This window comes from Emys orbicularis, chromosome 3, assembly GCF_028017835.1.
Source record: "Emys orbicularis isolate rEmyOrb1 chromosome 3, rEmyOrb1.hap1, whole genome shotgun sequence".
Lineage (NCBI taxonomy): Eukaryota > Metazoa > Chordata > Testudines > Emydidae > Emys > Emys orbicularis.
The window spans coordinates 104,023,243-104,095,331 of NC_088685.1; the positions used below are offsets into that span (position 1 = coordinate 104,023,243).

The 72,089-nt window shown below is 44.1% G+C and overlaps 2 protein-coding genes across 3 annotated transcripts; both read right to left on the reverse strand.

Moving 5' to 3' along the window:
• Positions 1-554: 554 nt before the first annotated feature.
• LOC135875784 (pantetheinase-like) lies at positions 555-12,924 on the reverse strand. Its single transcript, XM_065400795.1, has 8 exons — positions 12,850-12,924; positions 11,918-12,073; positions 11,711-11,841; positions 6,675-6,867; positions 4,092-4,386; positions 2,053-2,426; positions 945-1,115; positions 555-674 (listed from the first exon to the last, which is right to left on the reverse strand). The coding sequence occupies exons 1-8, from the start codon at positions 12,922-12,924 to the stop codon at positions 555-557; spliced, it is 1,515 nt and encodes a 504-aa protein (XP_065256867.1).
• A 9,003-nt stretch (positions 12,925-21,927) lies between these two features.
• LOC135876602 (MFS-type transporter SLC18B1-like) lies at positions 21,928-59,052 on the reverse strand. 2 transcript variants are annotated; one of them, XM_065401873.1, is made up of 14 exons: positions 59,007-59,052; positions 57,262-57,407; positions 55,865-55,960; positions 53,097-53,170; positions 34,098-34,245; positions 31,685-31,841; positions 29,871-30,007; positions 28,220-28,321; positions 26,694-26,785; positions 25,054-25,149; positions 23,982-24,056; positions 22,445-22,538; positions 22,287-22,339; positions 21,928-21,994 (listed from the first exon to the last, which is right to left on the reverse strand). In XM_065401873.1, the coding sequence occupies exons 1-14, from the start codon at positions 59,050-59,052 to the stop codon at positions 21,928-21,930; spliced, it is 1,383 nt and encodes a 460-aa protein (XP_065257945.1). The 2 variants fall into 2 exon arrangements, with proteins under 2 accessions (XP_065257945.1, XP_065257944.1); XM_065401872.1 differs by having other exon boundaries at positions 59,001-59,052.
• Positions 59,053-72,089: the final 13,037 nt, after the last annotated feature.

Genomic DNA, 72,089 nt, shown 5'->3' on the forward strand with positions numbered 1-72,089 from the left:
CATTATCTAATTGAAGGATTTCAATTTTTTCTCTTTTTCAAAATAATTACAGTACTCATGGAAGGTATTGGATTGACAACTCAGAAGAATGGATCTAATTAATAGTTTACATGAATCTCTGATTTATCAACAGTTTTGTTTAGATGTGGGCCTGAACAAAATCCCAGAGGTGACCTCTACCCCAACTCCTAAAGTAAAAGTTTTAAGGGGATAAAAATCCAGGTTCTAAAGTGAGTTTTGTTGCTCAGGCCAATATCTGCTGATAAAGAGCTGGATCCTGCCATATTAAAGTTAGTGGAAGTTTTTCTATGAGTTTGAATGGCAGCAAAATCAAGCCGATAGCAAGTAGAGGCTAACAGTTAATAAAGATGCAGAGCTGCTGTCCAATTAATTGGTTTTGTAATGGAATCATGTCAATAATGTAACGTGCACTAACTAGATAGAATATATTTAGATTGCAGAATATGAAAAATAAGATACTAGATAATGACTGTAGTTAACACAGATTAACATTACAGGATGTTCCTATTCTGAGAAAAGCATCAATAGCCACATCATGGGAAAGCCTGTTGTGGGTGTGGGGGGTCCTTTTCATACCACCTTCCAAAGAGTGTCACTGACAGGACTGGTTTAGAAGTGCCATTCTGGTTTATCAGACGTCCATCACTTAATACCTAGTTTGAGAGAAGAAAGATAAATAGTACTATTAACAGAGCAGTGTGTGGGCAACATTAATATGTTCAAGTATTTCAGTTTAGCTTGGAAAAAGGCATGCAATGTACAACCCAATCTCTGACTCAAGCCAATTACCAAGAGCAGAAGGCCTCTGAGCATACCCAAGTTGTCACAGTTGGACAATTTTTATGTTTAGCACTGGCCTTTGTCATCTTAGAATAGGATCCTTTGAAATGCAAGTCTGAAACAGCTCAAGGGCATCCTCTTACCTGAAATTCACCAGGCGCCAGTTGAACCCCAGTGAGCAAGACTTCTGGAAAGATGTAGCTAGTGCCAAATGTGCCACTGAGAGAGAATGTGTCAAAGCTGGTGTGAGCAGTGGCCACTGGCTGCCCACAAGTTTTCAAGTCTGTGCTTTTACACTTCAGTAGTGTGCATATCTATGGGGAAGAAACAGAGGGGATATATTTGGAGAGCTTACAGTAAACAAGAGCCAGGCTTAGACAGCAGGAAAAACCTCTCATTGGCAAGGTATTATAAAAGTATTTACTCATATAATTAAATCAGACCCATGGATGCTCTGATGCCTTGTAATTCAACAGAATGCTTCACCTGTGCCACTGGTGTGTGTGTGTGTGTGTGTGTGTGCCCACTCAATTATAGCTCTGCAATTGACACAATTTGTGGCCTGAACAAATCACTTCAGCTCTCTCTCAGTTTCGCAGTCAGTGAAATGGGGATGTTTGCCTGTCCTACACAGAAGGATCCGTTTAGGCTTACACAATGTTGTAGAAATGGTACTACACTGGAAATAAGAACAAACTCAAAAGCTGTGTGTAAAGAGTGGATTATATCCCTGTTTCTTAGATACATTAGCTTGCAATCCCAGTAATACATTAAAGAGTCCTATCAGCATGAGCATCGCTTCAACCTGATGCTAAATGTTCAAAGCTGAAACAAGCTGTCCCACAGGATAGAGCATCTCTGCTGAGTCAGCAAGTGCTGCAACAGGCTGTCCTCCTAAAGTTAGTATGTGTTCTAGGGAGGGCTGTGTGCCTTCCCTTCCAGGTACAGACACCAACTTCTCTGAACCTTTGATTATAAAGATAAACCCAGGCCTTTGGCTGGGAAAAGACATCACAGACCTCTGATCACTTACATCACAGACAGAACAGGAAGCATCAAGATCCTAAACTGGGTAAAGAAGACCTGTGGGGTTAATAGCATCCTATTTCTCAAACATTTGTTTTAAGAAAGCACTTTGTGATGAAGTATCTAACTATCCCTTGGGGCAGATGTGAAGAGCTCCAAATGGAAAAGGGATGTTCCAGCCCTCCGCCACTCTACCCCATCAGAAATAAAGAGAAAAAGCTTTACCTGCAAATAGTATTCTCCTTCAACAACATGAAGGCCATCAAAAGCACCTAGCACATATACTTCATCTTCTTGCTTCTCCACCATCCTGTAGCTCAAATGACAGCAAAGGTCTTTCTGGCAAACTGTATGATTTCCTTCAGGCTTAGTGAGTTCAGTGAAGGTGAACTTATCACAGTAAATGACTCCGCTAAAATTACGGTCATCTGGTGAGAATCGTTTGATGCTTGTGGCATACGAGCTCCAGTTGACAGCAATAGGGTAAGTGGGAGAAAGACGAGGGTGTGAACTCAGCTCTGCAACCAGGAGGTGACCGTTCTCTGTTTCTGTATTGTAATGAAATGCCCTGGGTCCATTTGGTGCATAGATGCCACTCCCTGTGTGTGACAGACAAGAGGGAGCTTTTAATCAGAAAGGAATTACCCATTTCATATTATGCACTTTATCATCACACGTTAAACATGTGCAGAGTTTTATTCCGTTATTGTCAGAACTATTTTAAAATCAAAATTAAAGCTTTTACACACTATAAGCCTGGTCTAATGCTCATTGACGTCAATGGGAACTAGGCCAAACTCAAAGATTTCTCAGCATGTAAGTGACATGTAATGGGAGATAAATCACATGCTAGTAAGTGTGACTAAATTGGTGTAAATTACAGTGATTGGGAAGGAAGGCAGAAATTACACTCTTTTATATTCCTTGTTGGATTTGGTCTTGTCTCTCTTATGCAGTTTTTATTTGGCAGAGTGGCTGGTAACACTGTAAAGCAAATAAAACATTTTAGGGAAAACATGTGCCAAGAAATCCCTTACCTTTGCACCTCCATGTAGGTCTTAAATGTGTGGCTATCGTTTTTATTTTACAATACCAAAAAACAACCCACCTCCCACAAAAAACAATCTCTGAGGAAAGAATAGGGCCATCTAACTTTAGCATAGCAATGACTCAAAATCAGTGGAGATGGCTGTGAAGATGCCTAAATAAAGGGGCCCAAGAAGCAAAAGGTTTAGTGCTAGCTATCAACTGGAATTGCTCCCCCACAGTAATACTAAGCTATAAATTTGACAAGTCTGTTCATTTGAAATTAATAGTTATGCAAGTGTTAGGCCCATCCTTAACAGATATATCAGATTGTATACTATGCTATTGCTCTGTGACAATGAACACATACACAACTATAATGTATGAATCCTAGCAACAGTCTGAAAAAAAAATTCAAGGAACACAAGTCTATAACGAAAGTTTGATACTAGTTTATAAAGCAAACAGATATTGCATGAAAATCAGCCATCACAACTCAATTAAGAGTATTCATCAGTACTAAGTCTCTACCTAGTGGAGATACACGTTTGTTGCATCAGATTAACAAACGATAGTTACATGGGGTACGTCTTCACTTACATCCGGGTCCGGATGTAAGCAATCGGTTTTCTGAGTTCGATTTATCGCGTCTGGTTAAGACGCGATAAATCGATCCCGGATCGATCCCGGAAGTGCCCCGGATCGATCCTGGAAGTGCTCGCCTTCGACGCTGGTACTCCAGCTCGGCGAGCGGAGTATGCAGCATCGACGGGGGAGCCTTCCTGCCGCGTCTGGACCGCGGTAACTTCGGACTAAGGTACTTCGAATTCAGCTACGTTATTAACGTAGCTGAATTTGCGTACCTTAGTCCGAAGTGGGGGGGTTAGTGTGGACCAGGCCATGGCATTGCTGAAAACCAAGGTCTGTGGTGAGACTACATTGAACCATAAAATCAAACTTCAGCAATTATTACTTAACAAGGAATTTAAGTTCTACAAGTTAACCTAAAAAAATAACTTGGTTCTGAATTTAACATTTTATTTCTGCTCTATCTGTAAACATTCATTACTAAGACCCTGATCCTGCAAATACTTACACACATACATAAATTTAGGTATATGAGTAGCTCTACTGAAGTCAGCTGGACTATTCACATGCTGAACTTGAAGCATGTGCATAAGAGTTTGCAGGATCAGGGCCTAAGATACCAAATCAGTTAACCCAAGATTGTAAATTACCTGTCATATCTAAACTGGAGTTGCGTGTATTCGCTGAAAGAAAATTGACGCCCATTCCCATAGCCCATGCAGAGTGGAACTGACTAGCAGACAAAAGTGGTAGAGTATTCATCCAAGCTGTTGGGAACAGCACAGTATCCACTTGTAACTTGCTCACCAGGACCACAGCAGGATCATGGAAAAGTATGTCCGCACAAGTGAAAATGCCAAACTTTCCAAAGGATGTATTGAAAGTGACAAACTCTGGCTCCTTAGGGTAATCAAACTGATGAGTTTCTGTCACAAAGAGGTTGTACTGTTTATGGGAAAGAGAGAAAGGAAATATATTAGGCCATATAAATCGGAACTCAGTGCAGTTAAATTGTTTACATAAATACAGGGAATACAGAGTCTATGTTTCTATTAAATTCTATTTTTTTCCACATTGAAAGAGGCTGGATTACAAGACAAAAGAGAAGTCAGACAAAGTATACAGGCTTCCCTTTTCTCTTCCATGAATGGTATTTGAATTTATTCATTGGTAGGAAGTTTATGAAACATTGGCTTTTTCATACCCCCAGAGAATGTCCCTTCATATTTATAAATGGTACCAAATGGCCTTTTTGGGAGCTTAAATTAAATTTCAGCAATAGCAGAAAAAGTGATACCACAAGTTAGTGCCTAGCATTTCTAGTGTCCTTGCTTTTAAACCATGATTTCAGTTACATATAAATTTAAGATTGTGGAACTTACTGTAGTTTCACAGTTTGTTCTCATAATTCCTTACTAGAGGGTGACATAATTTGTTGCATCTGTAGGCTGAGCATTGCACACTGAGCCAAGAGGCTCTTTGCACTCCTCCTTGCACTCCTCCCCACCCAGCTCCTTCAGTACCATCTCCCTCCATTTCAGGGACACCCTAATGTCAGGGTTCTTTGTGTCCCCCATTCCCTCCTTTCCCCCCATACCAGGGGCTTTTGTGCACCCTCATGGCTCCTTATTTCCTCCTACCACCCTTCTTATTTTCATATTTTTCTTTCTTTTTCAGGGTATTAACACTATAAACAACTGGGAGAATGGAGAGAGCTGAGATGGGGAAGCTGTTATGCTGGAAGGTGTTAATGGCTGCCATCAATTGGTTCTTTGTTCTACAGACAATTACAAAAGTGGTTGCAGCTGCTGGCTCTGCCAATCAGATGCCCGGGGCTGCATGTGTCCCTCTTTATACCCTTCAGGTTTTCCCAGTTTTCACCAAAATCCATAGGGTTCCGTCCACTAGGGTTACCATATTTCAACACTGAAAAAAGAGGACACTCCACGGGGGCCCTGCCCCCCCCCAACTCTGCCCCTTCCCTGCCCCCGGCCCTGGCCCAACTCCGCCCCTTCCCTGCCCCAACTCCGCCCCTTCCCAACCCCTTCCCCAAAGTCCCCGCCCCAACTCCGCCCCCTCCCCTGACCACTCCACATTCCCCCTCCTACCTCCCGCCCCCGGGCTCCGGCTGCTGCTGCGCTGGGGAAGTTGCTTCGCCCCCGCCACGGTGGAGAGCAGTGGGAGGTGGGAAAGTTGGAGCCCGGGGAGGAGGTGGCTGCGTGCTCGGATGCTGCCTGCCGCCTCTGTACCCCAGCAGATCGCGGGAGCTGTAAGTTTTGCTGCAGCCACTCGCACTTGGGGTCCCCTTACCAGGCCTCCCTATTTTCCCGGACATGTTTGGCTTTTTGGAAATTCCTCCCGGACGGGGATTTGAGGACCAAAAAGCCGGACATGTCCGGGAAAATCCGGACGTACGGTAACCTTATGTCCACTGATGCCTAGAACATTCCCTGTAACTTTGAAATTGATTGGATGTGGCGTTCAGAAGCTATCGCATTACACCCAAACAAAGAAATGCCATCAAATTGAATGTAAGGCCTCACAAGCTCAGCTGACTACTTAAGTCACTAGCTACCTAAGTGCTAGTCTACACTGGCAACACTAAAGTGCTGCCGCGGCAGAGCTTTAACGTGACTTGTGTAGTCACGGCAGAGCGCTCTCTCCCAGCGCTGTAAAAAAGCAAACAAAAAAACTCCACAAGGGGCGTGGCTCCCAGTGCTGGTGCACTGTCTACACTGGCGCTTTACAGCGCTGAAACTTGCTGCGCTCAAGGGGATGTTTTTTCACACCCCTAAGCGAGAAAGTTGCAGCGCTGTACAGTGCCAGTGTAGACAAGCCCTAAGAGAGACCAAGTAGGTATTGCCTGGGGTTCACCAGTGGCATTAATTTTCTGCCCTTCATGAGGTTTGTGAAAGAGCAGTCAATTGTGGCTGCCTATTGAAGCAAGAACTAGATTGGACTGGAACATTTAAGGTTAATGTTTTGACAAATTGGGGCTAAAGCTTCCTCAGCTAGGATTCTGCAGCTGTGGCTGGGAAAGCAAATTCCTCTAACTACAGACACTGAAAAATGTGACCTCTCCTGCTTTAACATGGCATCACACTCCGATCCTCTGCATGGCACTAAACATATTCCACAATAGTTTTAGTTATAGAATTTTAGGAAAAAATGATAGATATGATTAAAATGAGTGAATTACTGCACTGAACTGTGCAAAGTTGTTTATTTCTTACCTTATGGTAGCGTGCCACCAATTTCCCTTCTGAATCAAAGACAACGTCAGTATTATACTGATAGTGACCATCGCTGGGGCACTTGGGATCACTGGAATTACATGGCTTCTTGTCCCCAATATTGGCAACCACATAGATCGCATTGCTCCTTGCCATGCAGCTGAGTCTTTCCTGCACTGGTGCAGGAGCAAATCTAATTGTCAGTGAGAAATTTAAAAAAAAATTAAAAATTCTAAGCTTAAGGCTTTGGAGCAGAAGAATGATGGATTTAAGTTAGAAGACTGCTGTTGTAGGGTAACCAAATGAAAGAACAGAATAGACCATTGGTGAGTCTATAAAAGTGTTCAGAATAAAATCCAAAAAAGTCTCCCTTTGTGCCAGTTTGGGTTATCCGAACTGGACAGAACAGTGTTCCAGTCTCTCCCCACCCACTACACCTCATTTTCCTCCTAGACTAGATTCCTCTCACCTACCCAAACCCAATTCCTTGTTCCACTGAAAAAAAAACCCCACACTTGTGTGTGTGTATTTATGTATATTCACACAAGACACACACACACACACACACACACACACACACACACACACACACACAAAACAATAAAGGAACATTATTATGGTTGCAAAGTCAAGCCCTCAAAAATTAGGAAATGCCAGAACTAAGTGCCAGAAATGAGATTTGGGAAAGAGGAAAAGTGAAACAACAACATTACAACAAACCCACAAATATCGGAGGTTTGGATGTATGGGTTTTGTTTGTTTGTTTGTTTATGCTTGAAATCCAAATGTTTAACTAGTTACTAAAACATAATATAAGGACAATGTCACAACTCACTCTTCAATTTGAGTTCAGGAACCATTGCACACATTGTGTGCTGTCTTATCTTTGAGCAGGTACTGCCTATCTTAATGCTGAACATTTCTTAGGCTCTGATTCTACAATAAGCTCCACACAAGCAGACCCTGGAACCTGCTTGGAGCTCATTGCAGAATCAAGTTCTTATTCTGTACATGCACATCCCTTCATTCCTTTGCCCTGCCTCTATACCATGAGTGGGGGAAATGGGGTAAAACAACAAAACAACAACAACGTGTCTTTAAAAATCAATTTAATTTAATCTATGACCACAAACACTACAATGCCTTAGTCATAACTTTATGGTTATTGAATGGCACCATTACAGGTCAGGAATTAATATTGTTTGAGTGCTTAAATTGTACATTTTCACACCTTAACAGGTTTGAATTGCTTTGAAACTCTTGAGTTTCCCTGAGTTTATAATTAGACATGGGCAAAATCAGCAGACTATAGGAGTTGTCCTCTGGCCCAATGAGTATTCTAGTATTTTATACAAAGTTGAACATCTTCAACAGGAAAGGCTGATAGAGACCCACCTTAAGTAACCAATACCATATCTGGTGAATAACCTAACCCTTGAACTACAGGTTATTGGGGGGAGGAATGTGTACCAACATCACCAGCTTTCCTTCTCTCAAGCCCCAATTTTGTGAATCTAGCCCTTAAAATGCCCAGAAAAAAACCCTTCACGTCATGAAACGTTTTGGTGAACTCGAAACAGACATTTTTCAGTAGTCAAAATTCCAAAAAAATTTGGAGTTTTACCTGAACTGAAGGGTTGGAGCTTTTTTGTTTTTGTTTTTTTAATTATTGCAAACTGCCAGCAAACCAACCAAACAAACAAAAAATCAGTTATTCTCCCAGCTCTATTTATAATGATAGGTTTTGGGATAATTGAAACACCCCTGTAATGTTTTTTACACTTAAGTTTTCACGTGGTTTCTATCTTAACTGAGTTTTTTGTCTAGGCACTGCACACGCACACACACATGCACGCACCCTGCTACCTCAACACGGGGTAAGTGAGTTTTTAACTTATTTTAAAATTTGGGGCTGTTCCATAATAGTTTGAAGAGATTAGTGTACATGCAGCTTTTTTTAAATTTAAATTATTGAAAGATGCTCCAAGATGTATTAAACATGTTCTCTAGGAACCCATAGCTGTGTTTAAGCCTTTAAACAAGGCCCACTTCAGCCTAAATCTCCAGCTCGAAAATATCTGAGGGATTTTTTTGTTTGTTTGTTTGTTTCTGCTCTGGATAGCAAATTCTTTGATGCAGGGAACTATGGGTGCAGGGGATGCTGCAGCACCCCCTGACTTGAAGTGGTTTCCATTATATACAGGATTTACAGTTTGGTTTAATGGCTCCCAGCACCCCCACTATATAAAATCATGGCCCTCAGTGGAAATTTTTGCCATTGACTTCAATTGAGCCAGGACTGACTCCAAATCTCTACTTTTGTACAATATTGATTACCATGTCATTGCTCAAACAAGCACAACAATATTTTAAAGGTAAACACGGCGGAAACACAAAGCCAGTATTTGCAGCATTTATAAATATTAGAATGGCTAAACTCTGGCTTAGCTTAGCATCAAGTGATGGTGGAACATTTGCATTCCAACAAGCTGGGGAAAAATCACCCTTGCATAGATGAAAAAACAAACTGACTCATTCTTCTAGAGCCACCTAGTGGCAAAACATTAACAAATATTTCTATGACTATATATTATTAATCATTAATTGTAGCCGAGCACAACTGCTTATCATGTATTGACATTACTGTGACAGAATGTACTCATGTCCATACTCTACGCGCTACTGTAACAGTCTTTGCACAAAGTATGCCTTGGGAGATATCATTTATAAATTCATTTGCTGATCAATAATACCATGGCAAAATTCACATAGCAGTGTTATGTGTGAAGTTATAAACATAAGCTGAGATCATAATTAAAAGTATGTTTTCCAGAAAAGTCTTGGGAGTGGCCAAACCAGTTCCTCAGAGTGCCTCAGCTAGGTGTAAACAAGGTCAATAGGTCATTACCCGCTAAGTGGCCATTCTTTGGCAGGAAAGGGGGAAGGGAAATCTACATCTTAGCAAAGAAACCGTATGGAGTTCCCTTCCACACAGACTGCCTGTCGCCATGCTCCCAGCTGGGACTGCTCCTCGAAGAGGGGACAGGATTATAAAAAGAAGGGGCAGACACCCCATGGCACCCCACCTCCTTCCTCTCATTGTGTCCATTGATTCACTACATGAGAAGGGAAAAGGAAGCACCAATAACACAGAAGAAGGGGTCCTGGCCTAAGAAGTTTGGCCAGTAAGACTGCTGAGAACATGTGGTGAGAACAACTTTGCTTTGAATTTAACAAGCACCAGTTGTATTTTATGTTTATTTTTCTTGTAACCATGTCTGATTTTTATGCCTCAATACTTGTGTTCACTTAAAATCTCTAATTTTTTAGTTTATAAACTTGTTTTATTGTTTTAATCTAATCCAGTGTGTTTAAATTGAAGAATCTGGGAAACTCCATTTGGGGTAACAAAGTGTGTGCATATTATTTCTATTAAAGAAATAGACTTTTTATGACTTTGTTTTGTCTAGGAGAGGGCTGGGCAGCACAGGACATACATTTCTGGGTGGAAATATAGGAGAGGGTGTGTGTTCCAGGAGTCACCCTGGAATACAAATCAAGGTGTAGTTGGCAGGCTGCAGCATACACCCAGACATTGCTGGGAGTGACTTGATGTTGCTGTTTGTGAGCAGTCCAGATTATCTGGAGGCTACATCAACAAAGCAGTGTAAAGGGCACCCCAAGTTAGAGGGCGGGGGTGACACAGGTACTCATCAGTCTGGATTGTACCCTGATATGTCACAATTACATCACTGCCTTTTATTAGACAAACACCTCTCAGGAGTGGTCTAGATAATACTTAGTCCTGCCATGAGTGCAGGGGACTGGACTAGCAGATCTCTAGAGGTCCTTCCCATCCTATGATTAGCTATTGATTGAGGAGATTCCTGTAATCCTGCCATATTAAAATACTAAAGACAATGTGATGTGTCTTAAGCACATTGAAAAATAAATAATTTTAAAAACTGCAATATTATGACCTCAACTAATGTTACCGTTTACAAAGGGGAAAAAAAAGGTTGACAGCTTCCATTATTTTATAGTATCAGAGGGGTAGCCGTGTTAGTCTGAATCTGTAAAAAGCAACAGAGGGTCCTGTGGCACCTTTAAGACTAACAGAAGTATTGGGAACGCTTATGCTCCCAATACTTCTGTTAGTCTTAAAGGTGCCACAGGACCCTCTGTTGCTTTTTACATTATTTTATAATCATTTCCCAATTCTGCTTAACTGGGTACTCAGATACAGAGATAGCAATTGCTTAAAAACAAAGATTTTAAATTATTAGGGTCTGAAAGTCCTTCTTTGAAGTAATTCAAGTTGAATTTTGATTTTTGTTTGTTCAGTAGTGTTTTTCTTTACACTATTAACATGTTAGTACTAAAATGCATAAAGTTATTGGGATTATTTTCCTTTAAATGCACCCTAAAACCTACTAAAATAATGTTATTCCTTCATCTTAGAAATATTTCTATTTCATATTTGCTCTTCATAAATTATTGCACGGTGACATCATGGAATAGCTCTTAGGACCTGATAACAAGGGTTGCCAGTTAACATTGACTGGATTTTGACTTTTACTTAATCACCAAAAATATGTTCAAGCACTAAAGAAAGATCACTATGTCATGTCTCATTGCTCAATTGGGGTTCAGATAAAAACACAGGATTATAGGATTTATTTTTTAAACCTTGGAGCAGGCTTCCCCCATTTCAGTAGTGAACATTACTTAGGTCCTGATCATGTCCCAGCACCCACATAGAGCTCATTGAAAAAGCAGAGCCCTTATAAATTGCATTTCGTGTTTTTCTTTCAAAGAAGCATTGAACCCAACAAGTACATTAAATGAAACTGAGAAACTGTAATTAGATTATACTTTATGGGGAAAAAACAATCAATCATGAAAAACTTGTCAGATAGTACGTTCTTGTGATTAGGCTACACAAGCCCTTATGAAGTCATTCATCACCACCTCTGAATGGAGATTTTTGCCTCTCCCCTACCACCCACTGCCCCTTTTAGTAGCAAAGACAATACCTGTCAGGGTCAGTACATGGAATCCAGTTCACCTGTGGATCTGGGATGTCCTCAAGGTAGGGGTAAATGGTTTCTCTTGTGAAAACCCAGCCATAAATACCATCTTCAGGAGTCACAATAATACGTGCACCCTGGCAAAACAGACTAAATTAAATAAGTCTCCACCTAAATAAATACATCTCAGTACAGAATAGCCAATGACAGTACCTGCAGGGCTGCTGCTTTGATGGCCCCTTCCAAAACATCCATATTTTTGTTCATCAGCATCAAAGCATCTTCAGGAGAAACAGGTATTTTGGTGTCCTCTGACAATATAACTGAGTGCTCATACACTGCTGCAATGTAGCTGTCCAAAGCACAGGCCTTAAGGACAGACAAAGCAAAAATTGTAGCGTAAACATGAGGCTGGGAATAGACCATGTTTGAAGCTTGTTAGTTGCTCAAATGACTGCAAGTACAGGCAAGTCTAGAGGATTAAATCAGAAAACTGATTGCCTCACTTTGGAAACCTCCATTACCTATTTAATCAAGAGATTCTGTTACAGGAAGTCCACATTGTGCAACACAGTTACCACATCTAGAAAGTCTTATACCATAAAGGACATCTGAAGAAGTGCGTTTTTTTACCCACGAAAGCTTATGCCCAAATAAATCTGTTAGTCTTTAAGGTGCCACCGGACTCCTTGTTGTTTTTGCCATAAAGGACAAAAGACCTGCAAAAGTAATGCCGTGCCATTTTAATTACCGTTTAGTTGCCATAGAAGTCACTGTGAAAAAGCTGCAGAAAGAAAGCACTGCTGATTTAGAAACACGGCATGTCTATGGCAGAGACGATGGTGTGAATTCAAGGCTAGCCAGCTCAGTAGAAAAACCAAGTAGGGTGAAATCACAGCAGGATCCAGTTACTTACACATGCTGGGCTAAACCCTTCTGCCTTAAATCACACAAATAGTTTATTTAACTGCAGTAGAACTGTTTGCACGAGTAAACCAAACAGGATTTCATGGGAGGGGTAAAAGCTGAACAGCCCATTATGGCATTTTAATAAATAAAACGGATTTTAAAATTAACAGATCCAGTCAGACAACCTGGAGAATATTTTAGTAATGAGAACCAGTTAATAACACACAGTCATTAACCTGTTCTGGTCCAGAGTCATTTTTAAAATGCCCAAGAACAGTCAGTTCCAAAGTTGGACAGCCAGCCAGAATCATACAAATAAGTGAGAATAACGTAGTACGAATGAACAACCCAGCAAAACTGAGCTTTAACTGGCCACTACAGGCAATAAATAGCTTTATTACTAAAACTGCCCAGATGCTCTGTTCTAAAGTGGCACAAAGGATGATACATGTAATATAACAGAGAGCAACATACTAGTTATGAAAAAACAGTCCAAACTGACCTTTAGCTGCCTGTTCCAGGCAATAAAAGAGTTAATTATTAATATAACAGAATATTCAGTTCCAAAGTAGCACAGAGAACAAAAATATTGCATATAATACAACTAAGAGAGAATAACATAATACTGCTGGAAAAAACCCAACCAAACCAGCCTTTAACTACTCATTCTGGTCAATACATTGGTTCATTATGGATTAAAAATATCCAGAACTGCATATTCCTGAAGTGAAGGGACAATAAAAATAATGCTTAGGCCTATGTAATGGTCATAACCAACTTTTAATACTATACCAACTTCTGTGCAATAAAACATTATGTTATTACTATTAGCCTAGTTGTCTTGTTATTCTTGTTGTCGGTAGCAGATAGAGAGGAGTAGTGGTAGCCTCTTTCACTGCTGGAACCATTTTTGTAGGGAACAGGTTATGTGCTACAATCTAAATTGTTTTGTGGGTTTTTTGTTTTTAATCAAAATAAATTTTCTAACAGGATAGAGAATTGAACCTGGATCTCCAGAGTGCCAGCCTAGCACCTTCACACCTTAACCATTGGACCACCCTTCCTCTTTAATACAGCTATGTAGTCTAGATGAAATTAGTGGGACTACCTGGGTGCACAAAATTAACATGATTAAGCTTCTGTTCTGAAGATTTTACAAGGTAAGGCCCTCATCCTGCAGAATGCTTGGATAGTGTATAACACCGCTCTAAGTCTGACTAGTAGATGTGCCTATAAACATGAACTCCTGCTCCACACAAAATTCTGAAGTTTCAGAAAAATTTTCTTTCTAAAATGGAACAAGTAAAATTCCAGTTTCCTGTTCTAAAAGAAACCTCAAGATGACATTTGTGGGAGAGAGACCTCAATATTGATACAAAATATGATATTGATAAAATTACTATAACTGTGATAGGGTGTCCATCCCACACAGGACTGGAAGGGGTTAAGGTTGACAGGTAGGCCTATTAACTCCATAGGCTGCATCTAGAAGAAGAGCCAGGGAGCAGGGAATTGATTGCAAGCAGGTTCCGCTGTGCAGGAACAGTGGGCCTCTAAAGCTAGGAAGCTGATAACAGATGAGCTGCTGCTGGAAAAGGGCAGTCACTCCCTGGGAAGAGGGTTTGGAACTGGTACATTCAGGGCAAGGAGAAAAACCAGGAGGTGTAGGAAGCAGTCTAGGAAAGAAGCAGTAAGAGCTGTGAGAAGAAAGCCCAGAAATGCTTGGGTTGAGGGTCCCTGGATGGGAACTCAGGGTATGTCTACACTACGAGGGTATTTCGATTTCACTTAAATCGAATATGTGGAATCGATATTGCTAAGTCGAACTTGTGTGTCCACACTAAGGACAGTAATTCGACTTTGTGAGTCCACACTAACGGGGAAAGCGTCGACATTGGAAGCGGTGCACTGTGGGCAGCTATCCCACAGTTCCCACAGTTCCCGCAGTCCCCGCAGCCCATTGGAATTCTGGGTCGAGCCGCCAATGCCTTCTGGGTAAAAAAAAAAGGGTCGAGGGTGCTTTTGGGTAATTGTCGTCATCCGTCTGTCAATACCGCCCTCCCTTCCTCCCTGAAAGCGCCGGCGGGAAATCAGTTCGCGCGCTTTTCGGGTCAGTGACAGCGCGGACGCCACAGCACTGCGAGCATGGATCCCGCTGCGACCATCGCTGCAGTTGTGGCACTTGTGAACGCCTCGCAGGTTATCATCCACCTTTCCCAGAGGCAGACGCAGATGAACCAGGCGAGGAGGCTACGGCACCGCGGTGAGGGCCTGAACTCTGAGAGGGGCACAGACCTCTCACAAAGCATGGGACCCAGCTCCGAGGACATCACGGTGACAATGGGTCATCTGGATGTTGTGGAACGGCGATTCTGGGCACGGGAAACAAGCACTGACTGGTGGGACCGCATAGTGCTGCAGGTCTGGGACGAATCCCAGTGGCTGCGAAACTTTCGCATGCGGAAGGGGACTTTCCTGGAACTTTGCGAGTTGCTGTCACCTGCCCTGAAGCGCAATGACACCCGGATGCAAGCAGCCCTGACTGTCCAGAAGCGAGTGGCCATAGCCCTCTGGAAGCTTGCAACGCCGGACAGCTACCGGTCTGTCGCGAACCAGTTTGGAGTGGGCAAATCTACCGTGGGGGTTGTTGTGATGCAAGTAGCCAAGGCAATCGTCAAGGTACTGCTCTCAAAGGTAGTGACCCTGGGAAACGTGGAGGTCATCATAGATGGCTTCGCCGCGATGGGATTCCCAAACTGCGGTGGGGCTATAGATGGAACTCACATCCCTATCCTGGGACCGGACCACCAGGCCAGCCAGTACATCAACCGAAAGGGCTACTTTTCAATGGTGCTACAAGCACTGGTGGACCACAGGGGACGTTTTACCAACATCAACGTCGGATGGCCGGGCAAGGTTCATGACGCTCGCGTCTTCAGGAACTCTGGTCTGTTTAGACGGCTGCAGGAAGATATTTACTTCCCGGACCACAAAATAACTCTTGGGGATGTGGAGATGCCTACAGTCATCCTTGGGGACCCAGCCTACCCGCTAATGCCCTGGCTCATGAAGCCCTACACTGGCGCACTGGACTCTGAAAAAGAACTCTTCAACTACCGGCTGAGCAAGTGCAGAATGGTGGTGGAGTGTGCTTTTGGACGTCTCAAGGGGAGATGGAGAAGCTTACTCACTCGCTGTGATCTCAGCGAAACCAATATCCCCATTGTGATAGCTGCTTGCTGTGTGCTCCACAATCTGTGTGAGAGCAAGGGGGAGACCTTTATGGCGGGGTGGGAGGTTGAGGCAAATAGCCTGGCATCTGATTACGCCCAGCCAGACAGCCGGGCGATTAGAAGAGCACAGCGGTACGCGCTGTGCATCCGGGAGGCTTTGAAAGCCTGGTTCCACACTGAGCAGGGTGACCAGTGACTTTACAGTTTGTGTACAGAGAAGCTTAACCGGCCCCCGTTTCTTTACCCAGTTAAGGATGACTATCCTCTCCAGTTACAGACCCCCTCCACCCCCTTCCAAAAAAATAAATTTACTTTTATTTTGTTAATGAACACCGTTGTCTTTATTACTGTTTTCGCGGGAATGTTTTAAACCTGGGACGCAGACTGTGGTGGGGAGCGGGTGTAGTGTACTGATGCAAATGATCCTTCTAAACTCCAGGAATGACAGGAATCGCAGTGGCGGATTGGTTGTTTCCACGGAGCCTGCCAGCCCTCCTGAGCGGGACTGCGTGTATGTGGGGGCTATGTGACTTTATGGCAGGGGGAGGAGGGTTACAGATCCCCTGCTGCGTGGCTCTGTGATCCAGGACAAGGACCGCTGCATAACATCTGTAACTGCCCTCCCCCGCCACAAAGTCACAGAGCAACACCCCCCCCCACCCCACGCACAGAACATGAAAACCACCTCCCAGACTGACCAGGGTAACTAGTCAGTGCACTGTGTATGTGCCCTGCTGCTGGACCTGCCCCCGCCTCTGTAGCCTGCTAAAGGTGAATGTCCTGTCCAATTACCAAGCCCCTCCCCCCCCGCAGACAGACTCTCCCTCAAAACAGCATGACTGAAACAGTACTGAACAAAAACGTATTTTTTATTAACAACCACACATGAAACTGGGGGGTGAAACTTGGATGGGGGCTTGCTTGAGGCGGCCAGGAAAGGACTTTTCAAATCTTGGGGAATGACAGCCTTCTGGTGCTTGAGCAGTCTGCAGGGGTGGAGTGAGAGTTTTCACGGACTCTCCCGCCCCTCCTTCTTTGGACTTTGGGCGAGGGGGGTATGGGACTTGGTGGCGGGGGAGTGCGGTTCCTGATAGACTGCAGCGGGGCTCTGTCCTCCTGCCTCCGTTCCTGCAGAACATCAACAAGGCGCCGGAGCGTGTCTGTTTGCTCCCTCAGAAGTCCAAGCAGCGTTTGAGTCGCCTGCTGGTCTTCCTGCCGCCACCTCTCCTCACGGTCCATGTGTATCCGGTGCATTTGGGACAAATTCTCCCTCCACTGGTTATGCTGTGCTGCCTGGGCTCGGGAACAGCCCATAAGTTCAGAGAACATGTCCTCTCGCGTCTTCTTCTTCCTCCGCCTAATGTGCGCTAGCCTCTGGGAGTGTGATTCCAGGCTGGGTTGGGAGACAGTTGCAGATGTGGCTGTGGGAATGAGGAAAAGGCAGTGAATTCCTCCGAAAGATAAATGTAGTTGTGAATCAAGAACCTTGATTCACAAGAACATAGTCTTTCTCCGTGAACAAGACCATGAACCACACCTATCACATGCGCACTGAGGACAAGGTCGAATTTTCGAACCTCGCCTTCAGTGCCTGGGCTTTTGCACTGCCAATCTGGGAACCAGGGCAGGACACGGTACTCTCTCTAGCAGGCAAAGATGGTAAACCGTAGACTTGTTGCAGATTAAAACTTTAGGAGTACCACTGGCCACCTTTCACATTGAAAGCAATGCCAATCTGTGCTGCCATCAGTCGGCCAAGCAAGAACTGTGGCCCTGTCCCACCCCCTCGCGGATGTGCCAGGGAAAGATCCCTGGATGCTGACCCTCTCCTGCCCCCACCGCGTGGCTGTAAACCAGCGGTCACAGTTCTGTAAAGGAACTTGTTGCAAGCAGTCCCAATACTACCAGTCCCCTACCTAATTCCAAGCAGGTTGTCATGACCGACATCACCCTCATGAGGATCCCGGACAACGAGATCCGGAGGATGCTTCGAGAAAGCATGCAGAGACCGGGGCCCTATGCCGCCATGATCTGCAAGGCGCTGATTCCCGAGTACCTGCTTGTCTCCTGGCGCGGGAACGTCTCTTACTTTGGAGGACCAAGTAAAGCCGCTCTCCCAAGGAACCTGATGAACAGGCTATCCCTTTACCTCCAGGAGAGCTTTGTTGAGATGTCTGTGGAAGACTACTGCTCTATCCCCGGACATATAGACCGGCTTTTCATCTAGCTGCAGTAGCAGCGACAAAAGAGTGGAGCAGCTTGGGCAGCACAATCATGCAGAACCGGACACTGTTTGATTTTTTTACAAATACTTGTTACTGATTATTTAAGCACCCAAGGGGAAGAAATCATGATTCAAAGATTGTTGTTAGTATTAATATTCTAGTTTTGTACAAAATAAAGGTTTATATGTTTAAAGCACTTACCGCTTGATCCTTCCCCTGAATCTGTGTCCAGGTTACATGCTGGGGAGGGTTGGTAGGGGATCTCTGTAAGGGTAATGAAGAGCTCCTGGCTGTCGGGGAAATCAGCTTGGTAAGCGCTGCCGACTGCCTCGTCCTCCTCATCTCCTTCCCCATCTTCCCCGTCCGCTAACATGTCCGAGGAACCGGCCGTGGACAATATCCCATCCTCAGAGTCCACGGTCAGTGGTGGGGTAGTGGTGGCGGCCGCACCTAGGATGGAATGCAGTGCCTCGTAGAAACGGGATGTGTGGGGCTGGGATCCGGAGCGTCCGTTTGCCTGTTTGGTCTTCTGGTAGCCTTGTCTCAGCTCCTTGATTTTCACGCGGCACTGCGTTGCATCCCGGCTGTATCCTCTCTCTGCCATGGCTTTCGAGATCTTCTCATAGATCTTTGCGTTCCGTCTTTTGGAGCGCAGCTCGGAAAGCACGGACTCATCGCCCCACACAGCGATGAGATCCAAGACTTCCCGATCAGTCCATGCTGGGGCCCTCTTTCTATTCTGGGATTGCACGGCCATCTCTGCTGGAGAGCTCTGCATCGTTGCCAGTGCTGCTGAGCTCGCCACGCTGTCCAAACAGGAAATGAGATTCAAACTGCCCAGACAGGAAAAGGAATTCAAATTTTCCCGGGGCTTTTCCTGTGTGGCTGGTCAGAGCATCCGAGCTCGGACTGCTGTCCAGAGCGTCAACAGAGTGGTGCACTGTGGGATAGCTCCCGGAGCTATTACCGTCGATTTCCATCCACACCAAGCCTAATTCGATATGGCCATGTCGAATTTAGCGCTACTCCCCTCGTTGGGGAGGAGTACAGAAGTCGAATTTAAGAGCCCTCTATGTCGAACTAAATAGCCTCGTGGTGTGGATGGGTGCAGGGTTAATTCGATTTAACGGTGCTAAATTCGACATAAACGCCTAGTGTAGACCAGGCCTCAGAGAAGAGGGTGGCCCCAGGTTCCTGTACCCACCACTGGGGAAGTTGCACCATCAGGGCAGTGCTGGAGAAGACTGCCTGGGCCTTTTTGTGCAGAAGGACTTTGGGTAAAACCCTGGATGGCAGGGGGAACACTGAGTGATTTGGCTGGAGAGCTGAGTCATGAAGAGGCTGCAGCATCTCCTGGGGCAAGAGAGGGGCTGCAGACAAAGAGAGAGGTGGAGGGACAGCGAGCAACCGCAGGAAGGGGTGTTGAGCCAGTGAGGTATTCCCCAGAACCTCCAGGAGGAGTAGCCCTATCTGCAGTGAGTAGAGCAAAGCCATCACAGTAACTTATTTTTAAAGTTATTTCAAACCTATTTGCACCTTTACTGAGTATTAAGATATAGCTACAAAAGTGTTATAGGCAGGATGCTCAGAAATATAATATACATATTTAGCTAATTATATTAAACAATGTTTAAAGCTAATCAAAGAAATTCCAGGTTTCTGCAGCTATCAAGGAGATAAACCATGTTAAAGCTTGTAGGAATAAACCTAACTGTGAAAGGAATGCAGGGTTGTGTTAGCAGAGTAATAAATCTAAAGGTAAAATGGGCCTATACATAGCACCCTGCAAATCTGTGGATATCCGCTTTATAGCCGTGGACAATGTTTGCGGATCAGACATGGATATAAATTTTATAGGTAGAGCCCTGCACGGATACACCAACCTCCTTCCCTCCCCCACCACCCAACCCCTTTTTTTTTTTCTTCTTCTTCTTCTTTTCAAAGAAATGACCACAGTTGTGGTCAGCTGGTGCTTGAAATCCTCTTGATATATGGCAAAAATGCTGTTGGCAGGTCGAGCTCGAGTTTGGCACTGACTCCCCTCACTCCTACTTGCCTTTCAAGCCCCTCTGTTCCTCCAGGATTTAGGGAAGGCTACAGTATGGGTGGGATTTATCATTAGAATGCTGCTGGCTGCTCTCGAGGGGTGAGGCTGAATGGATGTTCCGGATTATAAACTCAGAGCTTTTTGAGATGGGAATCTTGTATGTACTTTTATATACTGAAGAAATAAACTCTGCTATAGTTGCAGAGGTAAGTGGCTCAACTTGCACCTGTAGCCTGATCTATGAATTGTATATTAATTATATGGATTACTTAAGAATTCCCAGTTCACACACTGAGGTTGAACCACTCTGAGGTTTGACAGGTTCTTGTCCCAAGATCAGGTCCAGTATTATTAAGATTACTGTTTAGTTGGGAACCCCGATGTGCAGAGTTGCAACACTCACACTTTAGGAACCCTTCTGTATTTACAATAGTTGAATACATTTAGCAAAGTCACCAATACTCTAACCCAGCAAGGTAGACAGAGATAATACAGAATGTACATCTGAACAGATCTCTCTCCGCCTGCCCACCGACTGGGATACTTTTATGTTAGCTGACACCACTATGTCTCATGCATATTCAGCAGAAGTTTCTCCCCTCTTCCTTATTTGTATCTCCTCACGCTACTAATGTTGGGCTGTCCTTCTCCTATAGGTTAGTATATTAATGATCTCAACCTATCATATACATCAATTCATTGCCATGGCACTCTTGTATTCAGACATCTGCAGATGTTCCCATCCTAAGATATCCACAAGCTGATGTTAGCTCATGTTCCTGTGGTTGGCTGGTATCGTTGTGGACAAACTTCCCCCTTCTACACTATTCTCAGTTCCCCAAAACTTAGGGGTGACCATTTGGCACAGATAAATGGCTTAAGTTCATAGACCTCAAGCCTTAAGTTAACTGCTGAAGCCAATGTCTTATAGGATACAGGCCTGTAGGTTCCTTGCATTACTGCTGAATAAAATAAATACTAAAGCTAGTCCTATGGGCTACACATCCAGTAGAAATGCAGACTTTAATTCTACCCAATTCCCTTTCCATCATGGGTCAAATTCAGTCCTGGTCTAAACAGGTGCAATGCTGTACTTACTGAATATGATTCAGCATATAAATTCAGTTCTCCCATTCCCCAATATTTGCCTTTTCTTCCCACTCCTATGTTTAATAGGAGGACGTGGGAGACGGCTGACTTCCTTTCCACCCTCACTTGTAATCTCATTTGGCTAAAGAAATTCACAGAATTTAGAAATAAGAAGTTACCTGGTTTTATTTAACAGAGTATTACGCTCACTGTTTCACTATTTCAAATTCCCTTTGAACATCTAATGTTATCAGATATGATATTTTAACTATTCTTTTCCTTTTTTAAAAAGGAAAATGCACATTACAATAAAACATGGTAGTGACAGACGGTCTGGGATAGTCCCCAGCAGATTCAAGTACAAGAACAGAACATTCTGAAACAATTCTTTCACATTGTGCAAAATCTCTCTTCAGTGCACTGTACCGTGAACACAGATAAGCAGGCTGACATCTGATTTACCAGTTCAACCAATCCACAGTAGGAACATCCAAAAGAAAGGCATGCAGTATTTAAATAGGGCATCAGAACAGCAATGTGGCAATATGTTGCCATTACAAATAATCCACAATGTGTTATGCATTACGGGAAGTGGCTCCCCCAGCTCTAGAATTATGCAACACTGTTTGGATGTTAAGTCCACTCTTCTCATCACTAAGTTAACTTAAAAAAAAAAAAAAAAAAAGAAGAAGAAGAAGGTTGATCCAGAAGTATTCCTGGCTATGTCTCACTAGCCAATAGGTGAGCTCTTTCTTCATTTGTGCCCAGAGGGATCTGCAAATTGGATCTGTTCGAGAAGGCAAGGAAGGAAAAAGGAAACAGTTTGATAGAGCTTCTGGATACTTTTGCATACATAATGCTAGCATTATTTAACAAAAACAAAAACCAACAACAACAACAAAACACCCCAAAACAAAAGCAAGTGCAGTCTGTGCCCCCAGAAATGTTTCAAGTCTCTTTAATTACAAGGCTGATAGTGTGAAAAAACAGAAGTATGGTTGAAAAAAAATCTGTATTTTTCTTAATGAAAACCTTTAAAATCTGGTTTGAAATGGATGTAAATAAAAGTCCTACAGTACCTCCTTCTTCTTCGTGAGGCCTCTATGATATAGAATATTCCAATAGCTAGTCCCTTTAAAGAAACGGCCATCAATTATTACAGTTGTAATATTTGTGTAATATTTTACAGTTGCAGTCTGTAATAAAAGCAACAAGCAAGAATACTAGCTTTACTTACACTTAATAACGCCCATCCTCCTTGTATGGCGGCAGCCCATTCAAACCCCAGCCTCTCATTTAGGTATCCACCTAATGTTGGTCCTACAAAAGCTCTAAATATATCAAAGAGAAGAAGTATGGGTACCTCAAAGAAGAGATTACAAAGGTCACAGATAAGAGAGATTCTTTATTACAATACGTTGAGACAAGAGGTTTCAGATCTATAGCTAACGTACAGATGGCACAGGTTGCTCCAGTACAGGAGGTGACTGACACAGGGACTCTGTCACTGTAGTCCATGCACCAAACTCAGATTTAGTGGAGGGGGAAAAAAGCCTCAAAATAAAAACAAGTCTGTTTTCAAACTTGGGGCCCATTGACTCCTGAGCTCATGCAGAGTCCCACCGATTTCAATGGGACCATGCACAGGCCTGTGCTAGAACTCAATGCAGGAGTGGGGCCTTGTGTTTAAAATTAGCCTACTTATACAGGTGCCTAGTTTTCTGGGGTGCTGAGCATCTTACAAGGGTCATTGACTTCAATGTGAATAGAACAATACTGAAAGTACGGTGCAGTGTCGTTCTCATGCAGTAGCACACATTCCTGTCTGTTTACACTTGACTTCACTTCTTGTGAAGTTAATGGAAAACAGAGAGGAAGGTAACTCCGTGTAGTTTCACTGTCCAAGATTGAGTCGATACATGAATATTTTTTATTATTTGTATTGATGCAGTGCCTAGAGGTCCAGGCCCACTGTGTTAGGCCCCCTTCACAGATGGTCTCTGCACCAAAGACCCAGGGGTGCTGGAACTAGGGGTGCTGGCAGTGCGGCTGCACCCCTGGGCTTGAAATGGTTTCCATTATATACCGGGTTTAGAGTTTTGTTCAATGGCTCTCAACACCCCCACTGTACAAAGTGTTCCAGTGCCACTGCCAACAGCTTAAAATGTAGGCGTAAGCTGAGAGAACAGATAGATACAAACAGATGGGGGAAGTACACTGTAGCACTGAAACAGTTATCATTTGTGTAGCCAACACTAGTCACAAAACACCAGCAGCCTAGTTCTTGTCAGTGGTTTGTAACCCACCCATGCTGTGAGGCCCATAATAGAACTGTGAAGCAGAGACCATTTTAAAAAGCTGCTTCAATTTACACAACTTAAAGATGCATTTAGTAACAGGAGAGGACTGGTGTGAGTGACCTTGAACTGCACGTATCTGTACTATGTCCACCAGGCTGTTGATGAACTCCCAGCATTGTTCTCAACTGTCCAGCACTAAGCAAGATAGCCAGCATTTCAGTCACTCAGAAGAGAGAATCCCATCAGCTGCCAATACTGATGATAAAGTGGGGCCGACTCAAATCCTCGTAAATGCCCAAATGTGGCATTCTGAAGGGGTCCTGAGAGCTGAGGAAACTGAGGCAGGACATTGGAGAGCCATATTTAGCCAGTAGGGGGCACTACAGGGCAAGCAGGTCCTTTTACACACTTAAGCAGCCCAGCAACTTTATGACCAAAATACAAGAAGTTTATAGACAGTCACTGTGTACCTACCCAAGTGACCACATTGCACTGAAGAGCCCAGACACCAGTCCCAACACACTTAACCCCTCCTCGAATCCATTCTCACTGGAGAAAGACAGACAGGTTATTTTCACTAGGTACACGGCTTGCCTTTTAAAGTGCTCCCTGACTGGGAAATACATTAACGTGCACACAAGTGCATCCAGCACAGAGAAGCCTCTCTGCAAAGAGGATCCACAGCATTCTGCCCCATGTCTTGCCTATTAAGCCATCTGGCACCACCTCCCTGGGAGAAGAAAGATAAGGACAATGCTAAGTGGAATTCCCAGCACTACAGTGTCATCACCATTGGCAGTGTGATAACTGGATTTCTGTGTCATACACAGTCAGTCTTGTGGGGCATAGGAGAAGGAAAGCTGACAGATGGGTCTGAAAAAGGGGAAAGCCCTTGATTCCAAGGAGAAATGCACTTTGGCTAAACATGGAACCAAGAGGATGTCAGCCCACTATGGCCAAGCAGCACGAGTGATGGGAAACTGTATTTAAAGTAATCCTGAATCCTGCTGATAGAACTGTTGCTGTAGGGTCCCGGAAAGCTAATTATATTTGCTGGATATTAACCTTTCCAGTGAGCTGAAATAAAAGTCCCTTTAATAAATATATACACATCAGTCTTGTGGCTTGCTATGCAAACCACCAAAACCAGCTGGACCCCATGACTCTAATGAGGTCATCATACCCCCTTACCAATAAGTAAAATTCAAAAGTGCTTAGGTGATGTAGAAGCCCAGATCTCTCTTGAAAGAAAGAAAGAAAGAAAGAAAGAAAGAAAGAAAGAAAGAAAGAAAGAAAGAAAGAAAGAAAGAAAGAAAGAAAGAAAGAAAGAAAGAAAGAAAGAAAGAAAGAAAGAAAGAAAGAAAGAAAGAAAGAAACACTTGAAAAAGTGACTTTGGCTCTTTTGAAAGTTTTACCCAACATCTCAGACTCAGATCAACAATTAATTACTTTCCCCCCCTCAAAGAATGAAATGGTGGTTGAAAATTGTTTGAACAGCTTCTAAGTAGTAGTAGTAATTAAAGTTGTGATAGACAGGATTACTTACTAAGCACAATGCAGCATCTCAGGGAACAGTGGGATACCAGACATCCCAAGGGAAAAGCCAGTCAAAACCAGCATTAGGACAAACATCCAGAGTGTGCTGCAAAATAAGCATTTAAAGAAGTTTTACACCATTCCTTTCAAATAAAGCTTTATTTAGGACTGTTATACCAGCTCTCCATGATTCAGAGACTAGTTTTCCCTTCAAAGCATCATTAGCTGTAATATTCATTTTAAAATTACCTAGTAAATCGTTCTACGTTTCGACAGAAGAGATTTTTTAATAGTGCAGCTCCAGTCTGAAAAATGGACTTTGTGAAAAAATAAAGAATTCTGTGATTTCCTTATGCAAGGAGCTCAGTTTATAAACAGAGAATGGTTTTACCAACTGCTGACCCTGCAAATTCATTCTGGGATTGTTAAGTTCAAGTTACACCAGTGTAGATATAGAAAAGGGAAAACACCCTACACGTGCAGGTCTACAGTACGGGGCTAAGTCAACCTAAGTTACGCAACTCCAGCTACATGAATAACGTAGTTGGAACTGACGTACCTTAAGTCGACTTATTACGGTGTCTACACCACACTGGGTCGACAGGAGAAACTCTTCCATTGACTTACCTTATGCTTCTCGTTCCGGTGGAGTACCGGAGTCGACGGGAGAGCAATCGGTTGTCGATTTAACCGGTCTTCACTAGACCCTCTAGATCAACAACCCGGTGGATCAATCGCCACACGTCAATCCCCCAGTAAATGGCGACAAGCCCCAAGTTAGTTTCCTGAAGTTTTTCCTCCACTCACCCCTCCTCCCACAAATGTTTGAAAATGGTTATGATGATCTTCAAAAGTTAGAAAAGAAGGTTCTATACCTTAGCAACCCTTGCCATCAGTGTCATTTCACAAATGTAACAGAGTATATCATTTGAAGAAAATAGGGGTAGGACAGGTGGCTTTACAAAAAGAATGCAGACTGTCTTCACATTTTTTTGGCAATTATTTTCTATTGAGAGGCATTTCAATGTCATAAATATCCACGGAGAGACAGGCACTGTAGTTTTTTACCTCAGTGTAGCTAGTTGAGGTAAACAGCAAACACAGGCTATAGCATTTACCTCACATAGCTACATCGAGATCAAAAAATACATTACCTGTCTCCCCTTGGATATTACATCAAGATGGCTCTCTCAATGGGATTCCCTCCCCCCACCCTCCCCCACCCCGTGAAGACATAGCCGTAGTTAGTTCTTGGGATGCATAAGCCACAAAATAATTCACTTTGCTCTCCCACAGCTATGTTGGTCCTGGAGGACTTACCAGTAATAAGAAAACTAACCTTTATTATTCTCCACCCCACACACAGACTAAAGTGAGTAGATACAACAAGAGGGGAGGGATAGCTCAGTGGTTTAAGCATTGGCCTGCTAAACCCAGGGTTGTGAGTTCAGTCCTTGAGGGGGCCACTTAGGGATCTGGGGCAAAATCAGTACTTGGTCCTGCTAGTGAAAGCAGGGGGCTGGACTCGATGACCTTTCAAGGTCCCTTCTAGTTCTAGGAGATGGGATATCTCCATTTAAAAAAAACAACAAACTCTGAAGAGGCTCAGTTGACAAGTATTAGATAGAGATAAAAGGTGGTAAACTGTACCTTTCAATGTGCAAGATGGGAGCAGGTCCTAACAGGAAAAAGGACAGTGCGGTCAGTAAGCCCCCAAAGACTAACAACCATTTCCTTAGGTGCTGTGAAAGAGAAATCAATGGTCTGAAGAAATCCAAACTCTTATCTGCCAAACTAGCACAAACGCAAAAATAATGTGGTTAAGGTATTTCTGGACACCTCAAACCTACCAGGGAAAGGAAGATACTTGAGACTCATTCAGATGCATTTCCCTTCCTTCAGAAGCATCTCACACCTCACATGGTGAAGTGGAGAGAGGGATTTAGAATAACTGTCTGGAGAAAGTTAATATTCTCTCCCCATCATATCACAGTACAGGTCATTAAACTCAACCTTAGTTATGGTGTCACAGTATTGCCTATTCCAAGTGTAAAAAGATGCTGTAGTTATGACAAGTACCAGAGGTGAATTTAGAGTTTAGCTTGACTGCCTCAGATCCCCTAAAATCAGCTGTTAGAAGTGGCCCCTGGGGAAAGCTGTTTTACATTATAACTGGGGCTCCACAGGACCTCTGCCAGAAGGAGATTCATGGGAGAAACAGTGATCAGTACACTTCCTAGGTCATGCCCACTCCATGGCAACTGCTCCATACTATGCAGATAGTATCAGGAGGCTTTCAGGAGGTGAGGGCATCTCAAGCCACTGTGCCCCCATTCCAAGCAGATTCTGCTACCAGGTGCCCAAAGCTTGGGTTCCACTAGCAGAATGATCCAAGTCCTACTTTTCTGCAGCATAAACAAAACAAAACAAAACAAGTAAGAGTGTACATATGATTCTGATGTGAGATTAATGGCTCTCACTACTGTCAAGGAAAGTTGACAATGCACCCTCATTTTGGACATACAATGCCTCTGCTTTTCCAATTTTCCTCAGTCAATTAGTGACAGCCAAAAGTAGTAGAAAAATGATATGCACTACATCAAAAAACAGTGGACACATTTTCACTTGTGATCACATAAGGCTTGGATAAGGATCTCCAAAGATAAAAAGCTGTGTCACCAAAATCTCCTACACCATCCACATATCCTGAGCTCATTTGAAATATATTCATACAGTTAGACTGTTACTAAGAATGTGAAGATACAGTGGGCCAAAACATTTTTCTGATAGGAAAAAGACAACTTCATGATAGTTTGTTCACTGCCCCATAATCTCCTGCCACCAGCTCTACTTGAAGTAGTGAGTCAGAGGTATTCGCCCACCTAAAATCCTGCTCTATACCAGCTACAACATACATACACTTGTCCATTATGTTTACTGTATCTATTTATGGACTTATTGTAGCACCCAATCCTGCAAAGGGATACATGCAGGTGGGCCCTTTTAGAGTTCCATTGACTTGAAGAAAATGGGACTTAGTGCAGGTGTAAGGGCCTGTGAAGAATGGGGGTCTGGGTCTATGACTTCAGAACAGAGACTTCTGTTTTTTTTACTTTGCATATTTAAATTAGCCATGAACATAGGACATTATACAAGCAATTAGAGATTGTACTTACTGGCATTTTATCACTTAGAAACCCAAGCAATGGTGAAGACAGGGAGTAGGAGAGTGCCAAACCTAGGAATACTAACCCCACATAACCAGCTGGTAATTTGAACTGTAAAATAAAATTTCACAAAAGCATGGAATTAGCAAAGTATTCCATTATCATTACATTTTAAGTTAAGTGGCTGAAGTCAATATTTTTTTTTCTTATTTTTGTGTGAAGTGTATTTTTCAATACTTGGGATATCAGCTGTAGATTTTCAGTTCCCTCCCCTATCCCACATATCTTCAGTTCATCAAGTTCCATCACTCCACTGATATACACAGTTCAAGTCTAAACTCAAAAGGAAACAGATTTGCCCCCCCATCCAGAATGCTGAAACTTAATCTGGGGTGTTTGAAATCTAAATCTCAGAGATTGGTATTAAGTAACTCTTGTATTTACATCTCCGATTTTTAGTTTTGTTAACAGTGAGTAGAATTCTATAGTATTTATAGCTTCCTATTTGGTGCATTTAGTTTACAGCATAACTTGCCTTGAAAATACTTCCCCCCCCCCCCCAGCAATTTAAAAGCCAAAGATTTGATTTTTCTAAACAGTCAGATGAAAAGATATTCAGCACAGTGAATGGAAAGAAGAGAGGAAACCTCACTGCAGTTGAAACAACAGAATGAGAAGCATTCTGAGGGCAACAAAAATGATTAGGGGTATGGAACAGCTTCCATGTAAGGAGTGATTAATAAGACGAGGACTTTTCAGCTTGGAAAAGAGACGACTGGGGGGGCGGGGAGATATGATAGAGGTCTATAAAATCATGATTGGTATGGAGAAAGTAAATAAGGAAGTGTTATGAGAAGGAGTAAACAACACAAGAACTAGAGGTCACCAAATGAAATTAATAGGCAGCAGGTTTAAAACAAACAAAAGGAAGTATTTCTTCACACAATGCACTGTCAACCTGTGGAACTCTTTGCCAGAGGATGTTGTGAAGGCCAAGACTACGACAGGGTTCAAAAAAAGAACTGGATAAACTCATGAAGGATAGGTCCATCAATATCTATTAGCCAGGATGGGCAGGGATGGTGTCCCTAGCCTCTGTTTGCCAGAAGCTGGGAATGGGCGACAGGGCATGGGTCACTTGATGATTATCTGTTCTGTTCATTCCCTCTGGGGTAGCTGGCATTGACCACTGTCAGAAGACAGGATAGTGGACTAGATGGACCTTTGGTCTGACCCAGTATGGCCATTCTTATGTAAGTTAGAATGTTGTAGCGTAAGCTTTGTTCACTTGCTATTTGACTTTCCCTAGTTTTATAGGCCAATGCTACAATGCCATCAACAATTCACAAATTTAGATTTAAAGAGCTCAGTTAGTCCAAATATTCCAGAATGGCAGCTACTGCAAAGTCTGAAAATACTCTTCTTACCCAATGACATGCAAGTGAACCCCCTGACATTCACATGCATTATCTGTACATACCTAGCCAGAGACAGGAAATGGGTAAGAAATAGCAATACAATATCAGGCTCATATAACACGGACAATAAGCACATTTGATAGAATAAGATTTATTAGAACATTGATTTTAAAATATTTGGATTAAAGTACTCCATATTGCTGAAGTCATTAACCCATCTCTTGCACATTAAGATGACTCACCTTCTCTGAAACGAACAGTGACATAGTGGGATCCAGAAAGCCTAAACATGCACTTAGTGAAAATATAGTAAAACAGAGAAATACAACTTTTGGCAGAGTAATGAGCATCCAGAATGATTCCTTGCTAGCGACTGCATCTGTTTTAAAAAAAGAAAAGAAACTGTGTTCTTTGGTACATGGGTTGTGTTTAATCCAATATGCTTATAACCCACTTTCTTGCTTCCAAGATTCAGTGTTCTCTCTCTCCCACTGCTATGAAGGTAGTCACCTCATACACAAATTGAAGCAAAATTTAGAATGTTACAGGTCATCCTTGGACATTGTTACAAGATCAGATTTATTTACTTTTAAGCCTCCAGCTTGGAAACTAGACAAATAAAGAAAGCAATCGGAACTTAAATTTTCCTACTTAATACCTTCAGTTTAGAACAAAGTAATTGGGCAAATGCTTATTGAGTGACTAAGATGATAGAATAGACAAATATAAGAAATACAACCACTTTTCAGGTGCCATTGTGATGTTTTACATTTCTAAATTATGCTCCATGGGCCTGATCCTGCACACACTTCAATATGTGTATGGTCTCATTGTGTGTACAATGAGACTGCTACTTGCATGCATTATCATCTACAAGATCAGAGCCTACAGCTCTTTGTACAATGGACTTCCACATTGCAGAATTCCAAAGCTGCATAATTCAGAGTATTTTTATCCAAGCTATAAATATCTTCCGAAGACAGACAAATGGTTAACCAGCATATCTCATCTAACAGTAGTAAGCAGGATACAGACTCATATATATAGGTGGTACTTCCTCTCCAATGATTTGTTATAATTGCCATCCTCTCCCTTTTGGGCTTCCTAAAAAGATTAGAGTCTTTAGCCATGCAGTTCCTCTGATCCTCCAATGTTAAATCACACCTGTACTCTTCTATTAGTTTCACCCTATCTTTTAACAGAGGCTGTTTATGCTAGATCAACAGATACCTTTTTCTCCTCAAAACTGGGCCATCCAAACTTGATCTAATGAAATGCAATCACAACATGAGACTTCAAAGAACTGCATGCAGATGGATTCTCTTCCACGTGTGAAATATATCTTGCATCGTGGAATGCAATACATAGGAATCCCTTTGTCCTCGGTACTGTAAGCCTCCAACTTGCTCAATAGCATGGTGAGACAAAAGGTACATCTACGCTGCAAAAAGACCCACAACGGCGAGTCTCAGAGACTGGGTCAACTACTTGGACTCGTGCTACTTGGCTAAAAATAGCAGTGTAGACATTCCTGCTCAGGCAGGAGTGGGGGCTCTGAGACCCTTCAGAGCCAGTCTCCAGGCTAAGCAGGAACATCTACACTGCTATTTTTAGCCCAGTAGCGCAAGCCCAAGTCAGTTGATCCAGGCTCTGAGACTCGCTGCTGTGGGGTTTGTTTGTTTTTCTGTGTAGACGTACCCTAAGACAACTTATTGTTTAAAAGTCCCAAAGAGACACATCATGTAGAAAAATCTCACTTCATTTCAATGCAACAGAGAAAGCTAGTGTTTACAGGGATGGACACAAGAGATGAGATTCATTCCAAGCCACGTGCATGCATGATTTTTAGTTATGTTCAACAAGGACCTGATCCTGCACAATTAAAATCAGTTGCAGTTTTGCCACAGACTTCTTGTGCTTGATCCAGCTCCAGGGATCTCATAAGGATAGCTACATACATGAGGAATTAAAGGGTTTTACTAGAGTGAGTATGTATCTATCCATCCATCTCAAATTTGAAATATTGAACAAAGGAAGTGGAAGGAAAGGAGCCTACCGTATTTTGGTAAGAGGTACATGTTCAGAGGCACCAGGATCAGCACTAAGCATCCTAGCACTATGAAAGGGACTTCATAGCCAAAGGACTGATACAAAAAGCCACCTATAGGTGGGCCCAGCACTAGTCCAAGCCCTGTAAAAATTTCAAGAGTGCCCTAAAGGGGGGAGGGAGCAAAGGGGGAGGAGGAGAAAAAGAGAACAAAGGTTAGTAGATCATTAGTAGGTCATTGATCAAGAGCTAGAACAAATCATAACCATAAACCATCATCTTTACATGCAAGGACAGCAAAGGGAGACTGAAAAGTTGTCTGGTTAAAAGCTAAGTGAGCTTTTAAGAGGAAGACCAAATGTACTGTTTACTTTTTCAGTCTTAGCCACTCACATGATGCCTAATGTACTCAGTTCCTGGGGCAAAACATCTCCAATGCTGTTCCATATACCCAATACATCTGCAAAGAGGCCAGCAATGAAGTGACTACATTTCCCAAATACAAAATTACATTAGAACCTGAAGGGGAGAACTTAGTAAGCATATTGCAATGAATCATCATTAAGTCACCTCTTTGGGGCTTGGGTGAAAGATGCCTTAAATTAAATAACTTTTCTACCTACATACAATTGGTCAAGTTTAGCCCCTTCAACTATCTAATGAAGTCTATCAAGCTACAACAGAGATACGTTTGCCCCATTAAGTTTGGTTTCTTTTATCCAATACAACCTCAAAGAACAGGATGAAGGGGACCTACATGGACTTCATCTCCTCCTGTTATAGTACCATTAGTCCCCATTGCCAACATATGTTACATCATTTGATCAGCTTATATTTAGAGCATGGATTTTTCCTGAAAAAAAGAGTATTTAGCCATAATATCCACTGGGAAGTGATAGAACAGTGACAAGAAAGCTCACATAAGGGTATGTCTACACTAGAAAGATGTACTGCTTGCACTATACGGGCAGTGCTTTCACCAGTATAGTTATTCCTATGCAGGAAAGAGAATAACTACACTGGTAGAAATCACCTTTATACTAGTATACCTGTGTCCACATGAGGGCTTTTACTAGTATAACTATTTTTGATGTAAAAAAGCTACCCATAATTAAAATACTGGTAAAACTTAAATGCATACCAGACTTAAGTCCCTCCCCCCTTGATCTCTTTTGAGTTAATTTGTTTAATGGGGGGGGGCTTCTTTTGTTTTGTTTTTTGTCACAATGCTATAATGTCTGTGTGGCAGTCTACTTCTGTGATTCTAGCTGCTAGCACAGGAAACAATGATTCTAGCTATTTTTCCACAGACATCACATATGCCATTCTATGTTATCTCTCATGGAGGAACAAGATTGACAGGTGCCAGAGACCCAAGTTCAACAAGTCCATCTTTAAGTACCTTCATGACCTGGGGCCTTGCATAGGGAAATGGAGGATTTGATCTTGTCAAAATGTTTTTTCCCCCAATTAAACTTTTATTTAGCCCTCCATCCTCCCCTGCACTTCAGCTCTCCCCCACTTCCCCAAACAAAACAAAAAATATTACTTCTATCTAATTAAACAGCAGCACCAGTTCCTACTCCAAGTCTCCAGCCATACCCACTTCTTAGATCCCTCCTCCCACTGCTACTGGCTTGCTGTTTTTAAAGCTAGGGCACAGCATTAGTATCATGCAGGGTTTGGTCAGCACTCCCTCCCTTCTGTCTATTCCTAGTGAAGCCATCACCAATGCAGCTGGACACAACAGCATAGGGCACTTTGTAACAGTCCCACTAGAATTGATGAACCTTAGAAGAAAAAAGCCCAGCTGTGATGGTTTAACTCTTCACTGAAGTCTCTGGTTAAACAGATTGATTCTTAAGCAGAAAGCTGTATGACAAGCCAGGCCATTTCCCTTTGTCATGTTATGTCATATGGCATACGCCATGTCATAATGGAATTCAATTTTCATGAAGACTAGATTAAGTGATTGCATTTTTAAAAAGCTTTCAAGTTGTTCATTGTCTGTCAGTATCCCACCCATGTTTCAAACAACACTGGCAAATGGATCACAACAAGAATATATTAAAAATCCCTCCTCAACTAATCCTCAGAAAGTCATAAAGACTTGTTATTGTCTTACACTCCTGCATAAGTTACTGACTGAGCTCAGTTTTACATCCTCATTCCTTCCATTGTTCCAGGACCTGCATAACTTTTGTTGCACCTGAATCATGTTTATTCCTTTAGGCATTTAGCATTTTAATTTAAATTAGAGATTTATTTATTTTTTTAAGCTGGAGGAGCATATGGTAGACACTTGATGCCAGCTGTAGGGTTACAGTGCCTCTTTGGTACACAAAATGCATAAAGATGTATGAGAGTCATTAAAACACTTTTATTCTGGACATTTGGCTATAATGTGTAGTTCTGTACATACCATTACTGTAGCTATATTATTGGGAAAAGCCTTTGCAAGAATAGAAAATGAAGCTGTCACTGCTGCAGCAAAGCCTATGGCATCCATCGCTCTAACCAGAAAACACAAACCAATGAATACTGGTCCATCAGGTGCTTTGTCCAACAAACTGAAAGAACAAGGAAATAAATGAAATTTAGCAAAATAAAAACCAAAATCCTTAAAATACAACTGTAAGGTAAACTCCTGACGTCTTCTAGAGACAGCATGGTCCAGTGGTCAAAGCACAGGGCAAGTCTCTTGCCTTCTGTGAAATGGGAATCTCTCTTACCTACCTATCACATATGTATAACATCATATAAAGAAAGAGTTTGACAAGTTTAGACACCTAGCAGCCAATGGTAAGAAGCTCACCTCCACTTTTATTCCCAGTTGCTGTGAAAGGTGCTGTCTCTGGACCTTGCTTAGGGACTCCAGCTTTTTTGTATGTGCTTATGACTAGTATATATTTGATATATTAGAAGCTCCAATGTCTCTGGGTATGTCTAACTGCATTATAAACCCAGCCTCAGACCCAGGCTTGAGTCCTTACTCCATTCTTCTGTACCATCCACACAAAAATATTCTGACTTGAGTCAGTAAGCTCTCAGGACCTGGGTTTTAGGACCCACCAAGGGGGGTTGTGTGTGATGGGGTATACGAGTGAGCCCAAGCCCTGCTGTGACTCAGGTCCAAGCCCTATCTTTTGGCAGCATGGATACAGCTCAATCCTGGTCCCCTAACTTGTGGCCAAAGTCTGTCACCACTATACCATCATCCTCTGGACCTGTTTCTCTCAGACCTTCACGTCCAAAACTACCCACTCAGTTCCCAGGCATTGGAAGCAATCCTTCCTTTCCATGCTGACCGTTGAACTGGGTTCAACTATCTCCTGTGTTCACTATGCCCAGCAACAAGAAGCAGCCGGTTGTATTAATATACATGGAATAAATGGGTCAAAGGTGTTTGTTAAACAATGACTGTGTTATGCTATTAAATAGCATAAAACAAGGTTCGGGACTTGGGATACAAAGACTTTAGCCTCCTTAGAACCATAGCAAACACATCATTAAATATCCTTTTAACCTTTTGTTAAAGATACAGAAAAGGAAAAACAGTTAAAGCATTTGAAATGTAAAGTATTAAATACGGCTTTCATTTTAACAACATCCCTTGTCCCCTTTCCCGGTAGAGAGTTTTCAGAAGAAAAAACAAAAACAAAAAAACTACATGTTTGACAGTCTCTGATGGTATTAAAGACAGCAATAACTGTCCTTTTGGGGGAAAAGAGAAGAAGTTAGGAAATCTCCAGCCCTTCTTACCTAACTTCTTCTCTTTTCCCCCCAAAAGGACAGTTATTGCTGTCTTTGATACCATTGACGAGACTGTCAAACAAGGGGTCTTTTTCTTCTAAAATTGGACTTCAACAGCAGCAATGAGCTGAGATGGGCTGGAGATTTCCTCATTGCTGCTGCTGAAGTCCAATTTTAGAAGAAAAAGACCCCTTGTTTGACAGTCTCATCAATGGTATCAAAGATGCTATAACGGTCATCCCAGGTGGCGTTTGGAATTCAGCTAGAGCCGGCAGGGATAGCGATGTCACCTGGATCCCCCCTCTCAGGCCCATTCTAGTCAGGACACCTCTCAGGATCAGGAAGGCCAAGGGCTCCAGGAAATTATGGGGGTCAGCTACGATGGTGAAGCTCACTGCAATAGTGTCTGTCTTTTCTTTGTCTGTATTTTTGTTGTTTCAGACTTTCCCCACAGAAAAAAAAAAAAAAAAATTAAGGACCCCAAAGAGAGAGTGATGGGTGGACTAGCCTCTACCCTTATTATTTTGTTCACCAATTAGTCCTAATATCTGAAATACCAATTTTGTTATATTAACTTCACATCTCCTGTTCATAAGCCAAGAATAATTTCAGCAGTCTTTGAATTATATCAACGTGGCCTTTCTGGTTTAGGCTAATTGAGCTTGTCTGTCTGGTTCTCTTGCACTCGTTACAACATTTGTTAGAACAGGTTACCGTGACATCATATGAATTTACGCTCACTTTTTACAGTTAAAACTCACAATTAGGGTAAATTTGTGGGCCCATTTATCACAAGAAGCCCCACACTACGTGCACTGCTAGGTGGCCATGGGAACACAGCCAGATTCTGGTTAATCTCTGGTGTGAGGCGAACAAGATGTCTGACTTCAGCAAGAGTACCAGAAATGATCACGTGTCCCAGGAAATGTTGCAGAAGTGTGCGGCGTTGGGGATCCACCAGACGTCTGGTCAATGCAGAGAGAGACTCAATCAGCTCAAGACCAGCCACTGCAAAGTCAGAGATGACAGCCCACCTCTGGGAACTCCCTGCCTCTTCTACGAGGCCTTTGGCAGGGTAAAGGGTGCTGAGCTGACCACTGAGCCCATGGTGGTGCATGACAATCTGCTTAACAGGGATGGCATCCTTATAACCACCACCTCTCAGGCAGCATCAAAGGAGAGCCAGCATCCACTGGATCAAGCTCAGGAAGTGACTCTCTGGTACTTACAATGGGTCCCTGAAGAGGCTTTGCTACCAGAGCAGACACGGCACATTCAGAGATGCCGTTTGAGGATAGCCCAGAGGAACACCCCGCAGCAGCAAAAGCAGAGAAGGTAGTAGTAGTGCCAGAGCCTGGTAAGTTTCTGACCCCATGTTTGTTATTAATATACGGATGGGATGGATTTTCAGCTTATGCCCCAATGAAAATTATTACAACAAGCCAGGGGTAGCAGCATATATCAACTAATGGTGGAAGGCCTGCCAGAACCATTGTGTCACCCCACCACCTGGAATTCAAAATGAATACTGGGAAGCGAAGACAAACATTACACAAGCATCAGCCGTGTTAGTCTGGATCTGTAAAAAGCAACAGAGTCCTGTGGCACCTTTAAGACTAACAGATGTATTGGAGCATAAGCTTTCGTGGGTGAATGCCCACTTCGTCGGACTATTACACAAGCAGTTATGATTCAATTTTTACTTGATAATGATGCTGTCACAAAGATGTGTGGGTATGTTAAAATTAAAAGCCTTACACATAGACTTTTCTGGGGCTGCTAATAGAGAGTTTCACAAGGGAGTTCTCCAGGTGAAGGAGGAGCAAATACAACAGCCTTGGGGTAAGTGACAGTCTGTAGTGTGTGTTTGTTTGTGTTTGGGGGTTACTCGCTGTGTGCTGAGCTTGTGTTTGTCCATCTGTTTGTTTGTTTGTAGGACCGTGTGCTGTGGCTGGCAGTTGGAAGCTGTGAGCTTCAAAGGAAGGTTTGAAAGCTAGAAGCCTCTGTTAATTGGCTGAGCCTTACTCAGTGGGCGGGGCTATCAAGCAGGCCAGGGCTTTATAAAGCAGTGTGCAAGCGACCAGGGAGCTTTGCAAACAGGGGCTGCTAACAGGGAGTTTCGCAAGGGAGTTTGGAAGGGGAGCGGGAAGGGGGCAAGGGCCCCTTGCTGTTGTTTTTGCTGTAAAACCTATAAACTAAACTACAATCCAAACTTCTTGCTTTAAACAACCCCTTCATTAACTAGAAGACAATGCAGGCAGACGCCCAGCAGCAGAGTGGGGGCTATCCAGTTTATTGCGCTGAGTGTGGCATGTATGATTACCTGCCCTGTGGGCTAGTGGCGTATGTGTGCAAGCGGTGCAAGGAGCTCCTGGCCCTCAGCGACCGCGTACGGGCTTTGGAGGCCAGGATGGCGGAACTGGAGGAGCTAAGGGAGGCAGAGAGGTATGTTGATGAGGCTTTCCGGGACACTGTAGAATTGTCCCACCTCCGGTCAGACAGCCCCTGGGCTGTTGAGGAGGATGAAAGGCCCAGGGAAGCAGAGCAGTCTACGGGAGCAGAGGGAAACCTTCCCATAGTTGGGACCCTCCTTCCAGATGGTATTGGGGTATCCTCTCACACTGAGGTTACCTCTCCGGGGGAGGGAACTCCAGTTACTAGGGAAAAGCAGGTGTCAGCAGGGCCGGCTCCAGGCACCAGCCGAGCAAGCTGGTGCTTGGGGCAGCAGCTTGTAGGAGGTGGCATTCCGCCCAATCCTAGGGCGGCACAGCCACTTTTTTTTTTTTCTTCCCCCGTTCCGGCCGCCCTGTAGGGGGCGGCAGCGTGAAGGACAGGAGCGCCCTGCAGCAAGCCCGGCAGGGCAGCCCATGTCCTTCCCTCCCAGCCGACCGGAGCGGTGCGGAGCCCTCCCGGCAGGTGGCACGGCAGGAGGGGCTGCATGGCTGCCCCCCTTCTCTCTCTCTCCCCCCCCTCCCTCCGCCTCCCCCCTGCTAGCCGGGGCACATCTGCAGGGCAGGGACTCCCCCTGCACCCTGGCTCCGGCCACGCCACAGGTTTTTTTTTTGTTTTTTTTTGCTTGGGGCGGCCAGAAAGCCAGAGCCGGCCCTGGGTGTTAGTAATGGGAGATTCGATCATTAGAAACATAGATAGCTGGGTTTGTGATGACCGGGAGAACCGTATGGTGACTTGCCTGCCTGGTGCGAAGGTTGCGGATCTCTCGAGGCATCTAGACAGACTTACGTGTAGTGCTGGGGAGGAGCCGGTGGTCGTGGTACATGTAGGTACCAGTGACATAGGGAAGGGTAGGAGAGACATCCTGGAGACCAAATTTAGGCTGCTAGGGAAGAGACTGAAATCCAGGACCTCTATGGTGGCATTCTCAGAAATGCTCCCAGTTCCACATGCAGGGCCAGGTAGGCAGACAGAGCTTCAGAGTCTCAATGCGTGGATGAGACGATGGTGTAGAGAGGAGGGGTTTAGATTCATTAGGAACTGGGGAAACTTTTGGGATGGAGGAGCCTATACAGGAGAGACGGGCTCCACCTAAACCAACGTGGAACCAGACTGCTGGCATTAAACATTAAAAAGGTCGTAGAGCAGTTTTTAAACTAGGAGATGGGGAAAGCCGACTGCTGCAGAGGAGCATGTGGATCGGACAGAGACTTCTCTTAGAGGAGAGTCTATTGATCGAGATTCTCTAGGTTATAGTCAGGAGCAGAGGATGGAAGAGGATAATGTAAGGGCCAGATCAGACGAGAAACATTCACATAAAGAATCTGACACATCAGAAAAGGGCAGACAAATAAACAGTGACAAGTTTTTAAAGTGCTTATACACAAATGCTAGAAGTCTAAATAATAAGATGGGTGAACTAGAGTGCCTCGTGATAAAGAAGGATATTGATATAATAGGCATCACAAAAACGTGGTGGACTGAGGACAATCAATGGGACACAATCATTCCGGGGTACAAAATATATCGGAAGGACAGAACAGGTCATGCGGGGGGGCGGAGAGGGGGAGTGGCACTAGATGTGAAAGAAAATGTAAAATCAAATGAAGTAAAAATCTTAAGTGAATCCACATGTTCCATAGAATCTCTATGGATAGTAATTTCATGCTCTAATAAGAATATAACATTAGGGATCTATTATCAACCACCTGCCCAGGACAGTCATAGTGATGATGAAATACTAAGGGAAATTAGAGAGGCTATCAAAATTAAGAACTCAATAATAGTGGGGGATTTCAATTATCCCCATATTGACTAGGTACATGTCACCTCCGGATGAAATGCAGAGACAAAATTTCTCGATACTTTAAATGACTGCTTCTTGGAGCAGCTGGTACGGGCACCCACAAGGGGAGAGGCAACTCTAGATTTAGTCCTGAGTGGAGCACAGGAGCTGGTCCAAGAGGTAATAATAACAGGACCACTTGGAAATAGTGACCATAATATAATAACATTTAACATCCCTGTGGTGAGAAGAACATCTCAACAGCCCAACACTGTGGCATTTAATTTCAAAAAGGGGAACTATGCAAAAATGAGGGGGTTAGTTAAACAGAAATTAAAAGGTACAGTGACTAAAGTGAAATCCCTGCAAGCTGCATGGGCGCTTTTTAAAGCCACCATAATAGAGGCCCAACTTAAATGTATACTCCAAATTAAGAAACACGGTAAAAAACTAAAAAAGAGCCACCGTGGCTTAACAACCATGTAAAAAAAAGCAGTAAGAGATAAAAAGACTTCCTTTAAAAAGTGGAAGTCAAATCCTAGTGAGGTAAATAGAAAGGAGCATAAACACTGCCAAATTAAGTGTAAAAATATAATCAGAAAAGCCAAAGAGGAGTTTGAAGAACGTCTAGCCAAAAACTCCAAAGGTAACAACAAAATGTTTTTTAAGTACATCAGAAGCAGGAAGCCTGCTAAACAACCAGTGGGGCCCCTCGATGATAGAGATAGAAAAGGAGCGCTTAAAGACGATAAAGTCATTGCAGAGAAACTAAACAAATAATTTGCTTCAGTCTTCACGGCTGAGGATGTTAGGGAGATTCCCAAACCTGAGCCGGCTTTTGTAGGTGACAAATCTGAGGAACTGTCACAGATTAAAGTGTCACGAGAGGTGGTTTTCGAATTAATTGATAAACTTAACAGTAACTAGTCACCGGGACCAGATGGCATTCACCCAAGAGTTCTGAAAGAACTCAAATGTGAAATTGCGGTACTATTAACTAGGGTTTGTAACCTGTCCTTTAAATTGGCTTCTGTACCCAATGACTGGAAGATAGCTAATGTAATGCCAATATTTAAAAAGGGCTCTAGAGGTGATCCCGGCAATTACAGACCGGTAAGTCTAACGTCGGTACCGGGCAAATTAGTCGAAACAATAGTAAATAATAAAATTGTCAGACACATAGAAGAACATAAATTGTTGGGCAAAAGTCAACATGGTTTCTCTAAAGGGAAATCGTGTCTTACTAATCTATTAGAGTTCTTTGAAGGGGTCAACAAACATGTGGACAAGGGGGATCCAGTGGACATAGTGTACTTAGATTTCCAGAAAGCCTTTGACAAGGTCCCTCACCAAAGGCTCTTATGTAAATTAAGTTGTCATGGGATAAAAGGGAAGGTCCTTTCATGGACTGAGAACTGGTTAAAAGACAGGGAACAAAGGGTAGGAATTAATGGTAAATTCTCAGAATGGAGAGGGGTAACTAGTGGTGTTCCCCAAAGGTCAGTCCTAGGACCAATCCTATTCAACTTATTCATAAATGATCTGGAGAAAGGGGTAAAAAGTGAGGTGGCAAAGTTTGCAGATGATACTAAACTGCTTAAGCTAGTTAAGACCAAAGCAGACTGTGAAGAACTTCAAAAAGATCTCACAAAACTAAGTGATTGGGCAACAAAATGGCAAATGAAATTTAATGTGGATAAATGTAAAGTAATGCACATTGGAAAAAATAACCCCAACTATACATACAATATGATGGGGGCTAATTTAGCTACAACTAATCAGGAAAAAGATCTTGGATAGTTCTCTGAAGATGTCCACGCAGTGTGCAGAGGCGGTCAAAAAAGCAAACAGGATGTTAGGAATCATTAAAAAGGGGATAGAGAATAAGACTGAGAATATATTATTGCCCTTATATAAATCGATGGTACGCCCACATCTTGAATACTGCGTACAGATGTGGTCTCCTCATCTCAAAAAAAGACATACTGGCTCTAGAAAAGGTTCAGAGAAGGGCAACTAAAAGGATTAGGGGTTTGGAGAAGGTACCATGTGAGGATAGATTAAAGAGGCTAGGAGTTTTCAGCTTGGAAAAAAGGAGACTAAGGGGGGATATGATAGAGGTAATAAAATTATGGGTGATGTGGAGAAAGTAGATAAGGAAAAGTTATTTACTTATTCCCATAATACAAGAACTAGGGGTCACCAAATGAAATTAATAGGCAGCAGGTTTAAAACAAATAAAAGGAAGTTCTTCTTCACACAGCGCACAGTCAACTTGTGGAACTCCTTACCTGAGGAGGTTGTGAAGGCTAGGTCTATAACAGCGTTTAAAAGAGAACTGGATAAATTCATGAAGGTTAAGTCCATTAATGGCTATTAGCCATGATGGGTAAGGAATGGTGTCCCTAGACTCTGTTTGTCAGGGAGGGTGGAGATGGATGGCAGGAGAGAGATCACTTGATCATTACCTGTTAGGTTCACTCCCTCTGGGGCACCTGGCATTGGCCACTGTCGGTAGAAAGGATACTGGGCTAGATGGACCTTTGGTCTGACCCAGTACGGCTGTTATGTTCACACCATACAAATCAGACCAGGATGAGCTGCATATCCAATTACTATAATGGGGGTATATAATCCATTGGTGCCATATTAACAGTCTGAAATACACTGGGGGAGTTGTATGTAGTCCATGGGTGCCATATTAGGAGTCCAGAAATGCGGTGGAGAGGGGGACACTTTGAAGTCCCATGTTACACAAGTATGATCCCAGGGGAACGGGGGGTGTTATTTAGGTGATGTATATCCTATAATAAGTCTGGCCTGTCCCTGGGGTCTTTATACCCTCCATGGATGATGTATTAGGAGTCCAAGTCGTCCAGTATGTAGTCCATAGAGGCTGTATTGTAAGTCCAAGCTGCACCAGGGTCACTGCCCAAATGCAGGGCACTTTCCGGGGGGGGGGCTGCAATACATCTGCAGGATAACAGCATCCTGTTGATTTGCCCATGAATTTTCACCCAATCCCATTTGCTGAGGATTGCAAACTTTCCTGAAGCAGGAACTCCAAATGGTGGTAACATTTCAGGGGAAAGGCTTATTAAATAGGGCTCCTCTGTAGGTCACTAGACCCCTCCTCTTGTAGATTGCTGGTCAGTCACGATAAGCCTAAAAGCTCTTTAGCATACACAGCTGGCTTGCCCCCAGTACCTTGAAACACAAGATAACACCTCTGGCGATTCCTGAATGTCAAAGGTATGTCCTACAGAAAGTGGACAGCCTAAGAGGATTATAAAACCAGGCAGAGTAAGCCATGGTAAACTGTCTCCTCCCCCACAGCCCATAAGGGGAAAATGGTCTGTTAATTTTATAATTTAAATTGATCTTGTAAATTGGACTTCGCCGTAATGTGACACTGCTTTCTACTCAACTCTCAGCAGTGTCTAAAAAACTGAATGTTATCCGAATATAATAAAGCCAGAGTATCATTTTTTGATCTTGAGATTCCAGATGAAGTCAAACTATTTTTTTAATTACTCAGACAGATAGTATTTTGCTCACCGTTTATATTGTGATGCACTTACGTTCACACATGAATTATTCACCCTCATCCTTGGGGCTGTGCAAGCCCACAATGTGGTCACAAAAAAACATCCCTGATTTCCATTGCATATAGGGATCCTGCTCCAGTTAGGACAAGTGCACTTTTTGGGTCTGTGTACCAGTCAAGGAATCCAGCAGGATCCTAAGTCCACTGCTGTTGGAATGGCTCAACTTAGTCCTCACAAACATTATGCAGAATGCAGCAGGTCACAATAATATAGTCGGCATTGGTAACTTCAGCATTCATATGGTTCTGCAAAGAGCGCCAACAGGATTTCAATCCACCAAACACATTCAACTACACAGTCTACAGCTACTGAAAGTGTAATTAGCCTTCTTTTGCCAGACCCTCTGACATCAGGGTATGGTTTTAAATGTCATGGCAAAAGAGGGTACAACACAGGGTCCCCCAGTGGGGACAGTTACCCATTTATAACATCACTTGGTGGGAAGAGTGTCCCAGACTGTCTATGAAGAAAAAGTCCCAATCTATGGAAAATCCTGGCATTACACACTTTGCCAGTACAGCCCATGTTAGAGTCCATCAATTGGTCATGGTGTTCAACCAGGTACTGCACAATAACGGAGCAGAATTCTTTGTGGTTTGTGCATTCAAAATGCTCCTTGAGGAGGGCAAACTAAAGGCACAAGTTCCATCTATGCCCACAGCACAGTTTGGAAAGCCCATTTTCTCAACAGCAGCAATTATTTCAGGGACTTTGTTTATGCCCACTAACCTTTGAATAAATCACAGTTCTGATTGCCTCAAACTGCTGCCAACACAGCTGATTTGACAACACAAAACTGGATAGCTATAGACCAATAGCAGTCAGGGATAGCCAGCTACCAGTTGGCTATAGGAACCTGCTTCTGGACTGGCATGGCCTCCCTCATGTATGCATCCGGACACTGCAGGGTCAAGACAAGCTGTTCACAAAGCTCCAGATACATCATCTGCTTCATGTGAAAGTTCTGGAGCCACTGCTGGGCATCCCAGGTCTGCATGATGATGTAATCCCACCAGTCTGGTGCTTCTGCAGCAGGGCCATGAGTATAATCTACATATGGGGAAATCTGTGGCTATAGCAAGAGTCATGAGCAACAGTCACCAGTTGGGATCTGCTACATCTGTTTTTTATAAGTCCCTCTGGTAGGACAAAAATGGCTGCCAAGATGTCCACCAGTGTCTCATAGATGCTCTGCTCATCGTGTGAAAGTGCAAACTTGACAAGTTCTTCCAAAGGTGCTTCATCCATCTTGGTGGCTCCAGTTGCTAGGAGTGTGTAGACCCAAAGATGGCTCCACTGCGTGTGTTGGCAGGCTGAGACAACTTCTGGTCAAGTGCCATGGAATGGACAGTCAAGTTTTGATACTCCATGAACTAAGACCTAGAGTGGCTACAGCTAGTGTTTTCCCCAGGAATTGAAAAGGGGGGGGGGGGAAGGAGGGGAAGTGTTTGAATTTACAGGGTGGGTGAGGGCCGATGATGGTGGGTTGTATGGCATCATAGTAAAAAGTGGGACCATGAGGGTGAAGGTGGGCTGTATGGCATCATAGTAAAAATTGCAAAATATTTCACGACCATTTTATTAGATTTAACTCACGTTTTAAAAAAAAAAATCAATTAAAATTGGCTACTCAAACCTTGTATGAAGCACTACATCTACATCCTTCTTGATTTCTTGTTGTAAATTTTCACAACTCTGTTAATGAACGCAGTGCATTTGAGAAGTTCATCTTTGGTGGACTCTCACAGGTCCAGTCCTTCCGTTGATATGCTCATTAGTTCATTCACATGATCAGATAGAAGGCAACTTCTTTCAGAACACAAAATTTCTATTCAATGAAGAAAAAACAAACATTCAACTGTAGCTGTTGTGACTGGGAGTAGCAAGAGATGAATTCCTACTTTTTTAATCCCAGGAAACAGCACAAAGATTGGGTCAAGCCACTAGCGATGATAAAGAAGTTGAAGTCAAATCTTCATTCATTCATTCATCTTATGATATTCCACTCTAGGTTCAAATTCTCTATTCTGTCCTGATCACATGGCAGCCCCATTTCTGGTAGTGCCCCACTCCACTCAACTGTCAGTGTTTTATAAGACAGGCATCTGTAAAAAGCTACGTAGAGGCTGAGGACAATCCAGAAGTAGCTGTTGTAGATTTGTAAGAATCAAGTCTGTATACTTTTTCAGCTGGCTTAAACACATCTTGTCCTCTTCACTTAAGGATTCAATACAAGTGCCTTCATTAGTCAACTTCTGGAATGAAGTCTTTGCTTCTTCCAGTATGTTATCAATGTATCACTCTGATTGATCCAAATGTAGCTTCTATTGCTGGACAAAGGTCTACTATTGTTGTAGCAGATGCCCAGATGGCATTATTTAATGACCCAAGTGGTTTCAATAGTAGACTTACAAAAGAGAGAATGGCGATAGTCTTCTCTGAACATAGTAGCAGAAGTAGTCCACCAGCCTCGCCATTTAGATCTGTCCTATCTTGCTAGATACTTTCCAAAGCCAGTAATAACCATTGCAGTAATTTTAAGACAACAGCCAGAAGTCATTCATGAGAAAGCCAGCGGGTATTCCCAAATTGGACTAATTTGAATCTCAGTCCCAGTATATTTATTTTTTCCAAGACAGTCAGTCTTTCTGGACTTTTTTTTCTTTTTTTTTTTTAAAAGCAAAAGTATAATGAAGACATTAAATGTATGGCTTTTTAAATGTCTTTTGAAGATTCTACAGCTGGTACTAGTGCTTGGAGTAGATGGCCTCTGTAGTGTGTATAGGAGAGATTAGGGTTATACTTTTCTCTAAGCAAAGCTTGTACTCCACTATGTCTCCAGAGAAGTTTGCAGCTCCATCAAATGCACAAGCAACCATCTGTTTGGGGTTCAATTTACAAGAATTTAACTCTAAGATGCGGATTGTCACAGATGCAGCCGATGTGTCTTCTATAACCTGAACATCTAGAAATGCATCTATTGACTTACCACTGACATCAACGTACACAATGACTTAATACTTGATACCCATTTGCATCAGTGCATTCATCAGCCATGTACACAAAATTTTTGAATGTAGTGAGAGTTCTTCATTTTTTAACTCATAGACTCAAGGTCAGAAGGGACCATTATGCTCATCTAGTCTGACCTCCTGCACAACGCAGGCCACAGAATCTCACCCATCCACTCCTGTAACAAAACCCCTAACCTATGTCTGAGTTATTGAAGTCCTAAGTCTTTCACTGTTGAACCCCATGTGTCTAACCCAGGGGTGGGCAAACTACAGCCTGCGGGCCGCATCCAGCCAGTCAGAGCTTTGGATCCAGCCCGCGGGATTACCACCCCCATGGCGCCACAGGCCCCGTGCCACTCCCAGAAGCGGCTGGCAACATGTCCCTGCAGCCCCTGGGGGAGAGAGGGAAGAGGGCTCCATGTGCTGCCCTCGCCTGCTGGCACCGCCCCCCACAGCTCCCATTGGCCAGGAACATGGAATCGCAGCCAATGGGAGCTTCAGGGGAGGTACCCACAGGCTAGGGCAGCGTGCAGAGCCCTCTGTCCCCCCGCCCCCAGGGGCTGCAGGGACATGGTGCCAGCCGCTTCCAGGAGTGGCACAGAGCCAGGACAGGCAGGGAGCCTGTCTTAGCACCATTGCCACCCCAGAGCTGCTCCAAGTAAGCAGCCCCAGGCTGGCCTGGCCTGCACCCCGAACCCCAACCCCCTGCCCTGAGCCCCTCCTGCACCCTCTCCTGCGCCCCAACCCTTTGCCCTGCGCCCCTTCCTGCACACCACACCCCCAGCCCTACATTCGATTTCCCCACCCACATGTGGCCCTCAGGCCAAAAAGTTTGCCCACCCCCTGGTCTAACCAGTCAGTTGAATTTCTTGCAGAAAGATAGTAAGCATTTGCCAATTTTTTTTTGGAACCAAGAACCAGTATCCAACTTCAGGATTAAACTAGTGACAATGCACTTAACATTGGCCTCCCGTTTGTAGTGTGTGGTATCTCTTGCTTAAATAGAAAGTATGATGCAACAGCTATGTTTGTGTGCATAAACTGTTGTCTCTCCCACATTAACAGCCTCATCAAGTACTTCTAAAGTTGACTTTGACAGTGATACCCTTATAAGGCTTTCTTCATGTCGATGCAGCCCAGGGACTTGGTGTGTTGCAGCCTTTTCATGTAGTTTGTCAGCATTGGCTTTGCTGATCAGTCTGGCAAAACAAGCTCCTCCACATTTACTATATAAATCCATGGTACGCCCACATCTTGAATACCATGGTGCAGATTTGGCCGCACCATCTCAAACATATATTGGAATTAGAAAAGGTACATAGAAGGGCAACAAAAGCGATTAGAGCTATGGAATAGCTTTCCATATGAAGAGCGATTAAAAAGACGGGGCTTTTCAGGTTGGAAAAAAGAGACGACTAAGGGGGGATATGATAGAGGCCCATAAAAATCTTGACTGGTGGGGAAAAAGGTGAATAAGGAAATGTTATTTACTCCATCACATAACACAAGATCCAGGGGTCACCCAATGAAATTAATAGGCAGCAGGTTTAAAACAAAAGTACTTCTTCCTCTCACAACACAGACAACCCATGGAACTTGTTGCCAGGGGATGTTGTGAAGGCCAAAACTATAACATGGCTCAAAAAAGAACTAGATAAATTTATGGAGGACAGGTCCATCAATAGCTATTAGCCAGAATGGGCAGGGAGGCAACACCATGCTCTGAGCATCCCTAGCCATTGTTCACCAGAAGTTCGGAGTGAACAACAGGGGATGGGTCACTTGATGATTACCTGTTCTGTTCATTCCCTCTGAAGCACCTGGCATTGGCCACTGTCGGCAGACAGGGTACTGGGTTAGATGGACCATTGGTCTGGCCCAGTATGGCCATTCTTATGTAAAAAAGTAATAAAAATGTTTAATACAGAAACTCCAAGATAACGGCCTCTCCAGATAGAGACAATGGGAGGTAACAACCTTGGAAAATAATGCATTTTAAAAATCTTGGCTACTAGGAAACATATAGTTAAGTTTCCCAGTCACAAATCTAGCATTCTGGAGCAAAACATAGTGCAACAAAGAAATGTTCCTTTAATTTTCCCCTCCCTTCACCGCACCTGACTCATAGTAGTTGTCCTTGAATTCAGAGGTGCTTTCACGTGAGCTAACCTCCCACCCTGGTGGGGATGGCAGGAGAAGCACCTTTCTCGTTCCTCCAGCCTCTCACTCTGGGCACTGTTAGTTGTGCCACTGTTAACTCACCACTGGCCCTGCACTGTTACCTTCTGCTGCTATCTGCCACTGTGAGCTCTGCGAGTTGGTCTCTTGAAGTTCCACCAGCGCCCAGTGATTTCAGCTCTCAGTGGGGGAACCTCACTGCTAGTGCAGACTGGGCAGTCTCTTCCACATAAACACTGTCCTGCAGCAAGTCTAAGCACTTAGACCTGATTATCAGTGACAAAAATTAGACAAGCCATTTACAAGACAAACTTTGCCTCTCTACAAAGGAAAAAGGACACTAAACTATCTAAACTGCTACATGCCACAAGGAGCCACAACAGTAGTTCCCTTAACCCACCCAGTAATATTGTTTATCTTTCCAGCTATACTCTTAGCCCAGCAGAAGAGTCTGTCCTATCTCGGGGCCTCTCCTTTTGTCCCTCCAGACCCACGAACATGATACAGTTCTGCGGTGACCTAGAATCCTACTTTCGACGTCTCCGACTCAAAGAATATTTCCAACATACCTCTGAACAGCATACTAACCCACAGAATCCCCCCTACCAGCACTACAAAAAAAAGGATTCTGCGTGGACTCCTCCGGACGGTCGAAACAACAGACTGGATTTCTACATAGATTGCTTCCGTCAACGTGCAAAGGCTGAAATTGTGGAAAAGCAACATCACTTGCCCCATAACCTCAGCCATGCTGAACACAACGCCATCTACAGCCTCAGAAACAACCCTGATATCATTATCAAAAAGGCTGACAAAGGAGGTGCTGTCGTCATCATGAATAAATTGGAATATGACCAAGAGGCTGCTAGACAGCTCTCTAACACCACATTCTACAGGCCATTATCCTCTGATCCCACTGAGGATTACCTAAAGAAACTACACCATCTGCTAAAAAAACTCCCTGACCAAGCACAGGAACAAATCTGTACAGACACATGCCTAGAACCCCGACCAGGGACATTCTATTTGCTACCCAAGATCCATAAACCTGGAAATCCTGGATGCCCCATCATCTCAGGCATTGGCACCCTAACATCAGGCTTGTCTGGTTATGTGGACTCTCTCCTCAGACCCTACGCTACCAGCACTCCTAGCTAGCTTCGAGACACCACTGACTTCCTGAGGAAACTACAATCCATTGGTGATCTTCCAGAAAACACCATCCTGGCCACTATGGACGTAGAAGCCCTCTACACCAATATTCCACACAAAGATGGACTACAAGCTATCAGGAACAGTATCCCCGATAATGTCACAGCTAACCTGGTGGCTGAACTCTGTGACTTTGTCCTCACCCACAACTATTTCACATTTGGGGACAAAATATACCTTCAAGTCAGCGGCACTGCTATGGGTACCCGCATGGCCCCACAGTATGCCAACATTTTTATGGCTGACTTAGAACAACGCTTCCTTAGCTCTCGTCCCCTAACGCCCCTACTCTACTTGCACTACATTGATGACATCTTCATCATCTGGACCCATGGAAAAGAAGCCCTTGAGGAATTCCACCATGATTTCAATAATTTCTATCCCACCATCAACCTCAGCCTAGATCAATCCACACAAGCAGTCCATTTCCTGGACACTACTGTGCTAATAAGTGATGGTCACATAAACACCACCCTATACCAGAAACCTACTGACTGCTATACTTACCTACATGCCTCCAGCTTCCATCCAGGACACGCCACACGATCCACTGTCTACAGCCAAGCTCTAAGATACAACCGTATTTGCTCCAATCCCTCAGACAGAGACAAACACCTACAAGATCCCTATCAAGCATTCTTAAAACTACAATACCCACCTGCTGAAGTGAAAAAACAGATTGACAGAGCCAGACGAGTACCCAGAAGTCACCTCCTACAAGACAGGGCCAACAAAGAAAATAACAGAACACCACTAGCTGTCACCTTCAGCCCCCAACTAAAACCTCTCCAGCGCATCATCAGAGATCTACAACCTATCCTGAAAGATGATCCTTTACTCTCACAGATCTTGGGAGACAGACCTGTCCTCGCTTACAGACAACCCCCCAACCTAAAGCAAATACTCACCAGCAACCACACATCACTGAACAAAAACACTGACCCAGGAACCTATCCTTGTAACAAAGCCCGATGCCAACTCTGTCCACATATCTATTCAAGTGACATCATCATAGGGCCTAATCACATCAGCCATACCATCAGGGGCTCATTCACCTGCACATCTACCAATGTGATGCTGGCACATGATGGCATATAATGCCCCTCTGCCATGTACATTGGCCAAACCGGACAGTCTCTACGCAAAAGAATTAATGGACACAAATCTGACATCAGGAATCATAATACTCAAAAACCAGTGGGAGAACACTTTAACCTGTCTGGCCATTCTATGACAGACCTGCAGGTGGCTATCTTAAAACAGAAAAACTTCAAAAACAGACTCCAACGAGAGACTGCTGAGCTGGAATTGATATGCAAACTAGACACAATCAATTCAGGATTAAATAAGGACTGGGAATGGCTGAGCGATTACAAACATTGAATCTATCTCCCCTTGTAAGTATTCTCACACTTGCTTCTTATCAAACTGTCTGTACTGAGCTATCTTGATTATCACTTCAAAAGTTTTTTTTCCCCTCTTACTTAATTGGCCTCTCAGAGTTGGTAAGACAACTCCCACCTGTTCATGCTCTCTGTATGTGTGTATATATATCTCCTCAATATATGTTTCACTCTATATGCATCCGAAGAAGTGGGTTGTAGCCCACGAAAGCTTATGCTCTAATAAATTTGTTAGTCTCTAAGGTGCCACAAGTACTCCTGTTCTTTTTGCGGATACAGACTAACACGGCTGCTACTCTGAAACCTGTTCAACTCTAATGGTCATAAAAAAAACCCCAAAAAACCACGACTCTCTACAGAGCCTAATCAACGCTATCTTTAAACTGGGGAGAGGGGCAGGTCAAATAGTGCCTGTGACTCTTAGGCAGAGCCCACACCAAGCAAAACACCTATCCCCACCCCCTCTCTCTCTCTCACCACTGGGATCTGGCATCCAAACCCCCTGCTTAGTGAGTGCAGTTCCTTGAGGGTGACCCCCCACCAAATCAAGACAGGCTAAGTACAGTTTTGCTGACCTTTCCTCATACAATAAGGAGAACATTTCGTTACCCCCACATTCAATACTAAAAAGTGATTTGTAACCCAACATCGGCCAACACTGATCACTTGGGCAACACAGCCCTGTCTGCTGGATACCTAGGCAGAGTAGGTGTGTTCATGTAAATACAGGCTGGTTCTGAAGCCTTCTCCTCCTATCCCCAGCTCATCACTAGCTGTCAGGGAAGAGCTCATTGAGACCTTGCTTACAAGCCATACTTTGAATGTATTAGGTTAGCTAACATCACCAAAACCAATGTGCCGACATGATCATAAAAAACACAGCTGTGTGAGGAAGCTAGTCTTTGTTCATACTTTTCAAACCTATTATGCTTTTTTCAGGTACAAGTATTTTATCATATGCTGTATATGCTATTAAAGGGTGTATTAATATTTCAATTCAAATTTCCAACCAACAATTAAATTGGCAACACTGCATGTAACAAGTTGACCACTGGGGGCAGGGGTGATGGGGAAATTCAGGGGAGTGTAGGGAAATTCCTTCAGCTGAATAGTTCACTAAGAGGCCTGGTATATGCCCCCAGAAATCAGAAGGTTTGACTTGGGTCTGTGTAGCGCAGTACAGATGCGTCAGCATGATTGTGAGACCCAGGTCCAGAAATTGTAAGTCCATGTTCACTATGCAGTGTGTATGCAAAAGTACAGGCTCAGAAATACCAAGTCTGGAGACTTGGGTTCCACAGTCCCAAGCGGACAATGCAGTGTAGACATACCCCTACTGCCTGAAAGGGAAAAGGAGAGTTTTATCTTCTACCACCTATTGCTGGGAAGGAGAGAAATGGTCTCTAGCCCTCCTCCAGCTTCCCCTGTCCTTTGGAGGCAGGTGGCTAGCACAGGTCCTTCTCCCCTGTGAAGAACTCCAGTGCCTTCCTCTGTTGCTCCTCATAGTTTTGCCAAGAAGCATCCCCACGAAGCAGACTTGATTTCACAGCTACCCAATGGGGACTAGACACTTTTTTAAAAATAAAGCCTACATGTTGCACAAGTTAGTGCCTTAGCCCCTACAATTGCCAGACAAAGCTTCTGATTTCCAAGTGGATTTAAAACAATTAAAAATCCCATTTTGTGAGCTAGATTTTGTATGCACTTATTACCATACTTACTTGAGGTTTTTCCAATAACTATAATAGCAAATTACATTTATGGTATCTTCCAGCCAAGGATCTCAGAGTACTAAACAAGCCTTATAGCTCCATGAGTTAGGCAAGTATTAGTCACACTTTACAGAGAAGGAAAACTAAGGCAAAGAGGTTAGGTCACCAACCCAAGGTCAGAAACAGAGCTGAGGTCTTTTGACTCCTAGCCCTGAGTTTGAACAGCAAGACCATCTGTTTTTCATATGATCAGAACACAATGCAAATTGCACACTAGAAATAAGATGCAAGAAAACACACTCACCCAAACAGAATTGTAACACATCCCGAGACAAACATCCCAGCCACAAACATGAATTTGGCTCCAATTTGTACAAGCTGCAATTGGTGAAGAATAAATATTACATTTTAATTACTTCAAGTCTGCTTTTATGAAGGAAACTTATTTGGGGAGTTTTGTTATGAAATCAAAACCACTGTGCACGCTCTAGAAAAAAAAATCACTGACAGAACAAAGGCAGAGAATCAGAACTCCCCCCCTCCACACACACAGCTTGTAACCAAACCTAAAAATATTCTAAATGGTTAAGTGACTTAACCTACTTTTCCCATCCAAGTCACTGGTAGTGCTTACTCTCACTGCCATTTGCTGTAGCCTCTGTACAGTGGCAGAATGCACCAGCATTCATATATCGATTAGATGGAGTGACTCGCATACATCCAGCATTGCCTATAGCAGGCAGTAATGGTGCTATTAAGGTAGGCGCTGGGGAGCTGACAAAAATGGAGGTTTCCATTTGCTCATCTATCTAACAGACTAGCAGCTAACCCAAGACAACAGGGTATGCAGCTCAGGGCATAAGCACCAGAAGGCAGTAAACACAGGATCCGTGGAAGGCTAATTATTCAGGGAAAAGATCATTCTGTCATGGAAGCCAGTTTAAAAGAAACTTGTAACCATCTCTGAAGTAAGGAACGCACTTCACTTCTCCCCATTCTCAGAAATGCCAGAGGCAAGATAGCATGGCCTGCTTTCACTTGACTCTACCAGCTAGGAAATGGATGGCTGGGGGCACAGCCTATGGCGAGGTCACCTTCAACAATAAGTCTGTGGGGCTTCTTATTGCATTCTACACCCTCCCTTACCATAAGCACACATTTCAGTTTCTTTGGATTGTTCAGGGCTAGAGAAACAGTCTCTGTACTGCAGCGTGTTTTACTTAAGCCAGTGGTTTGTCCTGCTTTCAGTGAAACCCTGAGATGTCCAATCATTGCTATGGGCTACCTACTGGTCTATTGTATTAGTAATGAATTATGTCTTTCACACAGCAGCACCTCCAGTGGAGGCCTCAACTTCTCCACAGCTCCCACCTACTTCACAGGAGAAAGGTAAGCAGTCATATGTACTCCCGACTTCTGCCAAGATACACAAAACTACAGCTCCAGCCACACCTAGCTCTGAGGCAGCCTCCTGGCTCAGCAAGAGGAATATCTTCAGTTCTGTGTTAAAACACCAGGTGGAGTCTAACATGTGTGTGTGTGGGGGGGGGGGGGGGGGGAAGGTAGCAGGAGAGAGAGAGAGGGAATAGTGAGAAAATATGAAACACAGGAAGAAAAGAGTGGTGGATGTAGACTGATGGAGGGGAGCAAGGAATAAGGTAAACTTAGACCTGGTCTACACTGGGGGGAGGGGCGGGGTTCGATGTAAGATACGCAACTTCAGCTATGGGAATAGCGTAGCTGAAGTCGACGTATCTTATTTCGACTTCCCTCCTGTCCTCACGGTGCGGGATCGACGGCTGCGGCTCCCCCCGTCGACTCCGCTTCCACCGCTCGCCCTGGTGGAGTTCTGGAGTCAACGGGAGTGTGTTCGGAGACGCGATATATCAATCCCCAATAGATTGATCGCTACCCGCCGATCCAGCGAGTAGTCTGGACGTACCCTTAGAACTTGCCACAGTTTGAGTAGAAGGAGTTAACAAGTGCAATAAGGTAAATATGCTAGACAGGACATCAGTGGTGAGAAGACAGTAGTGTGTCCCCCTTTTCCGTCCCCTAGATCAGTGGTCTGTTGTAAGAGTCCTTTTTTTGTGAGGGTTGGGAGATCTAGTTAGAGGGAACAGTTCCTTGGTTGATACTAGAGGTCTAACTCCACTTTCCTTGAAAAGACTAGAGGACTTCTTCTTTCTTTGGATAAGTGAGGGGAGAGAGAGGAGAAAAGTTAATCTTAAAATCCTAAAAAAGTCCAGATGTGGCCTTAAACCTGTACACAGGCTTAAGAATTATATTTGATAGCCACATTTAGGATAGGAACCTAGAAGATATTCTCTAGCCTTAAAATGTTTTCCTTGAATGATTTAGCTCCATCCCCACTGGTAGGCCTGACTGCAGTCAATGCAGAGAGTGCCTAAGGAGGTGCCCCATTCATTCTTCCAAAAGTGACATTTCTCAAAGCTTTAGGTACTATTAGCCAAAAGCCCGGCAAAAGTGCAATTTAAAAAAGGGTACTCCAAAAAGAATGGAAAGGAGAGCTTTGAGCAAAGTGTGTTCTGGTTGAGTGTTTGACCCCTTCTCGCTGGAGCTCTGCCTGCAACAACCCATTATTTTAAAAAACAGCACACAAGGCTTCTATTGCTTCAAAATCAACAGTCTGAATGTTCAGTCAGAGAGAAATGTGCCTTCTGTTAGAAAACCAGTTTCTCCTGGGGTCTGTGGAGCACTTCTGAAGGTCAGCAGAGCAACTTGATCTCACGCTGCTGGATGTCTTCTTTGTTTCTAGTTGAACTTACAGGTGTCCAGGCTCTTTGTTACCAAGAGAATGTTGGATGTTTGTAAAAGCAACTGGAATATAGGAAGACAACCTAACCACATTTACTAAAGGATGGAGTAAGTCTCAGAGTGCGTAAGTTAGCTTTCCCTAGCCACTAACCACCATCTCTTTTCCTCTGTTTAAAAAAGCAAGCCTATGAGCACTAGAAGTCATAAGCGGATTTGTCTGGAACAGGCTCTAAGTGAGGTTGTTAGGTCCTATTCCATAATTAAGTCATTACTGAAAACTTTAAAGATACTTACATAATTGCCTAATATTAAAGAAGTCAAGAAATTGAATAAAGCAAAGCATCCAAAAATCAGTCCAACAACTGTATCACTGGCACCCTTTTTCTCTGCCTGTAAAAGGAAACACCAAGACAGCCAGTTTTAGAACATGGACAAAACAAAAAACAACAAAACAAACCACCATACACCATGTTAGCATTAGGTTAAAATACTTTCTAATCAAGTCTTCCATCGTACCTGCCAGTATGGTCATAAAGCATTTTCTCTTTTAAAGAGGAGTGGGAGATTCAGCAGTAACTCTACAGCAATTTAAAATCACCTTGCACCACAATTCAGTATTTCTGTAGTCAGGAGCAGAAGCAGCATCTATTCCAAGTGGAAGCAGGTGTGAAGGATGGAAATTCTAAGTTGCTGTGTTGCACTACAGGTCAGCTAGTAGGACCTTACCCAGGGACAGAACGCATTCCCCAAGTCCGTACACAGGTGGAACCTGGTGTGCACAGACCTCATCCCCCTGCAAGGAAGGGGCAAATGAAGGAATCTGTCTCCACAGCATGGTTCCTCTACCCCCATATCCCAGGATGCCACAGAGGACACCCTGCAAGTTTGGGATCCATGCAGGCAAGGGAGTGTGGACTGGGCAGGGGGAAAGATGACATCATCTCCCCACTGGCCTTATAGAAATTACCTGGTAAGAGGTAATATGTTCTGTCACCGTACTTTTCCTTTCCACTGGAGCTGCACTGCCAGTGGAGCTCAGGGTGACTCCAGCATTGGAACAAGGCCTCTGCGCAGAGAGCGCTGGCCTCTCACAGATCCTGGTGGCAAGCTTTGAAGATCACTCCATGCAGCAGGTGGGTGGAACACTAGAATGTTCAAGGCCTATCTCTCTCCCCCCTCTCCCCAATGGATTTGTTCTAAAAATATTACTCTGAAGTGTCATGGGGCTCTACATGCATTTTTTCCTCATCTTATTCAATTTAATGTGACAGTAAAGATGGTTTTCCTCTCTGCCAGCCTGGCAAATGTTTGCCTGGGAAAGGCTGAGGAGGAAGACATAAGTGGATGGGTTGAGGGTGGCGGGGGAGGGGGAAAAAAAAAAAAGTGATCTAGTGGATAGGGCACTGGAATAGAAGTCAAGAGACCTGGGTTTTATTCCTGGTTCTCCTACTGACCTGCTACATGAGGTTGGGCAAATCACTTCACCTCTCTACAGTTTGTCTGCCTCATCTAAAATAGGCTGCAAGTGCTTTGTGACAGGAACGGTCTCTTACAGCACCTGGCACAATAGGAGCTTGAGCTCACATGTAGCCTCTAGGGGTGATGCCGCAATATAAATTATCGGATTTTAAAGTTACTTCTCATTTTTTTAAACATCTGATAATAGTCTGCAGCGCTGTACATTAATTTACCTCTCTTGGAAAAAAGGGTCCCAGGATTGAATAGCAAATCATTGAACTGAAGTTCAAACAAGCTGTTGCTACCATTGCGAAGAGCTGATCTCTGGTAAACCTACTTGACTCTTCACGGGGAACTTCTGGTCTGCCATTTTCTAGAACTAAAAATATTTGTATTAAGCTCTGATAAACTGGGACACAATTTCAAGCTATCTGTTTACAAGAGATGGGCCCTCCAGGAATTAGTAACCTAAACCTATGGTTCAGGAAAAGGTAATTGATGTTCTGCCATTAAGAGCCCTAAACCCATCATTTTCTCAATATATTACTGTACCATAAGTGAAGATCCCCCAACCCTGCAAGCTAATCTGTACAGATAGCCAGCCCCTTGCACCCAGAGTCCCTTTGACTTCTAAGAGTCCCAGTGTCTTTCCACACTGAGCAGCTTGCAGCATCAATGACAAAAGGATCTGACCCCATGGCCCTGACTCACAAGCTCCATTGAAGTTAATTGGATTATTTTAGGGACTATTTACTGCCCACCTGAGTACTGGGTGCCTGATCAGACCCCAGGGCACCTTTAAGTGAACTGACAACTTCTAGCAAATAAAGTTGTAGTCTTTTGTCTACACCGTATTAATGATCATTAAATGTGCCATAAAAAGTCTGCACCTGACCCCTCACATACACTTTGTTTTACAGCCCAGAGACCCAGAAACAATCAGTTTACAAATAAAGATGTAAGAAACTTTAAAAATACAGGTGTAGGCCACCTGCCAGCTCTTTGTATCCTTCAAAGAAAATTTTGTAATAGATAGTATTTAAATTTACTGTTCTCTATTGCCATGGTCACAGGGCACAAGGATTAAGACCTGAACCTTCCTGTTTGCTACATACTTGGTAAAGTAATTATATATATATATATATATATATATATATATATATATATATATATATATATATATATATGTATATGTATATGTATATGTATATGTATATGTATATGTATATGTATATGTATAAAAATAAATAAAGACAAAGGAGTGGGCAGAGGGAGAGGTTTCCTGCTGCATTCCAGGGTGAGGTTGAGGCCAGAAATGGTTACCGGGGGAAAAAAATGTTCTTTATCCAAGGTGCATTAGGATGGTTACTTAACAGGTTTGGCTTCAGGCCCCACTAGTAAGACTTTCCATTATTTGGCTAGGGTCGCAATTAGTTTCAGAGAGTTTTTAAATAGCCATCAAGAACCTTTTGACATTATCGTTGTATAAACCTTTACTAAACAAACCAAGTTTCCGTTGCGCTTCAGTTATCTGTCCCATAAAAAGAAATAGCTAATTGAACACATTACCCCAGAACAGAATGCTATGGGTTAATTTCCACAGTGAGAGGTTGACACGTGAACGGCAAGACGTGCCAGTGATCTTAGTACGATAGTTCTAAGTTCTTCTGATGTGCAATTTAGTGGCAGAACAATAACAGGAAAATAAAATAATCCGGGGGCCATCCTCTCCCTCCCAAGTTGCAGTGATCACGAAAACTCTTTCAGCAGCAAACACAACCCCACAACTGAATGAAACAAAAAGGAGCCATCCCGGAGTCTCGAAAGGATTTGGAGACTGCTTGGGTGAGCTAAGGGATTGCCAAATTGCCTTGGGGGCGGGGGGGGGGCGGGAGCGGAGAAAATCACACCGCGGACACACTAAAGAAGGTTAAAGAGAGCAGAATCCGAAAGTACAAAAAAAATCTCTTACGCCCACCTGGGGTTTGCAAAGTCTCCTGGGTCTCTGCTTCCTGGCTGCCCATAGCGAGGGATCCTGGATACCGCAGCCCAATGTAGCTTCACCAGACTAGTACGTCCCTCTGTCTACCCCGGTATTTTGCACGGAGAGAGGGAAAAGATTGGGAGAGGAGGAGCCTGGTTAGAGCAGCAGCCTCGGTTGTTACTATTGAGCATGCTCCACTCACATTAAACCCGCTCATTAGCCGCACGGGAGAAGCAGCTGACACTACTGTTCCCTCCCAGTTTTTCATTGACAGACACATGCTGCTTAACCATAATTGTTTAATCCGCAAATCAGCGGCATTAGTACATATTTGTCCTTTTTCTACCCTGAGAATTTGTGAAGGGTTACAAAGAACAGCTGCGAAGTTAACGTCACAGCAACAGGGACATGACACCTGATCACTGGGATCACATCGGTGTAAATGACAGGTTTCAGAGTAGCAGCCCTGTTAGTCTGTATCCACAAAAAGAACAGGAGTACTTGTGGCACCTTAGAGACTAACAAATTTATTTGAGCATAAACTTTCCTGGGATACAGCCCACTTCATCAGATGCATAGAATGGAACACACAGAAAGAAGATATTTATACATACAGAGAACATGAAAAGGTGGGCGTAGCCATACCAACTGTAAGAGGCCAATCAATTGAGATGAGCTATCATCAGCAGGAGAGAGAGAAAAACCTTTGAAGTGATAATCAAGATGACCCATAGAAGGTGTGAGGATATTTTAACATGGGGAAATAGATTCAATTAGTGTACTGACCCAACCATTCCCAGTCTCTGTTCAAACCTAAGTTAATTGTATCTAATTTGCATATTAATTCAAGTTCAGCAGTCTCTCTTTGAAGTCTGTTTTTGAAGTTTTTGTTGCAAAATTGCCATCTTCAAGTCTGTCACTGAGTGGTTAGAGAGGTTGAAGTGTTCTCCCACTGGTTTTTGAATGTTATGATTCCTGAGGTCAGATTTGTGTCCATTTATTCTTTTGCATAGAGACTGTCGGGTTTGGCCAATGTATATGGCAGAGGGGCATTGCTGGCACATGATGGCATATATCACGTTGGTAGATGAGCAGGTGAACGAGCCCCTGATGGCGTGGCTGATGTGATTAGATCCTATGATGGTGTCACTTGAATAGATATGTGGACAGAGTTGGCATCGGGCTTTGTTGCAAGGATAGGTTCCTGGGTCAGTGTTTATGTTGTATGGTGTGCGGTTGCTGGTGAGTGAGTATTTGCTTCAGGTTGGGGGGGCTGTCTGTAAGCGAGGACTGGTCTGTCTCCCAAGATCTGTGAGAGTGAGGGATCATCTTTCAGGATAGCTTGTAGATCTTTGAGGATGCGCTGGAGAGGTTTTAGTTGGGGGCTGAAGGTGACGGCTAGTGGCGTTCTGTTATTTTCTTTGTTGGGCCTGTCCTGTAGTAGGTGACTTCTGAGTACTCTTCTGGCTCTGTCAATCTGTTTTTTCACTTCAGCAGGTGGGTATTGTAGTTTTAAGAATGCTTGATAGGGATCTTGTAGGTGTTTGTCTCTGTCTGAGGGATTGGAGCAAATACGGTTGTATCTTAGAGCTTGGCTGTAGACAATGGATCGTGTGGCGTGTCCTGGATGGAAGCTGGAGGCATGTAGGTAAGTATAGCAGTCAGTAGGTTTCCGGTATAGGGTGGTGTTTATGTGACCATCACTTATTAGCACAGTAGTGTCTAGGAAATGGACTGCTTGTGTGGATTGGTCTAGGCTGAGGTTGATGGTGGGATAGAAATTGTTAAAAGCATGGTGGAATTCCTCGAGGGCTTCTTTTCCCTGGGTCCACATTCATAGACTGTAGGACTGGAAGGGACCTCAAGAGGTCATCGAGTCCAGTCCCCTGCCCTCATGGCAGGACCAAATACTGTCTAGACCATCCCTGATAGACATTTATCTAACCTACTCTTAAATATCTCCAGTGATGGAGATTCCACAACCTCCCTAGGCAATTTATTCCAGTGTTTAACCACCCTGACAGTTAGGAACTTTTTCCTAATGTCCAACCTAAACCTCCCTTGCTGCAGTTTAAGCCCATTACTTCTTGTTCTATCCTTAGAGGCTAAGATGAACAAGTTTTCTCCCACCTCCTTATGACACTGTTACTGAAATGTCAGGTTCGCCTAGCTGAGAGCTAATAACAGCCAGACAGGGATAAGGAAAGGTTGCTTTATTCTGCAGAAAAAAGGAGAGCTTTGCACCTTGGTACAAAAACTTTGTCTTATACAAATTTCACAGATTTTTTATACACACTCAGACAAAGACCCCTACCATGTTAACACTTGATTGGTGGTTGCCAGACCCTGTACTTCTGCTATTTGGTCAGTGAAAACCGGTTTGGAGCCATTCTTCTCTGCCTCAAGGCAGGGGAGACAAGATAGTTCAAAAGTTTAGGCTAGCTGTGTACGTGAGGCGCCTGCTACCCCTAATGGCCGTTGGTAGCCATAACGGCTGTTAGATTGTTAAGAAGGGGGGATCACTGCTGACTATTACAGTCCCCCCTTCGGGTCTGACAAACCCAAATTGTCAGGCCCGTTGCGCAATTTGCGATTAACTTGGAGGGACAGATACTGGGGGTTTTTTGGGGTAGCAGAGCCTTTTGTGATAGCTTTACACAGACATTTTGCACATTGTAACAATACCCAAATAACACATAAAAAGAAAAGAAGGAAAATAATTTACTTAACAATTGTTCGGAAAAGTTCTGTAAACCAGGACCCAAGGTCTGGGAGGAGGTCCTCAAAGCTAAAGGTATGATTAAGGGATACAGCATGGAAAACAACAGCAGCATTTTTAATAGCTTGCAAATTTTTTTTAATTAAGCCAGAGCGATTAATATAAAAATAGCATTTTTTTTTAAATGCGAGCACAAGCCCTTTTTACTTTAGCATTTATGGCATTTAACATACGTTTATTTTGCAGCGCTAATTTTGCTATTTTATTGATTTTTTGCTGTAATTTTTGAAGGACGTTTAGGGAGGCATTAGCTGCCTTTTTAAGTTTTGCAGAAATATTTACTACTGCCCTTTTTAATTTTGCTACTCCCAGCCCAGGAATAAACACACAGACAAAGGAATGAAACCCTGTTTGCCTGACTACCAGGGGATTTTTGGCACGTTTAGTTTGAGGCTTTATGGAGGGGGTAAAGAGCTTGTGAGAATAATTTCCCAGGTTGAGGATTTGATTCGAATTTAACGTGTGGTTTATTTGGACATTCGGTAGCACCCGGGCCACCCCACATCGACCTTGCCAACCTGGGGGGAGAGCTTTGTAGGCACTGTGGCCACAGATGAAATACAAGCCAGGGTTTTTTAAATAAAGGGTAAGGGTATTTCCCGTGACCCGATGGTGCCAGGCCACTCTTACATCCCGGTGCTTGGAGTTACCCATTATTTGGTTTTGACACTTTTAGTGGGATACATTTAGGTGCCCTAGGGCATGGGTGTTATTTAGGATGCCTTTATAATATGTAACAGCAAACAACTTGGCTGTGAAACTTGCAAGCATTTTTATGTGTTTTGGGCATTTAGACATTTTTTTAAGGGACGGGTGAGGCAACAGAAGGCCAGAGTAAATGTTTATATAGTATGTATGCGTTTTATTTATGGGGCCTAATGGGAGGAATAAGGGAAGCCACTGCTCTTGATAACACACTCCTGTTGATTGTGTAGTAAAACCCGTACTTAGGTGGCAAGGGGAGTAGCCTTGGGCGTTTTCAGGAGTTTTTAACGGATAAAGGGTTTTATTTTGGACATTAAACTGAAGGGTTTGCTTACAGGCTTTAAAGGGGAAGATAACCCTTTTTTTTTTTTTTTTTAAACTTTTTTTATATTTTTTAAGCAAAGGGGCAATTTATACCCAATCCCTAGGATATTAAAAAGAGGGACCCCCTTTGCAGCCCAGTAGTAATGCCAAACCTTAGACATCTTTCCATAGTTATTATACTGGTATTCCCCAACCCACGCCCATTTAGTTTTTTGCATTATTTGTAAGGAGAGTACTTTAGAGAGGTCTGCAGGTGCAGCCCACAGCCCTATTTCTTCCTCAGAACGGGTTCGGTGACACAGCCAGCAATTAGACAAGTGTCCCAATGTGGCTAGTCATTGCAGGTACTCGGCCGCTGGGTGAGGGTTAGCACTTATAACAGGCAAACTTGAAAGAAGTAGCCACTGCACCACTGTCTACAAATTTATGGTTATAAAGTTTTAGGATTTAGTTCGTTGAAACAAGAGCTTTAGTTTTTTGAGAGGCTTAGCTTTTTAGGAATTGTTTACTTTAGGCTTTTTTGGATTGTGGTGGGAAGAGCTGGTGGGGCTTCCTTGAAGTCCAGAGTCGTTTGCTTCTGGCCCCAGCCTAGGGGCTAGCTTGACTTGGGTGTGGTGAATTCAAGTGTTTTGTTTCCTCACTTGAATTGCAGTGTGGGAGGTAAGAAGGACTTGGAAAGGGCCCGCCCACCGGGGTTGGAGAGGCTCATGTTTTTACTTTTTTATATAGACTTAATTTCCTGGAGTCATTCGGTGGGCAGGGACATTAGCGGGTAGGGACTGAAATTGAGCTGCGTACCTGTGGAGAGATATGAGAGTGGTTTGGAGGGAAACAACATATCTGGTTAGCTTTTCGTCACCCCAAGTGGCTAAATTAGTCACAGGTTCTGGATTAGCAAATCCGGCGTATGGCCTGCCAAATAAGACCTGGTCTTCACTACGAGTTTAGGTCAAATTTAGCAGCATTAAATCGAATTAAGCCTGGACACGTCCACACGACGAAGCCCTTTTTTTCGACTTAAAGGGCCCTTTAAACCAGTTTCTTTACTCCACCTCCGACGAGGAGATTAGCGCTAAAATCGGCCTTTGCGGGTCAGATTTGGGGTAGTGTGGACGGAATTCGATGTTATTGGCCTCCGGGAGCTATCCCACAGTGCTTCACTGTGACCGCTCTGGACAGCACACTCAACTCAGATGCACTGACCAGGTAGACAGGAAAAGCCCCGCGAACTTTTGAATTTCATTTCCTGTTTGCCCAGCGTGGAGAGCACAGGTGACCACGCAGAGCTCATCAGCACAGGTAACCATGATGGAGTCCCAGGATCGCAAAAGAGCTCCATCATGGACCGAACGGGAGGTACGGGATCTGCTCGCCATATGGGGAGACGAATCAGTGCTAGCTGAACTCCGTAGCAGTAAACAAAATGGCAAAATATTAGAAAAAGTTTCAAAGGCCATGAAGGACAGAGGCCATAACAGGGACGCACAGCAGAGCCGTGTGAAAATTAAGGAGCTAAGGCAAGCCTACCACAAAGCCAAAGAGGCAAACGGAAGGTCCGGGGCAGAGCCGCAAACATGCCGCTTCTACGCGGAGCTGCATGCCATGCTAGGGGGTGCAGCCACCACTACCCCAACCGTGTGCTTTGACTCTGTCAATGGAGAATCACGCAACAGGGAAGCGGGTTCGGGGTACGAGGAAGATGATGATGAAGACAATGAAGATAGCTCACAGCAAGGAAGCCGAGAAACCGGTTTCCCCAACAGCCAGGATATGTTTATCACCCTGGACCTGGAACCAGTAATCCCCGAACTCACCCAAGGCATGCTCCCAGACCCTGAGGGCACACAAGGGACCTCTGATGAGTGTACCTTTGTAAATATTACACATAGTTTAAAAGCAAGCGTGTTTAATGATTAATTTACCCTGGCAATCGCGGCCAGTACAGCTACTGGAAAAGTCTGTTAATGTGTATGGGGATGGAGCGGAAATCCTCCAGGGACATCTCCAGAAATCTCTCCTTCATGTACTCCCAAAGCCTTTGCAAAAGGTTTCTGAGGAGGGCTGCCTTATCCCGTCCGCCATGGTAGGACACTTTACCACGCCAGGCCAGTAGCACGTAGTCTGGAATCATTGCATAACAAAGCATGGCAGCGTATGGTCCTGGTGTTTGCTGGCATGCAGACAACATCCATTCCTTATCGCTCTTTGTTATCCTCAGGAGAGTGATATCATTCACGGTCACCTGGTTGAAATGGGGTGATTTTATTAAGGGGACATTCAGAGGTGCCTGTTCCTGCTCGGCTGAACAGAAATGTTCCCCGCTGTTAGCCACGCGGTGGGGGGGAGGGGTGAAGTGATCATCCCAGAGAATTGGGTGTGTGTGTTGCGGGGGGGGTAGTTGGGTTTGTGCTGCATGTTAACCCGGAAACCGCAGCCCCTCCTTTTACATTGCAAACCCATTTTAAATGGCCAACCCAATGGGTGCTTGGTATGGGAAATGAGGGCGCTACTGTTTGAAACCATTCCCACATGTTAAGAAGGTTAAAAAAGCCAAAAGACTGTGGCTTACCATGGCTGCCTGCAAGCCGAATTCTGTTGCCTGGCACTGCATGAGTGATCTCTCACACCAAACCGGCAGACCCTCAATATAAGAGGAAAAATGCAACCTTGTAGCGAAAGCACATGTGCTGTGTAATGTGAACAGCTAATGTGAAAGAAAGAGTGTACCCATTGTTCTCTAAAATGTGTCTTTTTTTAACCACCTCTCTCTTCTCCTCCACCAGCTGCAAATGTTTCTCCTTCACAGAGGCTAGTGAAGATTAGAAGGAGAAAACGGTGGACTCGGGATGATATGTTCTCGGAGCTCCAGATGTCCTCCCACGCTGACAGAGCACAGCAGAATGTGTGGAGGCAGTCAATGTCAGAGTGCAAAAAAGCACAATATGAATGAGAGGAGAGGTGGCGGGCTGAAGAGAGCAAGTGGCGGGCTGAAGAGGATAGGTGGCGTCAGCTTGCTGACAGAAGGCAAGAGTCGATGCTCCGGCTGCTGGAGCATCAAACTGATATGCTCCAGCATATGGTTGAGCTGCAGGAAAGGCAGCAGGAGCAGAGACCGCCGCTACAGCCCCTGTGTAACCAACAGTTCTCCTCCCCAAGTTCCATAGCCTCCTCACCCAGACGCCCAAGAACGCGGTGGGGGGGCCTCCGGCCACCCAGTCACTCTACCCCAGATGATTGCCCGAGCATCAGAAGGCTGGCCTTCAATAAGTGTTAAACTGCAGTGTGTCCTTTTCCTTCCCTCCTCCCCCACCCCTCCCGGGCTACCTTGGCAGTTATCCCCCTAGTTGTGTGATGAATTAATAAAGAATGCATGAATGTGAAGTAACAATGACTTTATTGCCTCTGCAAGCGGTGCACGAAGGGGGGAGGGGAGGGTGGTTAGTTTACAGGGAAGTAGAGTGAACGGGGGGGGCGGCGGGAGGGGCGGAGGGTTCATCAAGGAGAAACAAACAGAAGTTTCACACTGTAGCCTGGCCAGTCACAAAACTCGTTTTCAAAGCTTCTCTGATGTGCACCGCACCCTGCTGTACTCTTCTAACCGCCCTAGTTTCTGGCTGCGCGTAATCAGCGGCCAGGCGATTTGCCTCAACCTCCCACCCCGCCACAAATGTCTCCCCCTTACTCTCACAGATATTGTGGAGTGCACAGCAAGCAGCAATAACAATTGGAATATTGGCTTCACTGAGGTCTATCCGAGTCAGTAAACTGCGCCAGCGCACTTTTAAACATCCAAATGCACATTCCACTACCATTCTGCACTTGCTCAGCCTATAGTTTTGAACAGATCCTGACTCCTGTCCAGGCTGCCTGTGTACGGCTTCATGAGCCATGGCATTAAGGGGTAGGCTGGGGTCCCCAAGGATAATGATAACCATTGGGGATGTTGAAATGCCTATTTTCTGGTCCGGGAAGAAAGTCCCTTCCTCCAGCTTTTGAAACAGACCAGAGTTCCTGAAGATGCGAGCATCATGTACCTTTCCCGGCCATCCCACGTTGATGTTAGTGAAACGTCCCTTGTGATCCACCAGGGCTTGCAGCAGCATTGAAAAGTACCCCTTGCGGTTTATGTACTCGGTGGCTTGGTGCTCCGGTGACAAGATAGGGATATGGGTTCCGTCTATCGCTCCACCACAGTTTGGGAATCCCATTGCAGCAAAGCCATCCATTATGACCTGCACGTTTCCCAGAGTCACTACCCTTGATATCAGCAGGTCTTTGATTGCGTTGGCTACTTGGATCACAGCAGCCCCCACAGTAGATTTGCCCACTCCAAATTGATTCCCAACTGACCGGTAGCTGTCTGGCATTGCAAGCTTCCACAGGGCTATCGCCACTCGCTTCTCAACTGTGAGGGCTGCTCTCATCCTGGTATTCTGGCGATTCAGGGCAGGGGAAAGGAAGTCACAAAGTTCCATGAAAGTGCCTTTACGCATGCGAAAGTTTCGCAGCCACTGGGAATCGTCCCACACCTGCAACACGATGTGGTCCCACCAGTCTGTGCTTGTTTCCCGGGCCCAGAATCGGCGTTCCACGCCATGAACCTGCCCCAGTAACACCATGATTTGCACATTGCTGGGGCCTGTACTTTGTGAGAGGTCTATGTCCATGTCAATTTTCTCATCACTCTCGTCGCCGCGCTGCAATCGCCTCCTCGCCTGGTTTTGCTTTTGCTTTGGCATGTTCTGGCTCTGCATATACTCCAGGACAATACGCGTGGTGTTCATAGTGCTCATAATTGCTGCGGTGATCTGAGCGGGCTCCATGATCCCAGTGCTATGGCGTCTGGGCTGAAAAAAGGCGCGAAACTATTGTCTGACGGAGGGAGGGAGGGGCGAGTGACGACATGGCTTACAGGTACAGGGAATTAAAATCAACAACGACGACGATGGATACCAGTCGTAATACACCATCTACTGCCAAAAGGCAAGGAGCTGCTGCTGTATCGCAATGCAGCCCCACGTCTGCCAGCACCCAGATAGCGGATGACGGCTACCAGTCATACTGCACCGTCTACTGCCAAAAGGCAATTAGCTGCTGCTGTGTAGCAATGCAGTACCACGTCTGCTGGCACCCAGATGACATATGGCGACGGTGAGCTGAGCTGAGCGGGCTCCATGCTTGCCGTGGTATGTTGTCTGCACAGGTAACCCAGGTAAAAAGGCGCGAATCGATTGTCTGCCATTGCTCTGACGGAGGGGGAGGGGCCTGACGACATGTACCCAGAACCCCCCGCGACACTGTTTTTGCATCATCAGGCATTGGGATCTCAACCCAGAATTCCAATGGGCGGCGGAAACTGCGGGAACTGTGGGATAGCTACCCACAGTGCAATGCTCCAGAAGTCGACGCTAGCCTCGGTACTGTGGACGCGGTCCGCCGACTTAATGCACTTAGAGCATTTTATGTGGGGACACACACAATCGACAGTATAAAACCGATTTCTATAAAACCGGCTTCTATAAATTCGACCTAATTTCGTAGTGTAGACATACCCTAAAAGTTTAAAGGGTGAGAGACAGAGCCGGCCTCTAGGGGCAGTTTGAACTGCCAAAAGGGCCAGAGGTAGGGCCTGAAGCCATTTTAACCCAGTCTGTGCACACAGTTTAGAGAGTTTAAGTTTTAAAGTTTGGTTTATTTTTTTTAACTTGTTTAGACGACAGTGGTCTCCAAGGAGTATGTAGAAGCTAGGTAATACCTAGGGCCTTAGCAATGTGTTGAATAACCTGGGCAGTGAAATGAGTTTTTTGATTAGAGTTACTAGATCTAGGGGGGCCAAACCTAGGAATGATGTGGTTTAGTAAGGTTTTTCCTGCTTCCAAGGCGGTTGCTCGTCTAGTCGGGAATGCTTTGATTCAACCAGTTAGTTGGCACACGATTACAAGAAGGCACTTGTAACCTTGGCACTTAGGCATTTTTGAGTAGTTAATTTGGAGTTGTTTAAAGGGTGTATATGCCCATAACCTGGCTTCGGGGGGGCCTTTAGGTTCCCCCCTTGGATTGAATTTTGCACAGATGTTACAGGTAGCAAGGACTTGTTTAGCTTCCTGGAATACTTTAGGGGCATACCAAAGTCTATTTACAGTAGCTGCCATGGCCTTTGCGCCATCATGTGTTTTTTGGTGTAATTTAAGTAGGGCAGGTCGCAGAGCAGCTCGGGGCAGGGCTCTTTTTTTATCAGGTAGTTGCCATTCCCCCTGTGGTGTCTTAGTGGCCCCAATGTTTTTTTAACGACTAACCTTTGATGGTTTAGGAACAAAGGGGACTTGAGTTAGTGAGGGAGAGGGCGTGAGCACCATTTGGTTGGCAATAAAAGGTTGAAGGGAGGCCGTTTTTGAAGCTGTGTCAGTCAGTCGGTTCCCGCGGACGGTGGGATCGTTTCCCTTTTGATGGGCCCGGACATGGATGATGGCAACCTTAGATGGCAAATGTATGGCTTTTAATCCTAAAATTATTAAGGGCCCATGAGCTACCTTAGTGCCACTGGAGGTAATAAACCCGCGTTCTGCCCAAAGTTGGCCTGTGGCATGGCAGACGCCAAAGGCATATTTTGAGTTAGTATAAATGTTTACAGACAGCCCTGCGGCCAACTCACATGCTCGGGTGAGGGCTATTAATTCTGCTGCCTGGGCTGAGGTAGCAGGTCCCAGAGGTGCAGATTGTAATACCTTAAACTGGGTAGTTACTGCAAATCCGGATATCCGTTGGCCCTCCAAGACTCGCGCAGAACCATTTGTGTACAGTTTTAGTTTAGCATTTGGAATGGGCACATCTGAAAGATCTGGTCGGGGTTTTTCTTGATGGTGCACTACTTGAAGACAATTATGTGAGGGCTTATGATCGTTGTCCGGGAAAGGTAAAAGGGTGGCAGGGTTCAAGGTATGGCACTGTTTAATTTTTAAATTGGTTCTGGATAACAAAGAAACTTTCAAATGCGTTAGTTTTTGAGAGATTAAATGTTGAGTGCCCTTTTGGACTAACAGTTGTTGGGCTGCATGTGGGGTCCGCAGGGTCATTGGATGGCCCAAGGTAATTTTTTTTCCTTGGGGCACCAGGAGACCAGCAGCAACCACTGCTCGGAGGCAGCCAGGAAAGCCTTGCACTACAGCATTCAATTTTTGGGAATAATAGGCCACAGGTCGTTCCCTAGGCCCAAAAGTCTGAGTAAGGACACCAGAGGCTACCCCTAGCCGTTCATGCACATAGAGAACAAAGGGTTTTCGATAACCAGGGAGTTCAAGGGCTGGGGCTGAGGCCAAAACTGTTTTAATTCCCTGGAAGGCTTTAACGGCCCCAGAACTCCAGTGGAGGGGTTCCTCGGCGTCATGGGTTATTTGTTTAAAAAGGGGTTTTGCTATTTCCCCAAAGCCTGGAATTCAGGAACGACAAAAACCTGCAAGGCCTAGAAATTCCCGCATTTCACGTTTTGTTTTTGTTTGGGGAATATTAAGGATTGACTGAATACGGGTATTGGATAACACCCGATGCCCCGGGGTGAGCACATGACCAAGATAGGTTACCTTGTTTTTGGCGAACTGAAGCTTAGAAGGAGATACTTTATGTCCCTTTTTTGCCAAGGAATTTAACAAGTAAATAGTGTCTGTTTTACATGTTACCTGATCCGGAGAACAAACCAGGATGTTATTTACATACAAGAGATACGTAGACCCTCCCAGTAGGTTAATATTAGCTAAATTGCATGTCAGGATAGAGGAGAAAATAGTTGGAGACTTAACATATTCTTGTGGTAGTCGAGTCCAGGTCAATTGTTCTGCCCTCCCGGTTTTTGGATTCGTCCATGTAAATGCAAAGATATTTTAGCTGTTTTGATTTAGAGGAATACTAAAAAAGGCATTACACAAGTCTATTACCGAATAGCAAGCAGTACCTGCTGGAATGGCAGTCAGGATAGTGTGAGGGTTAGGTATCACGTTGTGTCTAGACTGGACGATTTTATTTACTGCACGCAAGTTCTGGACAAATCGGTATACCGGTTTTTCCTTTGAGTCCATGTCAGGTTTTTTGACTGGCAGAATGGGGGTGTTGAAAGGAGACTTGGTGCAAACTAGCACTCCCAACCGCAGGAATGTCGTGATAAGATTTCGGAGGCCAAGCAGAGCTTCTCGGGGGATGGGATACGGACGAATTCGAGGCATGTCAATGCCTGGCCTTAGGGTTATTTGTACCGGCTTTGTACAGAGAGTGCCCAAGTCTGCCTTTGAAGTGCCCCATAGGGAGGCTTGTACTTTTTGTTTGAGTCGCTCGGGTAGGTTTATTAGGCCCGCAGGCAGGATCGGGTCCTTGGTAGCCTGGGTTAATGTGGCACATAGTTGAGGAAGTTGATTTTGAGGCAGCCGAAGGATGATTTTGTTATTTGAAAACCAGAACAGAACCAGAACCAGAGTTAGATAGTATTTTTTTATTTTATTAGGGCTTACCTTATCGGAGCATGAACCCCAGGGGCCACGGTGAAGCAGAGAAAGAGGGGCTAAACACCCCGTTGGCGCCGTTCCCAGTTCACCGCAGCCGTCCGGAGTCCAATGTCCGAGTTAGTTTCTGGCGACCCAGATGGGACCCTCCTGTTACCAAAATGTTGGGTCCGCCTAGCTGAGAGCCAATAACAGCCAGACAGGGATAAGGAAAGGTTGCTTTATTCTGCAGAAAAAAGAAGAGCTTTGCACCTTGGTACAAAAACTTTGTCTTATACAAATTTCAGATTTTTTTATACACACTCAGACAAAGACCCCTACCGTGTTAACACTTGATTGGTGGTTGCCAGACCCTGTACTTCTGCTATTTGGTCAGTGAAAACCGGTTTGGAGCCAGTCTTCTCTGCCTCAAGGCAGGGGAGACAAGATCGTTCAAAAGTTTAGGCTAGCTGTGTACGTGAGGTGCCTGCTACCCCTAATGGCCGTTGGTAGCCATAAAGGCTGTTAGATTGTTAAGAAGGGGGGGGTCATTGCTGACTATTCCAGTGTTTAACCACCCTGACAGGAATTTTTTCCTAATGTCCAACCTAAACCTCCCTTGCTGCAGTTTAAGCCCATTACTTCTTGTTCTATCCTTACAGGCTAAGATGAACAAGTTTTCTCCCACCTCCTTATGACACCCTTTTAGATACCTGAAGACTGCTATCATGTCCCCTCTCAGTCTTCTGTTTTCCAAACTAAACAAACCCAATTCTTTCAGCCTTCCTTCATAAGTCATGTTCT

What these genes read in the sequence shown, in the direction of transcription:
- LOC135875784 (XM_065400795.1), bottom strand. Translation starts at nt 12,924, where the DNA reads ATGATTCTGGCTGGCTGTCCAACTTTGGAACTGACTGTTCTTGGGCAT. An exon ending in TCAAAGCAGCAGCCCTGCAG is followed by an intron (nt 11,842 to 11,917) that starts GTACTGTCATTG and finishes CTGTTTTGCCAG; the next exon opens with GGTGCACGTATTATTGTGAC. An exon ending in CCATGTACTGACCCTGACAG is followed by an intron (nt 6,868 to 11,710) that starts GTATTGTCTTTG and finishes ACTGACAATTAG; the next exon opens with ATTTGCTCCTGCACCAGTGC.
- LOC135876602 (XM_065401872.1), bottom strand. Translation starts at nt 59,052, where the DNA reads ATGGGCAGCCAGGAAGCAGAGACCCAGGAGACTTTGCAAACCCCAGGT. An exon ending in TTTGCAAACCCCAGGTGGGC is followed by an intron (nt 57,408 to 59,000) that starts GTAAGAGATTTT and finishes AAATATTTTTAG; the next exon opens with TTCTAGAAAATGGCAGACCA. An exon ending in TTCTAAGTGATAAAATGCCA is followed by an intron (nt 26,786 to 28,219) that starts GTAAGTACAATC and finishes TCTCTTTCACAG; the next exon opens with CACCTAAGGAAATGGTTGTT.